Source organism: Lolium rigidum, chromosome 6 (assembly GCF_022539505.1).
Source record: "Lolium rigidum isolate FL_2022 chromosome 6, APGP_CSIRO_Lrig_0.1, whole genome shotgun sequence".
NCBI lineage: Eukaryota > Viridiplantae > Streptophyta > Magnoliopsida > Poales > Poaceae > Lolium > Lolium rigidum.
Window position 1 is genome coordinate 1,758,161 of NC_061513.1, and position 72,089 is coordinate 1,830,249.

At 44.7% G+C, this 72,089-nt stretch overlaps 2 long non-coding RNA genes across 2 annotated transcripts; one reads left to right on the top strand and one right to left on the bottom strand.

Moving 5' to 3' along the window:
• The first annotated feature begins 39,956 nt into the window (after positions 1 to 39,956).
• On the top strand, positions 39,957 to 40,999 carry LOC124668700. Its single transcript, XR_006991800.1, has 2 exons — positions 39,957 to 40,019; positions 40,382 to 40,999. It is a non-coding gene; the product is annotated as an uncharacterized LOC124668700 (long non-coding RNA).
• A 902-nt stretch (positions 41,000 to 41,901) lies between these two features.
• LOC124658819 lies at positions 41,902 to 42,889 on the bottom strand. The gene is made up of 2 exons (XR_006989351.1): positions 42,758 to 42,889; positions 41,902 to 42,339 (listed from the first exon to the last, which is right to left on the bottom strand). It is a non-coding gene; the product is annotated as an uncharacterized LOC124658819 (long non-coding RNA).
• Positions 42,890 to 72,089: the final 29,200 nt, after the last annotated feature.

Below are 72,089 nucleotides of genomic sequence, written 5' to 3' on the forward strand. Positions count from 1 at the left end.
TGAGCTATAAAACAGTGACACAAATAAGAGGTAATAACTTTTGAATTGTTTAAAGGTAGCACTCAAGCAATTTACTTTGGAATGGCGGAGAAATACCATGTAGTAGGTAGGTATGGTGGACACAAATGGCATAGTGGTTGGCTCAAGGATTTTGGATGCATGAGAAGTATTCCCTCTCGATACAAGGTTTAGGCTAGCAAGGTTTATTTGAAACAAACACAAGGATGAACCGGTGCAGCAAAACTCACATAAAAGACATATAAATAAGCACTTCACTATGCCATTCATAACGAGTGAATAAGTATTCTGTGAAATATAGCCTAAGAGACCCACACGGTGCACACACTTGTCACCTTTACACACGTGGGACAAGGAGTCTCCGGAGATCACATAAGTAAAACCCACTTGACTAGCATAATGACATCTAGATTACAAGCATCATCATATGAATCTCAATCATGTAAGGCAGCTCATGAGATTATTGTATTGAAGTACATAGGAGAGAGATGAACCACATAGCTACCGGTACAGCCCCGGAGCCTCGATGGAGAACTACTCCCTCCTCATGAGAGCGGCAGCGGTGATGAAGATGGCGGTGGAGATGGCAGCGGTGTCGATGGAGAAGCCTTCCGGGGGCACTTCCCCGCTCCGGCAGGTGCCGGAACAGAGACTCCTGTCCCCCGGATCTTGGCTTCGCGATGGCGGCGGCTGCGGAAGGTTTCACGTACCGTGGCTTTTCCGTAAGGGTTTTCGACGCAGGGGCTTTATATAGGCGAAGAGGCGGCGTCGGGAAGGTCGAAGGGGCGACGACACCATAGGCCGGCGCGGCCGGGGCCCGGGCGCGCCACCCTATCATCCGGGGCCCACAGGGCCCCCTGCGGCGGCTCTCGGGTGTTCCGGATGCTTCCGGGCAAAATAGGAACACAGGCGTTGATTTCGTCCAATTCCGAGAATATTTCGTTACTAGGATTTCTGAAACCAAAAACAGCGAGAAAACAAGCAATCGGCTCTTCGGCATCTTGTTAATAGTTTAGTTCCGGAAAATGCGTAAATACGACATATAATGTGCATAAAACATGTAGGTATCATCAATAAAGTAGCATGGAACATAAGAAATTATCGATACGTTGGAGACGTATCGGCATCCCTAAGCTTAGTTTCTGCTCGTCCCGAGCAGGTAAAACGATAACAAAGATAATTTCTGAAGTGACATGCCATCATAATCTTGATCATACTATTTGTAAACATATGTAATGAATGCAGCGATCAAAACAATGGTAATGACATGAGTAAACAAGTGAATCATAAAGCAAAGACTTTTCATGAATAGTACTTCAAGACAAGCATCAATAAGTCTTGCATAAGAGTTAACTCATAAAGCAATAATTTAAAGTATAGACATTGAAGCAACACAATGGAAGATTAAGTTTCAGCGGTTGCTTTCAACTTGTAACATGTATATCTCATGGATAATTGTCAACATAGAGTAATATAACAAGTGCAATATGCAAGTATGTAGGAATCAATGCATAGTTCACACAAGTGTTTGCTTCTTAAGGTGGAGAGAGATAGGTAAACCGACTCAACAATAAAAGTAAAAGAAAGGTCCTTCAAAGAGGAAAGCATCGATTGCTATATTTGTGCTAGAGCTTTTATTTTGAAAACATGAAGAGAGCATAAAAATAAAGTTTTGAGAGGTGTTTTTTGTTGTCAACGAATGGTAGCGGGTACTCTAACCCCCTTGCCAGACAAACCTTCAAAGAGCGGCTCCCATTTTATTTTTGGGTGGCACTCCTTCCAACCTTTCTTTCGCAAACCATGGCTAACCGAATCCTCGGGTGCCTGCCAACAATATCATACCATGAAGGAGTGTCTTTTTATTTTAGTTTTATTATGATGACACTCCTCCCCACCTTTGCTTTCTCAAGCCATGGCTAACCGAATCCTTCGGGTGCCGTCCAACAATCACATACCATGGAGGAGTGTCTATTTTTGTTAATTAATTTGGGACTGGGAATCCCATTGCCAGCTCTTTTTGCAAAGTTATTGGATAAGCGGATGAAGCCACTAGTCCATTGGTGAAAGTTGCCCAACAAGATTGAAAGATAAACACCACATACTTCCTCATGAGCTATAAAACAGTGACACAAATAAGAGGTAATAACTTTTGAATTGTTTAAAGGTAGCACTCAAGCAATTTACTTTGGAATGGCGGAGAAATACCATGTAGTAGGTAGGTATGGTGGACACAAATGGCATAGTGGTTGGCTCAAGGATTTTGGATGCATGAGAAGTATTCCCTCTCGATACAAGGTTTAGGCTAGCAAGGTTTATTTGAAACAAACACAAGGATGAACCGGTGCAGCAAAACTCACATAAAAGACATATAAATAAGCACTTCACTATGCCATTCATAACAGTGAATAAGTATTCTGTGAAATATAGCCTAAGAGACCCACACGGTGCACACACTGTCACCTTTACACACGTGGGACAAGGAGTCTCCGGAGATCACATAAGTAAAACCCACTTGACTAGCATAATGACATCTAGATTACAAGCATCATCATATGAATCTCAATCATGTAAGGCAGCTCATGAGATTATTGTATTGAAGTACATAGGAGAGAGATGAACCACATAGCTACCGATGCAGCCCCGAGCCTCGATGGAGAACTACTCCCTCCTCATGAGAGCAGCAGCGGTGATGAAGATGGCGGTGGAGATGGCAGCGGTGTCGATGGAGAAGCCTTCCGGGGGCACTTCCCCGCTCCGGCAGGGTGCCGGAACAGAGACTCCTGTCCCACAGATCTTGGCTTCGCGATGGCGGCGGCTCTGGAAGGTTTCGCGTACCGTGGCTTTTTCCGTAAGGGTTTTCGACGCAGGGGCTTTATATAGGCGAAGAGGCGGCGTCAGAAGGTCGAAGGGGCGACGACACCATAGGCTGGCGCGGCCAGGGCCCAGGCCGCGCCACCCTATCATCTGGGGCCCACAGGGCCCCCCTCTGGCGGCTCTCGGGTGTTCTGGATGCTTCCGGGCAAAATAGGAACCTGGGCGTTGATTTCGTCCATGTCAACACCCGGATTTTTAAGTCCAGATGCCTATTATGCCATTCATCGCAATCCCAGGAATATTGTTTTTGCGAGACATAATAGATTGATATCACAACACATCATTCATTACATCACATAATTGTCTTACATACGAGGGATCACATGATCCAGTCTTAATACATCATAGTGGATCTAGAGATCCTATTACAAAACACATATCGGAAGCGAAGTAGTAGCGGTTATGGTCCATCTGTTCCACAGGCAACTGTTGACGTCAGGAGTGATCCTAGTTGTCGTAGACGTCCTGCTGTCCATCTTCCTCGTACTGTTGTTCTCCTTCATAGTCTGGCCATTTGAATAGCCAGGGACAAAGCCATGAGTACTTTAAAGTACTCGCAAACTAATACTAATGTAAGCACTATCAACTATAGTAAGGGGGTGCTAAGCTCTATGTTTATTTGCATAAAGCCAATTTTATTTCATAAGCATTTTGTAAAAAGCCTCTTCATTTGCTAACTAACTCAAGTGGGAACATTAGTGTCATTCCCACAACTCTGTTGTGATTCAAGTCAAAGTCACCATTTCAAGTTCAAATCACAAGTCACCCTTCACATGTCACATTTTTGAAAATGGTCCGATGACGGAACAGTATGGCCTTTCCAATCGTCCGTAACCGTGGACACGGCTATTCGAATAGTTCTACACTCTGCGAGAGGTCGTACACTTGTGCCACAATATTTGCAATAATCCGTCAGGGTTAACTGGCCCTGATTTATCATACTCCGTATGCGGACTACCAACCATAACCTTTCACTTATATACTCTAGTACAGGCACCTCTCCCCATGAGCTTGGCCTCCCGGTGAAAACCAACCTGTTAACCCGGGAACTGCACAGGGCTTGGGCCGGACAATTCACCTCATTCACGTCATATCACATCATTTCTTTTGTAGAGGCAGCCCTCGGCATAACCCCGATGACGCTTGTTTAGAGGGAACCCATACTAAAGCACATAAATTTCTAGTTAAGCCCTTACCCATGTCGGGTATTGTGGGGGTACTTGCAAAATTGGAATGGTATCGCATCCGAACCCAACCATCAGTTTTTGTAAAATTCACCAAGTCATTCATAAGTCATATTCACCTTCAAAATCTTTCAATAGAATGACTCATCATTCCAAGGTTTTCCAAAGTCATTTCATTTCACAAGTTCCCATCTAGAGTAGTCAAGTTTATTTGTTAGCACTAGCAACTAATCATGAGGGGTGCTATCTAGCTTTCATTGCTCTAGGCTAAATTTGATACTCTTGTAGTATTCTATCTCTAGACCAAAGTTAACTATAAAAGCAAGTTATAATAATCAAAGTAAAAGCTTGTAAGAATAAAACTTGGGATGGGATCATGAAGCATAAAGTAAATTGGTGAGTGGGTCTTGCTCTAGTAGAGCTTTGCACTTTGCAAGAATATTTGCTTGCAAGAGTATAGCTTGTATTGGAGTTAGCTTGCATTAATAATAGCTTGCCTTGGTTGGAGTAGTGATCAAAGTTCTCTTCCTCTTCAAAGTAGTCCTCCTCCTCCTCGATGTACTCCTCGGTACTAGCGTCTAGATACGGGTACAATACACACAATTACCACACAAAGCCTAAGTACTAGGCTAAGCACACACATAGATTACTCCTACTAAGCTATCACTCATCATGCTTATTAGGTGAGTTGATTTAATTCTATCCTTAAGAAAAATAATTTCCTCTCCTTATAAATATTAACTAGAGTTTCTATTTAATTCTTGAGAGAAAACAATTTCCTCTCATTAAATATTATTAAGATTTAATTTCCTTCATTAATGCCATATGACCTAGGTTGACCAAGGTCAGCCTCTTCATAAGGATTAATTGGGAAGAGATTTAAATGAGGTACACCACCTCATGCCTTTTCCTTTAATACTCCTGATTAATGACTTAATATCATCAACTAATTTAATATAAGTTTAAAATTGACCATAGTCTAGATCCCATATTAACTTAGTTGAGACAAGATTTAAATGAGACCACTACATCTCATAAGATTTAATAAGTAGCCTTGAATAATTGAAATACTACTATGAAAATGATTGAATATTTTTAAATAAGAACCTATGGGTTATTACTACATGTGTCATCAATTCTCATTGAATCTCTTGGAGTATAGTATTTAGATTGAGAGGCTACAACTTCATATAGTTTAATACCACATACTAATGATTTAAATGAGGTGTAGCACCTCATACCATTTAATTCTAACATGGTAAAGATCTAATATTATCAACAATTCATATGAGACCTAAATGACCAGAGTCTCTAGCTTATTTTGAATTGTTCATGACCAGATTTAAATGAGAGAAAATATTCCCATAAGATTTATTAATAGTTTTGGACAATACTACTTTAATAAAATAGCCATATTGTCCACTATTTTAACTAGGGCATGATCATGCAAAGTGACCACACCATTTTATTGCATAATCAATTAGTGTAAGTGAAATGTGAATTATAGGAGTTGGAATCAACTCAAAAGCATTTTTGGTTGATTTTTAAGAATTAATCTAAGGTAGAAAAGTCCCTGCATTGTTTATTTTCGTCACATTATTTCTATCAAGAATCTAGGTCATGGGACCAATGAGCATTGGATTAGATATTTTCCTAAGCTTTCCAACATATATAAAATTTATCAAATTTGGTTCAAGTAGATTTGAAACTATTGGAATTTCAAAGTGTAGGTTCAGTATTGCAAATTGATTTACAATTCGATTAAATTTGAATTTGAATAGCATGGGCTCGGCGGGAAATTAAACGGGCCCAAAGATTTGGAAAGCCAGGGGGCAGAGTTGGGCCGGCCCAGCAGTGCGTCCAGCGCGCAGCGGGCCAGCTGACAGCAGGCCCCACTCGTCAGCGACGGTGGCTTACCGAATCGGTACGCGCGGTTGGTGGCCGTTGGATCAGGAGCTGATCGGACGGCTGGGCGTCGTCGTCGTCGACCGCAGGCGAGGAGCCGCGGCTACGGCGGCAGGCTAGGGGGTCGGAGGCGTCAGCTGGGACTCCGGCGAGGGTTGGCGACGGTGCGGGAGCGAGCGTTGTCGAGGATGGGGAAGCTGCTGGCGCAAGCGGCGGCTCCGAATGGTGGCGGCAATCGTCGGCTGCGATCTCGCAGCACCGCCGCGGGCTCCGGCGAGCGATTGGAGCGGTTACCGGCTGACTAATTGGCGAGGAGGAGTGGTCGAGGTGGCTCGAGAGGATAGGAGGGGAGGCAGGCTGTGTGTGGAGGTGGAGGCGCGGGAGCGTCCTCCTTTTATAGGGACGCGAGGTGGCCGTGTGGGGCGCGAGCGAGGTCGACCATGGCGACATGGCTACGGCGAGGGCTAGAGAGCGAGGTCGAGCGGCGTGGCGCTAGCTCGGCGGCGTCCCGGCGGTGCCTTCAGCGGCAGCGGCGGAGTGGGGACGGTGCCGAGTCGATCGGCGCGGCAAGTCGGTGCTCGCGTGGCACGTGCGCGGAGATTCCGGCGACGATGGCGGCGGCTGTGGCGCTCGCGCGAGCACGGGCGCGTGTCCGGCGGGCTCTGCGGTCGTCGCGGCGGTGCTCAACGTGCAGCGTGGGTGGTCCGGGGGGGTGCTGCGGCGAGGCGACGCGTGGCTGAGCGCGTGGCCGTGGCATGTCTGCGGGACGCGTCCACGACGTGCTCGGCATTGCCCTGGTCAGCTCTGGGCGCGTGATGTCCGGTGAGTGTGCGGCATTCTCTCCGACCACTGCGGGTGCATAGGCTAGTGCTAGGGAGGTCGAGGTGGAGCTCGCTTGGCACGTAGGGGCCATGGTTGGAGAGGAAGGAGAGAGAGGGAGAAGAGACATGGTGGAACATGGGCCGGCATGGCCATGTCCATGCTCATGCTAGGGCTTCTCCCTAGGGTTTCTGTGGTGCATGTGAGTGAGAGAGGGGACAAGGGGACCATGTAGAGGTAAGGTTGGTGGGCATTAGGGTTGGGGTAGATCACTATTTCAAATAGTGTGGGTATAGTTCCCTATTTGTAATTCCATCAATTTTGTCCAAATTTGGTTTAATTCAAATCGTTGACCACTTTGAAAAGGGTGTGTTTGGTTTGGTTCTAAGTGACCAGAGGCAAAGAGAGGTGGTGGTGGAATTTAGAAAATCCAAGAATTGCAAAAAGGCTAAGTGTGAGATTGTTCACATTAATAAAAAGTTCCAACTTTGCATGTGTGTAGATTTTGATCCAAGAAGAATTTGGCATATATTTCTTCACATAAGGTGTTCACCTTGATGTCCTCTTGGATGACATGCAAAGAGTGGTAAGAGTTTAGTTTGAAAATTTTGAAATGTAGGGGCTCAAAGTGGGGACCAGATTATAATGGGCAGATTTGACCATTATTCTATGTGACCTCAATTTTTATTTGAATTCGATTTAATTGGTGTTTCTATGATTCACAAAGTTGTAATATGAGTTTAATAACATATTCCAACTAATGGTGAAGATCAATTTGGTCTAGGGTCAAAATCTATAAAAGTGGCATAAGCCTTATGTGAGGGTTTTGTGATTTTCTACTTTGTATTCTTTTCTTTTTCTTTGCTTCACTTTGGCATTGGTGTGGTTCATTTGGGATTAGAATAAGTTGGGTAAAGGTTTAACACCATTTTGGGGCAATGTGGGTTCCTAGGTCAAGATTTGAGATTTTGGCTAAGTGCCACATATTGCCTCTATGCATAGGTTGCTTTTGATTTTTAATTTGATTTGGTTTGACCCAAATGAGGTTGTTGAGTCTTGAAATGGCATATGGAAGTGATCTAATCATCCACAACAAGTCCCAAGGTCAAACTCCCAAAATTCACCAATTTGCATGTTACTCTCATATGCCTCTATGGCATTTTTAGTTTCTTTTTATTTTCTTTGAAAACCAATTGGATTTGGTTTGATAAGTACTAGGTAAGCTACATGAAGGTTTTCCAAACCTCTAAGTAAAGTCCAAAGGCTTAGCGTGAAGTTTTATAAATATAGCCTTAGGCACATATGCCTCTTTCTTATTTAATTTCCTTTTATTTTAATTTAGCTAGGATGGGTGACAAGAGGGATGAAGTTTAGGGTTTAGTAGGGTTCATAAATGGTTCACCACTATTTAGCATAAATAATAAGAGGTAGGGTTTAAGATTTACCTATTAGGACTATATGCCCACATATGTCTTTCATGTTATTTCGTGTTTTCTCAAAATAGGTCTAAAATGATTTGAGAAGATTAGGGTTTGATCTTTACTTGATTTCTTTCTTCTTTACTTTATTGGGTTTGTAGACCTTCCTTGATCACCTTAGGTTTTAGGGTTTAGCATAATAACACTCATCATGGCAAAACACAAGGATTGGGTATAAGCACTATGCATTGCACTCTTATTTTAAGAAAAGTTTTTGTTGGTTCTAATTTTTGGAACAAGGGAAATTTATTTTATCTTTGTTTTTGAAATTTGGGGTGTTACAAACCCTTCCCCTTAAACAAATCTCGTCCCGAGATTTTAAGAAAAGTTAGGTTCCTAAGAGAGATTGAGCATTTTATTAACCGGAGGACATACTTGGCATGGTCCGGGGTGCTTCTCGAGCTTCGAGTGGCAGTCATGTGGTAGAGACGGCCGTTGTTGTTGTTCCGATTCCTTCTTCCGGCAAAGCGGCGCTGTTGCTGAGCAGGTGCTGCGGTATTGGCGGCAATCCTGGCAAGCTTCTTGGGGCACTCATTGGAGAAGTGACCCACAACTCCACATTCATAGCAGTTGACTGTGGACTTGTCTTTGGGGTTGACGGGGACAGCGTTGCTTCCAGTCTTTGGGGCATTATTGGGGTTGTTATTGTTACCATTGGGGTGGTTGTTGGTGTTGTTGGGGTTGCTGTTGTTGTTTTTGCTGTGGTTGTTGTGGTTGCCACCGGGCTTTGGGGGTCCTCCGTTGTTGTTGGAGTAGTTGGGGCGATAATTCTGAGCAGGGGGTTTGTTGTATCTTGGGGTGAATCCTCCGAGTTGAGTTGTTGCGGTACTTCTGGGTATGGTGGGGTCCACTCTGGTTCATCATTCTTCTCTTGCGGTTCTCGTTGGCTTGATGCAGCTTTCCTTCCATCTGTATGGCTGAGTCTACAAGGGCTTCTAAGTCAGCGAACGGAATGTTCACTAACACAGTTTGCATCTCGTCATGCAGTCCGTTCAGAAATCTTTCCTTCCTCTTCTCATTGGTGTCTGTCTCATCCGGGGCGTACCTTGACAGAGTAAGAAACCTGTCGCGGTATTCCACCACGGACATTCTTCCTTGCTTGAGTTCCCGGAACTCGTCTCTCATTTTCTTGATTAGTCCTTGGGGCACATGGTATTTACTAAACTTCAGCTTGAAGTCTTCCCAGTTCATCATTTGTCCAGCATTCATTGCGCGGGCACTCGTCCACCAGGCTCGTGCAGGTCCTGACAGATAGTGGGTGGCAAACGAGTACTTTCTCTGCGGCTTCTACTCCCGCAACTTCTAGGTTGTTCTCCATTGTCTGGAGCCAGTCATCTGCGTCAAGTGGCTCTTCGGTCTTGCTAAACATCGGAGGGTTGGTGTTCTGAAAGTTCTTGAGCTTTGATCCTGGGTGATCATGGTTTCCATGGCCTTGATTGTTGCTGAGCTATGCTGTTGCAAGTGCTGCAAGGTTTGCTTGTCGTTCAGCTCTCGTGGCTTCGCGATCTTCCATCATCATCTGGAGCATCTGCATCATTGCGTCTTGGTTGCGGTTTGGTGGGGCCATCTGAAGATTGAGATAGATGATAAGATAAGAGGGAAATTTCTAGGGGTTTGTTTTGGTTAAATTTTTTAAAAGGTTCATAAAAATTTTGAGTAGTGTTGCGGGGGTAAAAACCAACAACACTTTTTCATTCATACCAAGCATCACACATTACAAATCTAACACACCGTTGGTTTGAAGAACCATTCATCGCTCTACGATACAAGGGGGATCCCGATACAACTCACACCTACTTAAGTGCCTGGAGTGATACTACTCTTCCGGGTGGATTCTTCGTCTTCACGGGTGATGATGCTTGGCGAGAGGCGAGGGCGTTATCCAAATCCCTGCGGGTTTTGTACTGCTCGAAGTCCCGAGGTGCTTCATAGGGGTTCATCCTTGGTTGTGGTGAGGGCATGGTCATCGGTCTTCCCATGGAGTCGTGTCTTGGGTAGTAGATGAAGCGAGTGTTCTTGATCTTGTCCTCATTTTGTCCACACAGACGGGAAATTGCTTCTTGCATAGCTTTGTCTAGTCCTTCCTTCCAGGTGTTTCCCGTTACAGAAAACCATATGGTTTCCCATAACGGGGCTTCAAGCTTTCTTCCTAGGTCAGCGGAAACTTCCCACCGGGGTGATCCTCCCAACTGATTATTGAAGGATGTTCCGAAGAACTCGGGGTACGGGTGTCCTAGATATTCCACTAGTTGCTTCAATTCCTTTTCGAACCTCGGTTCTCCTCCGTGACCAAGCTGATAGCATTCCCATTGGTATTCCATCCGTGAGCAATTAGGATAAGTAAGTTAGAGAAGTGATCAAGTGTGCAAAATTTTATGTAATATTTACCAGGAAAAGTGGAGTATGGATTTCTTATCTTGGAAACAGATCTCAAGGATAAGAGTGAGAATAAGTTTTCATAACTATTCACTTCATTTGGTTTTGAAACTAAATTTTTCAGGACGTCCATTCTAACTAGGGTCTCCTAAGGTCAACAATGGCTCGATACCAACTTGTCAACACCCGGATTTTTAAGTCCGGATGCCTATTATGCCATTCATCGCAATCCCGGGAATATTGTTTTTGCGAGACATAATAGATTGATATCACAACACATCATTCATTACATCACATAATTGTCTTACATACGAAGGATCACATGATCCAATCTTAATACATCATAGTGGATCTAGAGATCCTATTACAAAACACATAGCGGAAGCGAAGTAGTAGCGGTTGCGGTCCATCTATTCCACGAGCAACTGTTGACGTCGGGAGTGATCCTAGTTGTCGTAGACGTCCTGCTGTCCATCTTCCTCGTACTGCTGTTCTCCTTCATAGTCTGGCCATTTGAATAGCCAGGGACAAAGCCATGAGTACTTTTAAAGTACTCGCAAACTAATACTAATGTAAGCACTATCAACTATAGTAAGGGGGATGCTAAGCTCTAGTTTTATTTGCATAAAGCCAATTTTATTTCATATGCATTTCGTAAAAAGCCTCTTCATTTACTAACTAACTCAAGTGGGAACATTAGTGTCATTCCCACAACTCTGTTGTGATTCAAGTCAAAGTCACCATTTCAAGTTCAAAATCACAAGTCACCCTTCACATGTCACATTTTTGAAAATGGTCTGATGACGGAACAGTATGGCCTTTCCAATCGTCCGTAACCGTGGACACGGCTATTCGAATAGTTCTACACTCTGCAGAGGTCGTACACTTGTGCCACAATATTTGCAATAATCCGTCGGGGTTAAGCGGCCCTGATTTATCATACTCCGTATGCGGACTACCAACCATAACCTTTCACTTATATACTCTAGTACAGGCACCTCTCCCCATGAGCTTGGCCTCCCGGTGAAAACCAACCTGTTAACCCGGGAACCGCACGGGGCTTGGGCCGGACAATTCACCTCATTCACGTCATATCACATCATTTCTTTTGTAGAGGCAGCCCTCGGCATAACCCCGATGACGCTTGTTTAGAGGGAACCCATACTAAAGCACATAAATTTCTAGTTAAGCCCTTACCCATGTCGGGTATTGTGGGGGTACTTGCAAAATTGGAATGGTATCGCATCCGAACCCAACCATCAGTTTTTGTAAAGTTCACCATGTCATTCATAAGTCACATTCACCTTCAAAATCTTTCAATAGAATGACTCATCATTCCAAGGTTTTCCAAAGTCATTTCATTTCACAAGTTCCCATCTAGAGTAGTCAAGTTTATTTGTTAGCACTAGCAACTAATCATGAGGGGTGCTATCTAGCTTTCATTGCTCTAGGCTAAATTTGATACTCTTGTAGTATTCTATCTCTAGACCAAAGTTAACTATAAAAGCAAGTTATAATAATCAAAGTAAAAGCTTGTAAGAATAAAACTTGGGATGGGATCATGAAGCATAAAGTGAATTGGTGAGTGGGTCTTGCTCTAGTAGAGCTTTGCACTTTGCAAGAATATTTGCTTGCAAGAGTATAGCTTGTATTGGAGTTAGCTTGCATTAATAATAGCTTGCCTTGGTTGGAGTAGTGATCAAAGTTCTCTTCCTCTTCAAAGTAGTCCTCCTCCTCCTCGATGTACTCCTCGGTACTAGCGTCTAGATACGGGTACAATACACACAATTACCACACAAAGCCTAAGTACTAGACTAAGCACACACATAACTTACTCCTACTAAGCTATCACTCAACATGCTTATTTGGTGAGTTGATTTAATTCTATTCTTAAGCAAAATAATTTCCTCTCATTATAGATATTAACTAGAGTTTCTATTTAATTCTTGAGAGAAAATAATTTCCTCTCATTGAATAATATTAAGATTTAATTTCCTTCATGAATAAGATGTGACCTAGGTTGACTAAAGTCAACCTCTTCACAAGTATTAATTGGGAAGAGATTTAAATGAGGTACACCACCTCATGCCTTTTCCTTTATTACTCATGATTAATGATTTAATATCATCAACTAATTTAATATGAGTTTAAAATTGACCATAGTCTATACCCCATATTAACTTAGTTGAGACAAGATTTAAATGAGACCACTACATCTCATAAGATTTAATAAGTAGCCTTGAATAATTTAAATACTACTATGAAAATGATGGAATATTTTTAAATAAGAACCTAAGGATTATTACTACATGTGTCATCAATTCTTATTAAATCTCTTGAAGTATACATTTAGATGAGAGGCTACAACTCATATATTTTAATACCATCTACTAATGATTTAAATGAGGTGTAGCACCTCATACCATTTAATTCTAACATGGTAAAAATCTAATATTATCAACAATTCATATGAGACCTAAATGACCAGAGTCTCTAGCTTATTTTGAATTGTTCATGACAAGATTTACATGAAGCATAATATTTCATATGATTTACCTAATATTTTTGGACAATACTACTTGGATGAAATAGCCATATTGTCCACTATTTTAACTAGGGCATGATCATGCAAAGTGACCACACCATTTTATTGCATAATCAATTAGTGTAAGTGAAATGTGAATTATAGGAGTTGGAATCAACTCAAAAGCATTTTTGGTTGATTTTTAAGAATTAATCTAAGGTAGAAAAGTCCCTGCATTGTTTATTTTGTCACATTATTTCTATCCATAATCTAGGTTTGAGACCAATGAGGTGGTTTAGATAATTTCCTCAGCTTTCCAAATATATAAAATTTATTAAATTTGGACAAGTGGATTTGATTCTATTTAAATTGGAAAATGTATGCAGTAAGCAAATTGATCAATTCGAAAAATTTAAATTTAAAAGCATGGGCTCGCGCGGGAAAGCAAATGGGCCAGTGAGAGGGGAAAAGAGTTGGGCCGGCCCAGCTATGCCCACGGTGCACGCGGGCCAGCTGACAGGTGAGGGGCCACCCGTCAGCGCGTTATAACGCCGAAGCGGTAAGTTTCGCTGTGGGTCGTAGGATCTGATCCTCATCGGACGGTCGACGCTCGTCGTCTACCGCGGCGAGAGCCAGGGTTACGGAGGCGCGGCTAGGGGGTCGGAGGGTCACCTGGGCTCCGGCGAGGGGTTGGCGAGGTGCAGGAGGAGGTTGTCGAGGATGGGGAAGCTGCTGGTACAAACGGCGGCTCCAGAGGTGGCGGCAATCGTCGGCTTCTTCTGCAGCACCGCCGCGGGCTCCGGCGAGCGATTGGAGCGGTTACCGGCTAGATTGGCGAGGGGAGGAGTGGTCGAGGTGGCTCGAGAGGAAGGAGGGGAGCAGGCTTGGTGTGGAGGTGGAGGCGCGGAGACGTCCTCCATTTATAGGGACGCGAGGTGGCCGTGTGGGGCGCGAGCAAGGGTCGACCATGGCGACATGGCTACGCAGGGCTAGAGAGTCGAGGTCGAGCGGCGTGGCGCTAGTTCGGCGGTTCCCGGCGGTCCTGCCGGCGGCAGACGGCGGAGTGGGGACGGTGCCGAAATCGGTCGCGGGCGACGTCGGTGTCTCTGCGTGGCCGTGGCGGAGACTCCGGCGACGATGGCGGCGGCTGCGGCGCTCGCGCGGGCACTGGAGCGTGTCCGGCGGACCTGCGGTGTCGCGGCGGTGCTCAACGTGGCTAGGTGGTCCGGGGGGGGCTGCGGCGAGGCGCACGAGGGACTGGGGTGGCGCGTGGCCGTGCATGTCTACGGGAGCGCCCACGACGTCCTCGGCATTGCCCTGGTCAGCCCTGGGCGCGTGATGTCCGGTGAGTGTAGGGCATTCTCTCCGACCACTGGGGTGCATAGGCTAGTGCTAGGGAGGTCGAGGTGGAGCTTGTCTGGCACGTAGGGGCCATGGTTGGAGAGGAAGGAGGAGAGAGGGAGAAGAGACAAGGTGGAACATGGCCGGCATGGCCATGTCCATGCTCAAGCTAGGGCTTCTCCTTAGGGTTGCTGTGGTGCATTGAGTGAGAGAGGGGACAAGGGGACCATGATAGAGGTAGGTTGGTGGGCATTAGGGTTGGGGTAGATCACTATTTCAAATAGTGTGGGTATAGTTCCCTATTTGTAATTCATCAATTTTGTCCAAATTTGGTTTAATTCAAATCGTTGACCACTTTGAAAAGGGTGTGTTTGGTTTGGTTCTAAGTGACCAGAGGCAAAGAGAGGTGGTGGTGGAATTTAGAAAATCCAAGAATTGCAAAAAGGCTAAGTGTGAGATTGTTCACATTAATAAAAAGTTCCAACTTTGCATGTGTGTAGATTTTGATCCAAGAAGAATTTGGCATATATTTCTTCACATAAGGTGTTCACCTTGATGTCCTCTTGGATGACATGCAAAGAGTGGTAAGAGTTTAGTTTGAAAATTTTGAAATGTAGGGGCTCAAAGTGGGGACCAGATTATAATGGGCAGATTTGACCATTATTCTATGTGACCTCAATTTTTATTTGAATTCGATTTAATTGGTGTTTCTATGATTCACAAAGTTGTAATATGAGTTTAATAACATATTCCAACTAATGGTGAAGATCAATTTGGTCTAGGGTCAAAATTTATAAAAATGGCATAGAGCCATATGGGAGGGTTTTGTGATTTTCTACTTTGTATTCTTTTCTTTTTCTTTGCTTCACTTTGGCATTGGTGTGGTTCATTTGGGATTAGAATAAGTTGGGTAAAGGGTTAACACCATTTTGGGGCAATGTGGGTTCCTAGGTCAAGATATGATATTTTGGCCAAGTGCCACATATACCTCTATGCATATGTTTGATTTCATTTTTTCTTCTCACTTGAATTTATTGAGGAGTACTTGGTTGAGTGTGTTGAGGTATTTTAATGCATTCATTCAAGGTATACAAAGCAAAGCTCATAATTTTCCAAAAAGTATCCAAAGGATTGCATATGCCTTTTTCTTACTTAAGGTCTTTCCTTTTTATTTTATTTTTCACTAGGATGGGTGACAAGAGGGATGAGGTTTAGGGTTTAGTGGGGTTCACCATGGTTCACCACTATTTATAAAAATAAGAGGTAGGGTTTAGGGTCATTTTTATTTGCTTTCTTTCTTCTTTAATTTTGTTTGGGTTAGTGATCTTCACTTGATCACTTTAGGGTTTTAGGGTTTATCACATAAGCATAATAACACTCATCATGGCAAAACACAAGGATTGGGTATGAGCACTATGCATTGCACTCTATTTAAGAAAAGTTTTTGTTGGTTCTCATTTTTGGAAAAAGGAAATTTATTTTATCTTTGTTTTTGAAATTTGGGGTGTTACAGTCCAATTCCGAGAATATTTCGTTACTAGGATTTCTGAAACCAAAAACAGCAGAAAACATCAACTGGCTCTTCGGCATCTTGTTAATAGGTTAGTTCCAGAAAATGCGTAAATACGACATATAATGTGCATAAAACATGTAGGTATCATCAATAAAGTAGCATGGAACATAAGAAATTATCGATACGTTGGAGACGTATCAGCATCCCTAAGCTTAGTTACTGCTTCGTCCGCGAGCGTAAAACGATAACAAAGATAATTTCTGAAGTGACATGCCATCATAATCTTGATCATACTATTTGTAAACATATGTAATGAATGCAGCGATCAAAACAATGGTAATGACATGAGTAAACAAGTGAATCATAAAGCAAAGACTTTTCATGAATAGTACTTCAAGACAAGCATCAATAAGTCTTGCATAAGAGTTAACTCATAAAGCAATAATTTAAAGTATAGACATTGAAGCAACACAATGGAAGATTAAGTTTCAGCGGTTGCTTTCAACTTGTAACATGTATATCTCATGGATAATTGTCAACATAGAGTAATATAACAAGTGCAATATGCAAGTATGTAGGAATCAATGCATAGTTCACACAAGTGTTTGCTTCTTAAGGTGGAGAGAGATAGGTAAACCGACTCAACAATAAAAGTAAAAGAAAGGTCCTTCAAAGAGGAAAGCATCGATTGCTATATTTGTGCTAGAGCTTTTATTTTGAAAACATGAAGAGAGCATAAAAATAAAGTTTTGAGAGGTGTTTTTTGTTGTCAACGAATGGTAGCGGGTACTCTAACCCCCTTGCCAGACAAACCTTCAAAGAGCGGCTCCCATTTTATTTTGGGTGGCACTCCTTCCAACCTTTCTTTCGCAAACCATGGCTAACCGAATCCTCGGGTGCCTCGCCAACAATCTCATACCATGAAGGAGTGTCTTTTTATTTTAGTTTTATTATGATGACACTCCTCCCCACCTTTGCTTTCTCAAGCCATGGCTAACCGAATCCTTCGGGTGCCGTCCAACAATCACATACCATGGAGGAGTGTCTATTTTTGTTAATTAATTTGGGACTCGGGAATCCCATTGCCAGCTCTTTTTGCAAAGTTATTGGATAAGCGGATGAAGCCACTAGTCCATTGGTGAAAGTTGCCCAACAAGATTGAAAGATAAACACCACATACTTCCTCATGAGCTATAAAACAGTGACACAAATAAGAGGTAATAACTTTTGAATTGTTTAAAGGTAGCACTCAAGCAATTTACTTTGGAATGGCGGAGAAATACCATGTAGTAGGTAGGTATGGTGGACACAAATGGCATAGTGGTTGGCTCAAGGATTTTGGATGCATGAGAAGTATTCCCTCTCGATACAAGGTTTAGGCTAGCAAGGTTTATTTGAAACAAACACAAGGATGAACCGGTGCAGCAAAACTCACATAAAAGACATATAAATAAGCACTTCACTATGCCATTCATAACAGTGAATAAGTATTCTGTGAAATATAGCCTAAGAGACCCACACGGTGCACACACTGTCACCTTTACACACGTGGGACAAGGAGTCTCCGGAGATCACATAAGTAAAACCCACTTGACTAGCATAATGACATCTAGATTACAAGCATCATCATATGAATCTCAATCATGTAAGGCAGCTCATGAGATTATTGTATTGAAGTACATAGGAGAGAGATGAACCACATAGCTACCGGTACAGCCCCGAGCCTCGATGGAGAACTACTCCCTCCTCATGAGAGCAAGCAGCGGTGATGAAGATGGCGGTGGAGATGGCAGCGGTGTCGATGGAGAAGCCTTCCGGGGCACTTCCCCGCTCCGGCAGGGTGCCGGAACAGAGACTCCTGTCCCACAGATCTTGGCTTCGCGATGGCGGTGGCTCTGGAAGGTTTCGCGTACCGTGGCTTTTTCCGTAAGGGTTTTCGACGCATGGGCTTTATATAGGCGAAGAGGCGGCGTCAGAAGGTCGAAGGGGCGACGACACCATAGGCTGGCGCGGCCAGGGCCCAGGCCGCGCCACCCTATCATCCGGGGCCCACAGGGCCCCTCCGGCGGCTCTCGGGTGTTCTGGATGCTTCCGGGCAAAATAGGAACCCGGGCGTTGATTTCGTCCAATTCCGAGAATATTTCGTTACTAGGATTTCTGAAACCAAAAACAACAGAAACAAGAATCGGCTCTTCGGCATCTTGTTAATAGGTTAGTTCCAGAAAATGCGTAAATACGACATATAATGTGCATAAAACATGTAGGTATCATCAATAAAGTAGCATGGAACATAAGAAATTATCGATACGTTGGAGACGTTGGAGGAGGTGGAGACCACGCCGGCAGCGCCCCGCCGGAGTTTTCCCCCTCCAATCTGTAGCTCCAAGTCCCTGTTTACGTGTTTCTATGTTTTTGCGGCGCTCCCTTCCGAAAGGCATCTGGGGAGTATTTTTATAGACGTTTTTAGGTCAAGACGGAGGCACGGAGATGAAAACGGACGGCATCGGAGGCTCGAGGGCCAGGATGGGGCACCCCACGCGACCAAGGAATCTGGCCGCGTGGGCCTACCCCTTTTGGTCCTCGGACTTCCTTTCTTGCGCTTCCTTGGCTCCTACTCCTTCCTTCCAAAAACTGATCCTCGTAAAATCTTAGGTGATTTGGACGTTGTTTGAGTCCCTAAAACATCAAAATATAAAAAAGAGGTTTTCTGACAGTGCAGGGTTAATTCCAGAAAAATAGGGAAAATGTGAAATATCCCCAAAATAAATATAAAACAATGATATAACCCTTATATGATGCAAATATGTTTGAAATATAAGTAATACAATGCAAAGTTCATGTATGCCTTTTACATGCATCAACATCCCCAAGCTTACTCTATACTCGTCCTCGAGTATGAAGGTGATAAAACTAACATGGAATTTGTATTTTAATACAATAAATGAATATCAAAGATGATTACTATTGCTACATAAAGTCAAATTATTCAATCTCAAAGGAGTAGCAATATACAAGATAGTTTATGAAGTGATATCAAATATTCAATGTAAGGATGTTCAATGATAATTCACAAAGTGTGACATAGAAGAAAGTAATATGGACCAAATGAATGCATAATGAAAAGTAAAAGACATCCTATAATGGTCATAGAGTATTCTTATAGAAATCTGAAAATAAAAGGTGGACACTTTGGAAAGATAGATAAATAAGTAGAGGTAAAACATGAATAAGTCTCATCCAGCTTCCAAATGCTTCAACCTAAGTTAATGTTTGCAATGTGGTATTCATTGGTGTGGAGCTCTCATTACCCCTATCATAGCATCTTGAATGGTTAAGTTGAAAGTGAAAGCAAATATGAGTAATGTGCTTGACAAAAAGTACAGGTTGAATGCCTCATGCCTCGTGAAAATAAATACCTCTCCAACTAGCTACTCAACTTGAGCCACAAAGCAAGTTTAAGTTAAAGTCATTGCAAGTAATAATAACGTCATCAAGAGCGTCAACTAGGGTACCTCTTATCCCAGGACATGGAACAATCCCATTCCAAAATGACAAGACAAACAAACACAATGAACAATCTCAACACTCTTTTTATTTACCAAGGGTATACTTGTTATTGTAAAGTGCATCACTGAGGGTCCACTATTGCGTGTAAGTAAATTCAACCTTGCATCTCGCATGGCTTGGGTTAGCCGCCCATGCGTCTCTCTAGCCATTTATACTCACTCCTCAAACTTACCAAGTTTCCACAATTATTTCACTCAATGTCAGGCATCCATAGACAAAAGTACATGATATCAACTAAATAAATTAAGAGCAATTTTGAAAGCTTGCCATGTGACAACACATATGAGCTAACTCCCAACCAACATTCTTGTAAGGTACACAACTTCGTAATCTTAATCACAATGGTTCAAGTTTATTAAGTGCAAATAAAAGTAAAGTGTGCATCAAGTTCGGGAGAGCTTTTTAACCAACTATTCCCATAACAAGCAATAACATAAGCATTTTAATTCATAATCATAGATAATACAATATAACATGATAAACATAGTTGGAATAGCATAAAGCTAATAGGTAGATATGGTGGAATCACTGGAAAAAAACTTTGGTTGAAGGTGTTGGAAAACAAGTTTTTACTTGTTGGAATTTTTGGGCTAGTAAGAGAGAGAAAGTTGACCATCTAAATGCATGCATAAATGTCCATAGAACTAATCAATCCATGCTAAAAAAAAGTAAAGTAACATTCAGCATCAAAACATGAATAAGAAATAGCTCTTGATAAAACACTTGCAAATTGATATTCATTAAAAAGCACATGAATCATGCAACTATATGTATCTTTTTGAATCAACTCAAACATCCTCTTCTCAGTATTTTTAATAGCATTCAACTTAATTCAACCCAAACTTCAAGTAGCTCTCCGATAACATAAATGAAAAGTGGTGGTCTCAAAAAATAAAAACCAAACCGAAACAAAAAGAACAAAAAGACGTTCTAAGTTTATGCGATAAAGTGCATTGATCGAAAGACAAAAGTTAGACGTGTGCAAACCGAGGGTGTGTTGGTCCAGTGGGGTTGTCTAAACATCCCCAAGCTTATGGTCTTCACCATCATTGGATAGCTTTTTGCGCATCTTCTCTTTTCTGTGAAAAAACTTCAAAACACCGTATCTCCCATTTCCTGTGGGGTGACATTAGTAGGCACAAAACAATTGAATTGCTTGCTGTATGAAATCCTTAAACAAAAGCAAGACACATGTCCAGAAAGTGTGTAATGTTGTATTCCTTCTCATAAACTCAGCTAGATAAAAAAGATTCAACTTAAAAGTTCAAAGAATGCATAAAACAAAATGGAACAGAATCTGTCCAGAAAAACAGCAGCAGCAAAACAATTTTTTTACCCCGCTTATATATGTCCTAAAAACACGAAAAAAATCACACATACAGAGGATGAAAATTTGCAACTACAGTTCCGATTTCAGCTCATTCGTAGTTACATAATTGGAACTAAAAAATCATACCGTGCACAGATTCATGCTGGAATAAAATCTCCGAATGCAAATAGCAACTTTTTCAAACCAAAACGGGTAAAACTTGGCACTTTATTAAAAAATTCTAGAACTAAAACTAAAAACTAAGTCTCTTGTCACAGCAAGAGGACACAAATAAAATCAAAAATAAAAAACAACCGGGTTGCCCCCGTAAAACGCTTTCTTTGTAGCCATGTAGCTAGGCTTACTTGATATTTATGATGGACGAAGCTCATGCGGGAGCTTGAAATTTGGTGTGTCCCTCTTCCTTGGGAAGTGTTCCATGCATTTCTTGTGTGGAAATCGAAACTTCACATTCTCTTCTTTTTAATCAAAGATAGCACATGTGGTACGAAGAAAAGGTCTTCCAAGAATAATTGGACTAGAGGTTTTATTCCCCATATCCAAGATTAGAAAATCAACAGGTACAAAAGTCATATGTAACTCTATCATAATATCAATTAATTTTCCAAAAGCATGTTTAATAGAGTCATCAGGAAGTGCAAGTTCAATAGAGCATTTTTCAAGATTCTTGAATTCAAGTAAATCATATAATTTTTTAGACAATACAGAGACACTAGATCCTAGATCTAATATAGCATGGTGTGTCTCTTTTCCAATTGTTACTAGTACTTTGGGAATCCATATATCCCCAAGCTGAGGTATTATCATAGCTTCTTGGTTGTACCTAGAAATCTTTTCTTTTACAACATGATTAGCAATATAAGAACCGAACATGCTTGGTTGGTGTTGATGGAAGGATTACTTGCAAACTTTTGTAAGATAGATACTAAATCATGCAAGCTACAATTCTCTAAGTCAATTCTGAAAGGTAGACGTTTTACTTGGTCTAACATGCAAGCCACACCCCTGATGGAACAATTAGATTGTTTTTTCACAACATGTGAATGGACTCTAAAATTTCCCAATACAATGGTATTCCCTCTGTCAAAATCTACCTCAGATCACATCCCTTGTGTGGTGTCTATCTCTACATCTATTCCAAAAGCAAAGATTTTTAGGTTTGAGAATATCTGGTTGGAGCAGCCAGGGTTTATGGATGTAGTGAAGAAGGCTTGGGAATTACCAACTCACAAAAATAATGTGGCTTCTGTTTTGGCTGCAAAATTTAAAAATCTCAGATATGCTCTGAAGAAATGGGGAAAAATTTGTCTCATTTGAAATTGATAATTGAGCACTGCAACAAGGTCATATTATTCTTTGATAATCTGGAGGATTCTAGGGATTTAAGTAGGGAGGAATTTAATTTCAGAAATATTGTGAAGGTGCATCTTAAAAAGTTACTGGGCATACAGTCAACATATTGGAAGAATAGATGTACAATTAGATGGATTAAACTTGGAGGAGAAAATACCAAATTCTTTCATGCCAAGGCTACTGAAAGATACAGATATAATGTGATCTCAGTTATTAAGGATGAACAAGGGAACTCTATGGTGGATCATAATCGGAAGGCTAATGCTCTTTGGACATGTTATAAAAATAGAATGGGAGTAACAAATGCTTCGCCACACAAGCTGACATATCACATCTTATCTCTCCTGTTGAAGGTTTGGAATCTTTGTCAAAAGAGTTTACTGTTGAAGAAATTGAGGGTGTGGTTAAACATATGAAAACTGATAAAGCTCCTGGTCCAGATGGATTCAATGGGTTGTTTGTCAAAAAGTGTTGGCACATTATAAAGGATGACTTCCTTAACTTGTGCAAGGATTTTCATAAGGGTCAAGCTTCTCTGGAAAGTATTAATAGCTCCTTTATAACCCTGATTCCAAAGAGTTTGTCTCCAGAAACAGTGAATGATTTTAGACCAATCTCACTGACAAATACTTGTCTGAAATTTCTGACAAAGTTGGCTGCTAACAGACTTCAGATTCAAATTACAAGGTGCATTCATGAAAATCAGTATGGGTTCATAAGGGGTAGAACTATTCAAGACTGTTTAGCATGGACTTTTGAATACCTACATCAATGTCACAAATCTAAGAGGAAAGTTATTGTGTTAAAGCTAGATTTTGAAAAGGCCTTTGATACAATTGAACACAAAGCCATTATCAAGATAATGGAACTTAAAGGGTTTGATCCAATATTTATTAATTGGGTGATTGAGATTCTTTCTTCTGGTTCATCTGCAATTCTGTTGAATGGGGTTCCTGGTAAAACTTTTGTATGCAAAAGAGGGGTCAGACAGGGAGATCCTTTATCTCCTCTTTTATATGTTCTTGGTGGGGATCTTCTACAAAGTTATGTCAATCATGCATACAGAGAAGGGCGATTAAAGGCACCAATTCCAAATAGAGGAAGTAATGACTATCCTATAGTGCAATATGCAGATGACACTATTATTATGTTACTCACGAGATTGAGCAATTACGGATATTGAAAGAGGTTCTTGGGGAGTATACAGCATTCACTGGTCTCAAAGTTAATTATCACAAGTCTTCACTCATACCAATAAATGTTTCCCAGTTAGAAGCTGAGGCACTATCAGCACAGATACAATGTAATATTGCCTCCATGCCATTTCCATACCTTGGTATTCCAATGGGCACAACTAAACCAACAATCAGGGATCTCTCTCCACTCACTGATAGAATTGAAAGAAGGCTTACTTGCTTCGACATCATTCTTGTCTTATGGAGATAGATTAATTTTGGTTAACTCTGTTCTGTCATCCATGCCTATTCATTTTCTTAGTACATTGGATATACCAGATGGAGTGATTGATGTGATTGATAGAGCCAGAAGGAATTGCTTGTGGAAGAAAAGAAAGGATGATGAGAAAGTGCACTCTCTGGCCTCCTGGGATATGGTATGCAAACCAAAGAATAAAGGAGGCTTAGGTATCATTAATCTGAAGATTCAGAACAAGTGCCTCATGATGAAGCAGCTCCATAAATTTTACAATAATGTGGATCTTCCTTGGGTCAAACTAATAAGGAACTCATACTATTATAAAGAGGCACCACATGCTGTCACTGTTTGTGGTTCATTTTGGTGGAGGAACATTATGAAAATGTTTGAATTATACAGACAATTGACAAATTGCAAGATTGGGTCTGGAGAGACTATTCTTTTCTGGTCAGATAATTGGAATGATGGGGTACTACAAGATATTTTTCCCAGACTATTTTCTTTTGCAAGGGACACATACATTTCAGTCAAAGAGGCATTGCAAATTATTGACCCTGCACAGGCTTTTCATCTGCCTATTTCTGCTGAGGCTGCTATTGAATTAAGATCACTTCAACATATGCTAGCAGGTGTAGTTACCTCAGATCAGGATGATCAATGGCTTATTACAAGCAATAAATCAGGAGCCTTTGTTCCAAGTCAAGTATACAGATTGAGTTTTCAACATATCAATTCACACTTTCCATCGCAATGGATCTGGAAAAGCAAGTGTACCTCTAAGCACAAATTTTTTGCTTGGCTTATATTACATGATCGAATCAACACCAAGGATATGTTAAGGAGAAGACATTGGCAAGTTACCTCTGATCATAGTTGTGTCTTATGTGTTGCTGATGCTCTGGAAGATTGGTCACATTTATTCTTTGAATGCACTTTTAGTGTCAGAGTTTGGATATACTTACAAATCAATTGGACATCAGGTTCTGGACCAGAAATGTTGAAAAATACGAAGAAACGTTTTAAGGGGCCCTGTTTTGTGGAAATTATTATTTTGGCCTGCTGGAATATATGGAAACAGAGGAATAATAAGATTTTCAAGGATATACAACCAACCTTTAGAAGTTGGAAGGAGGGTTTCTTTTCTGATATTACTCTACTTAAGCATAGAGTAAAAGAGAGTACTGTTCCCATCTTGTCATCATGGATTGACAATTTGTTGTAAATAGTTAGAATCTAGTTGTGTTCTTTTTGTAAATATTGTACATACTTTATGCTTTGAGTAATAAAAGGCTGTGGGGGGCTCCCCTGCAGTAGTTAGTTTCAAAAAAAAAAAGTAGTGGTTCCTTGACTTCAGTAAGAATTTTAACTTCCTCAACTTGTTTCTCATTCATTATCTTCCTTAGCAGTTATTTTTTGCTCATGAATGTGTTCCCAAGATTTATTTATTACTTCTTGACAATATTCTATTGTTTCCTCATGTTTTTGGGGTACAAAATGGTGTTATTTAATGAGGAAACCTCCTTAGGGAGCTGATCTACTCTTTCAAACAAAGCATCTTTATCGTTGCCTATTCGACGGTACTCCGGAGGAGGGACCCTCACGGAGGGGGGAAGAAGTAGGGACCATAGGGCGGAGAGCACTCGAGACGGTGGTACGCGATTTACCTAGCTTCGGAACACCTGTTCGAAGACAGGGCCTACTGGTGCTTGTCTAAAATTATTTATGTGCTTTTACGTTGTTACAATGAGTTGTGGTTGTGCCTCTAGGGCTCTCAGGATCCGGCTTATAAAGGCGCTCGGATCCCTTCACCGTCCGCCGCTGCATCGAAGGACTGCTGGTCAGTTTCCCCTATTCCCATCTCAATCTTTCGCTTCTTCTTGGTCCCAACATAGATTGGTTTTGCTCGCTTGCTGCTGCGGGAGTGGCCGGGCTGCCAGAACCAGCGCCGGTTGCCGGAATTCGAGGAATCATGGTAGCGAGGAAGCGCTTGCACTCTGCAATCCTTTATTGATTTCGATTAATTATTTGTACTGACTATCTAGTATGTACATGCCTATGCCTGCTGTTCTTCTTTGAAGATAGCAAAGTTGTCCTGTTCTTCTTTAGTACGTACATGAATTTGTATTGCTAGTGTGCCAAATCCTTCTTCAACCACACTCATGTGTAAGGTCACATGCATGATTCTGAGGATCTCTGTCAATTGACACGAAGTATAGATTGTAGATTGTAGAACACCTTGATTGAATTGGATTAATCATTGTCTACTGGATTGACTATCATATACTCCGCTGTTACTTTATCTTCTTGCATGTCAGATATTGAATGTTGTTCCTGTGATTCCTCCAAATGATGATCCAAAGCTTTTTTGGCAAACAACTATGTCACAGTACTCCTATACTCCTATATAGTTAAAATTTTCATTCTTGAACAAAAATCAGTAATTTAATAATGTTAACTATATATATACAATCGTATCTCCGTATCCTTGTTGGAAAATTGCCGTATCGGCGTATCGCGGTATCCATATCCATATCCGGGCAACATAGAGTAGCAGAACAGAGTCACTTAAACAGAGCAAACTACTGCCGACTAGTGAAAAGAGCAAAGAACTGGATGCAAGAAAAAGATGATAGAGGTCACAATTAATACATATCAATTGGAACATTGTCTCGATCACAAATAGCTCAGTTCTTTATCGGAAAAAAACAAAGAGCTCACTTATCACCCAGCAAGTAGCAACTAGTAGTAGTAACAAGTGCTCGATGATCTTTTATTTTATTGAGCTAGCTACTCAGCGCCCGGCTAGCTAACAAGCACACAACCCGGCCAGCTCAGTTGTTCCTAGCTAGTAATCGTCTGCAACTGTTTTATCATCCGAGCATACATCGGCAGGACGAAGGAGGAGGCACACACATTGTTGATGGCACTATCTCCGGTTTCCATCAGTGGACCCCCTTTGTTTTGAAGTTCATTTTCTTTCACTTCTTTGATTTGGCTCCAGCCCTTTCCACGTTGCCTGCTCCACACGAGCAGCGCGCACGACGTGTCATGCTAGACGACGACGAGCTCAAGCCCGACCTTGGGAAACATTCCGCCGGTCTCCCACGCCTCCTTGACGGCTTTACGGACGGGGAAGAAGCGGGTGGCTTCGCTTCGCAGAGCATGAGGACGAAGGTCGTCAGGGCTTTCTTTGTCTCGGCTTCGGGCGTAGCGCTTGAGTTGCTAGTGAGGATTGCCAGGGCCTCCTGCGCCGCTTTCTTCCCGATGACGACGCTACCGAGGTTCTTGTGGCCGCCCTCGATCAGCGCCGGGTAATCTCCCGTGAAGGCGAGGGAGCTTGACCCCTGGACGAAACGCTCATCCCCCTTGAACCCCCAAGAGCCTCCCTCGGTTTTTTTAAATAGTTAATAAGCGCTTTATTAGTTATGAAAGCAATTACACCTGACCTCTGCATAGCTAAGATGCACACATCAATAGTCTCAAAAGTCTGAAGTGATAGATAAAAATAGCTAAGAGCCTCCCTCGGTCTTGAACCCTACGAGATAAATCTTGTCCTTTCGCAGGGTTAGCGTCGACGATTTGCCGTCGCCTCAGATGACGACGTTGAAGCACTTGTCATTATATTTCTGGATGCCTAGAACCCAGCGCCCCTTGATTGACGGCGTTGTGGTAGTCAGGCTGAGTAGACGCTCGATTTTGGCGATGAAGAAGCTGTACTTCTCGCCGGAGTTCCCTAGCCCAGCCAAGTCCAGCACGGGCACCTCCAGCGGCTTGGGGGCGGTGGCCGTGGCGGCTTCTTGGTGGGCGGAAATAATACGGAAATAAGAAAGAACAAAGGGTCGGCAGACTTACACGAAGGCAGGGCCGGTCCATAGATTTCGGGGGTCCTAGGACAAAATGACACAAAGGGTCCCTTGTTCATAGTGGCTAAATTTTTCTAGGGCAGGGGGCGATGGCCCCCCTTCTCTGAAAAATTCCTTAAATATATTCATTCATGCTAAATTTATATATCTTACTTAAAGTTTAAGCATGATTGTTGTTCTAGGTCATGTAACTATCTCAGTCAAGCTTCACCACTTGGTCACACACAACAAATTTTTTTAAAATATTATTAATCAGCAAGATAAATATTAGGGTAATGCAATAACAAACTAAATAATATTTACATTTGAAAGATCCATGGTCTTCAGAATATTGGTGAAGACGTGTTTGAAACTATCTATTTGTACTTGTGTACATGTGTATTGTTTGCGAGAAATAAAAATAAATGTTTTTTATGAGAGTTGGTGTTGTTCTGCATATTTGAGAAGGAGTCGGTGTATATATAGGCACGTTAAGCTATAACTTTAACCTTCTATATTTTTTAGAATTATTACAAACTCTACTGCCTAAAGAGTATGAATATAAGTATAATAAGTGTGCAAAGATATCTTAAACTAGGACCCTAGACATATGATGATAGCATTGAGAATGGGGCATCTTTTGGTTTACTTTAAAATGAAGCGGGTAAGAAAAAGACTTATAGTCCCCGAAAAGGATTAAAGATGATTAAAGATCACTTCTATCAGTCTTGGTATAGATTAGAAGATTTGATTGATCGAGAGTATTTTAAGGATCCACATCTGGGCTTGAGAATAGCTGGAGTGGATTTTCAAGAACCTTACCTCAGATGTCAGGAGACTACGATTATAGGACCCGGGGCGAGCGGTGCCCTACACGAAGACCGCGAGCAGGAGAATCAAGAGACACACCGGCTTGAGCTGCATCATGGAAACTTTTAACTACCTAAACCCTTCCGCAGCTGGATACGAGTGAACTGCGTTGATTTGCTGGTGCACTAGATCATTAAAGCGCGCTTCGCTGCGCCCGTCCATCCTTCATTAGCGAGTGAGTAATTAAGAACAATTTAACTATGCAAACATCTGGGAAAATTTGCACGATTCAAATTACAATGTCTTTGTATAGATGGTGATGCATAATTGCCAACAGTTAGGATTGATCCCGCTAATCCCACAAATGTTAGGGTGATCACATTTTTCCAGTATCATGCTCATGAGAAGTGATGGGCTGGTGTGAAATAGGCATACAAAATATTTAAAATAATGTTTCTTGTAGAGGCTAGCCTTGTCTGATCCTGCGCATAATTGAACTCTCGAGGGTGAGTTCTTCTGTGAATACTATTCCGAAATTCCTCTAGAAAATGGTCTAGCTAAAAGTCATGATGTAGCAGGCATGGCACAATCAGTGTTCCAGGGCTTCCATCACAATTTTACCTCATGAAAAAAGAACCTCAAGAGATATTTTTTGTGCCTCTTTTTTTATCTCCATCTAGTACGTAGCTATCGGATCCCCCCTTCACCAACATCATCCTGAGCCTGAAATAGTCAATAACCAAACAAATTTTCAACGTGATAAACTAAGTGACAAGCACAAAAGAGCATCCGAGTGTCAACATGATATACAATCTAAGAATCGAACTGAAAAATCTATATGTCTAGCAAATTCAAGGTTTGTCCCAGCAATAATGAGAAAGAAACATGTAGCCTCTTACATAAATTACATGGTCAAGAAAAGAACTTGTACTCCACATGAGTAAAGCCACACCCTCACTTAAACTCCAAAATTGCATTCATTATTTAAATTGAGGAAGTGAAAATAAGTTATGTGTCAACTGTGGGAAGATAAGGTATTATCTGCAGTTTAGAGTGGTTCCTTAATAGTTTCTCAATGGTATGATTATTTCAAATGGATCCAAAGTGGTAAGGGAAACAACGACGGGAATAAGATATCCTTAAACTTTGATCCGCATACCGTGCTTCTGTAGCATGATAGAATAAAGTGCAGAGTCAGTATATATGTGGCACTCTGTGCTTATGATCTGTATGTGTTCAGAACAAAGAAAAGGAAGTTTTCGTTATTTAAATTCAGAAAGATATAAAACAACTTGAAAGAAAGGGTGGTCTCTGCAGTTTAAAGAGGTACCTTTATTGTTTCTTGATGATGTGATGATGTATGTCATGGATTTAAAGTGATGGAGCAAATAATGACAGGAATAAGTAATCCTACAACTTTGAATCACATACCACGTTTCTGTAGCTTGAGAAAGAAATATGCAGAGTCAGTATGCGTGTCACTGTGTGCTTGAGATGTGTAACCAGAAAGAAAAGAAAAATAATTGCCTTCTTACTGTAGGATCTAAGTGAGAAAAACGAAATCATGTTGGAGCAAAATTCCGAGCCCAAATGATCAATGATAATAGAAGGAGAGTTAGGGTCAGGATTGGCATCACTGGTACGCCATCAAGGATGGTACCCAAATCGTACCTGCCTCCTATTTCTCTTGCACCATCGAGACGCGGCCATGTCCCCTTGCATCGGCGAGACGGAGCCTCCTCGTGAGGCTGGTCATAGTGCATAGTATCATATACTAGTATCATGCATATGATACTTGTCTATGATACTATCTCTATAGTGGGTGGTATTATAGAGTAGTATCATAAATTTCTAAATTTATTGTTTTGTAGAATCTCAATGTAAATGAATGTACATGATCTATTTGGCATTTATTTTTCTCGTAAGATGCGCTATGATACAGTATCCACCTATGTTACTCTAATCATATCTCTCCTCCTTAATTACATGCCACATCATCTTTTTTGTGGGTCTAGTATGCATGATACTATCTATGATACTAGCACTATGGCCAGCCTGAAGTCCTCACCATTAACTCTGCAGTTATCAGGGAAGTTGTGGAAAGAAGTCGATTGAGCTTCAGCATCGTCATTACGGCGCTGTCGCGGGGATGAAGTCGAACAGGGCGGGTGTTAAATAGATCAGGCAGTGAGGCCTGGTTAGAAGTGTGTCTCTGCAAGGATACTTGGGCCGCGCGGTCCAAACTTGGCCCGCTTCACGGGGAAACATGTAGCTGAATCTGCGGAGTAGCGGCCCACTAACGTTTGGCTGGCCCGTTGGACGCGAATCAACTACACGAACTTACACAAACAACGTCTCGGCTAATCGGGAAGATCTGGACCATCAAGGACCATGATCAGACGGTGAGGAGCGTCAAATCGCTACAGAAGGGCCCTAGTGGTTACGTTTTACTGTTACTTAATTGCTGCGCTCGTCCCTATATGGGGGTATTTATATTCTCAGCGTCAGGTAGTGCATAAGTTAAGCAATGAATTCTAAACATATTTTCCACATATCAATCCAAGACAATGCGCTTGTATTTATCTGTGTAACCGTGCTAGTGCTACCTAGTGGAAATGAAACAAAGTAACACTTATGTGACTGTCCCCAATATATCAAGATGGTACCAAAGTATTTCTAGCCATGCATGCATTCCTCTGTAGGCTGTAGCTCCAACTACCTCCTTCGATACTACACTCAAGGCGAACCTTGTTTGGTGACAATGTTTCGATTATTTTTTGTTGTTTCTTACCAACGTGACAAAAAAAACTTCGAAGTTATGCCCTTAGTGGTTTATCTCTAAATGTTTCGGAAAGTGTCTTTGACACATGGGCACCAATGCTCTCCTCACTTTTAGATTTTTGAAAATTTTAAAATCTCACGTTTCTAAGTCTCAAAAAATTATGCCGTTAAATATATAGATAGATATATATACGGGTGGGGTGTATGCAAAAAATCCTGTTAAAAAATACTTTGTATTTTGAACAATATAAAAAAGATAAATTTCTGATAGTTAATGGTAGTAGAATAGTATTACAATAGTGTATCCTTTTGTCAGAAATTTGTTTTTTTGTATTTCCAAAAATTTAAAGTATTTTTTACCGGGACTTTTTTGCATACACTTCTCATGAACATATCTATCTACATATTTAACGTCATAATTTTTTAGAACATAAAAGTGTGAGATTTTAAAATTTTCAAAAAACTAAAGGTGAAGGGAGCACTGGCACCCATGTCCACTAAATTACTGCTCTAAATGTTTGTGTGTTTCTCATCCTAGTGGAAACAAACAAACCAACACATATATCCAATTTTGAGAAACCTCTTGCACCACACCCTATCCCTCAATGTATCAAGAATATGCCTTTTCTAGCGATGCAACAACATCATGCATGATCCTAGGGGCATGGCAAGCTAGCTGGTTGAAGTCAAGTACCAACAATAACTCGTTTGATTCTTCCTTGAAGCTGAGCCGTGATTGGTGGACACCTTATTTGAGCCGAACACAATCTTAATTACTACAATTTTTGTTTGGTGTGATCCGGTTTAATATTGGCTTCAAATGCGCTTTTTATGGGACATGCTACTTCTTTTCCGGTATGTAATTAATCTTGAAAACTTGTCTTCCAAACAGGGATATTTAGTGTTATTACATACGTAAGAAATAAATTATCGATATTTTTGACATATTAATCAAAGACAATGCTCTTAGTGTTTTTTTGGTGTTTTTCTTAGAAACGTAATTGCCAACAACTTCCAACGCTAGGCCCTTGGGGATTTATTTCTGAAAGGATTGTATATTTCTCAATAATGGGGTACATACATGGATGGTTGTGTATTAATCTGTGTAACCATGCCAGCTAGTGGAAAGAAAACACATTAAAACTTAGGTGAGTTCAGGGACGGAGACAAGGGGGACGAGGGGGGGGGGGGGCTGCGGCCCCCTATGCTCATGTTTTTTCTTTGAAGACAAGCCATGTCAGCTCCTTATTTGTGTGATTTTAGCTAGTTCTGCCCCCCTCATACTAAGATTGTCCTCCTTATACTTCATTCCTGGGTCCGTCCTTGGGTGAGTTGATATGCTGGGAAACCTCTTGCATCACACGCTGTCTCCTTTGATTCTTTCTGGAAGCAAAACGGTCTTAATTACCACATTTTGTTTGGTGTGATCTTATCCGATTCTGGCTTCCAACACACTTTTTTCTAGCATATGCTAGTTTTTTCTAGGTCATATAATTACCCCGGTTTTGTCCTCACAGCTATCTTCCAAACAGAGCTTCATCGTTTTTAAACATGTTAAGAAATAAATTCCAAACATTTCTCACATATTAATAATCAAAGATGGTGTTCTTGTATTTGCGAGTGTAACTGTGTTAGCTAGTGGGAAAAATATCTTCCACTTAAATAAATTACAATGTTGGGACAAAAGTACTAGCTAATGGAAAGAAATCAAACTTCTAATTAGATCAATTTTATTTTGGAGTCAACATTTTGCATTATAGGCTATGTTGTATGCTCTATGTATCAAGACTGTGCGCTATTTCTAGCCATGTATGCAAGTTGCAAGCTAGCATGCACGAACCTAGGCGTAGTGCCAGATCATAGCTGTTTTTTTTTCTTTTTGCACAAGAGATCATAGCTGGTTGAAACCAAGTACCAACTATACCTCATATTATTCTTGTTTGAAGGTGAATAATGTTTGGGGGATAGCTGGTTTTCAGGCAAACATGGTCTGATGTTCCACAATTCACTAGTACATAACATGCCTACAGTTCCGGCCTGTGAGAGCCTTTTGTCTCGGCTGGGTAACCGGGACAACGAAAGCGGGACAAAAGACCCAACCTTTTGTTCCGGCCCGTTTATCAGCCGGGACATATAGTCTATCCTGTTGCTACGATACAGGGTTTGGTCTGGAGGACATTTAGTCTCGGCTCGTCAGCCCAACCAGGACAAAAGGTTTCATTTTTCATTTTTCATTTTTTATTTTTTATTTTTTATTTTTTATTTTTTATTTTTTTATTTTACTTTATTCTTTATTCTTTTTTGTTTCGTTACTCTCTCATTTGGACCATTGTTAACACTAATTACACTTAATTTTTAGTCAAATTCTAGATTTGGTCACTTACCGGTCGGTCATCATCCTCACACTACTCCATTCTCAGCACGCTTAACTCCTCGGTTCTTGTTGTCTCCTGAAAATATGATTATACAATTTATAAATACTACCATAAGATAATAATATATAATTCCAATGTGAAAAATTTGAATATTCATATAATATGGCTAAACAATTAATATTTCTAAATCTGTAAACTGCAACTGGACAAATAATATATGCATTACTATTAGAAAAATGTAAGGAATTTAAATATGAAATAATTTTGTTTTTATTAATTTTTATTATTATTATTATCAAATAATATATGCATTATTCATATAATATGGCCAAATAATAAATACTCCCTCCGATCCGGAAAAAGCGTCGGAGGCAGCAATTATGCAAAAAAAATCTTGGTCCTCGCCCTCAAAACTCTCGTCCGTCCTCACCCAGTCGTCTCGTCCTTGGTGTCTGGCCGCGAGGCAGCAAGGCCGCAGGCGAGTTCACGAACCAAGTCCCCTTGCTCGCCAGTCGCCACCACCCAGCCCATCCCCATCACACCAGGGTGGTCCGGCAAGCGGACCTAGCTGCGTTCGGCGACAGACGACCGGTACGACTGACATAGGCATCCCCAATGGGCCTGCCAAAGATGGTACCCGGGGTTTAATCAAAGCCCAAGACTCGAAGAATAAGAAGACTTGGAAGCCCATTTAGTGTTAAGGAAAGATAGTTTGTATTAGGAAAGATAGAGATTTGTAATCTTACGGGTTGGGTACGAAACCCTCCCGAACTCTGTAACTTGTGTACTACGAAACCCTCGGCTCCGCCTCCTATATAAGGGGAGTCGAGGGACAAAGAAATGATCGAATCTATTGTCAACATAACCCTAGTTTTCATAATAGTCGAGTACTTTTCGCCTGAACCTTCGAGATCTACTTGCCCTCTACTTCTAGCAAAACCCTAGTCTACAATCTGTAGGCATTGACAAGTTAATCCTTTGTCAACGACCTCCAAGATCGATCTCCACCGGCACCAAATCGAGCGCCCCATCGACCGGATCGAGCTCCACCACCACCAAATCGAGCGCCCTAGCGACCGGATCGAGCGCCTCTCGATCGAAGCGACCAGATCAAACCTTCATCGCCAGGCGTCCCACCACCCCGTCCCCAGATCCCGCGATGACGGCCAGTCAATGGATAGAAGAGGAATGGGGTCGTGCTTCTTTTTGTGAATTTTTGAGGGCTTTATTGCAAAACGTAATTTGTACTAGTCTCCTGACACTTTTTTCGGACCGGAGGGAGTATCTTTAAATCTGTAAACCGTAACTGGAGAAATAATATATGCATTACTATTAGAAAAATATGAGGAATTTGAATATGAAATAATTTCATTTTTATTCATTTATTATTCTTATTATCAAATAATATATGCATTATTCATATAATATGGCTAAATAATATATATCTTTAAATCTGTAAACTGCAACTGGAAAAATAATATATGCATTGCTATTAGAAAAATGTGAGGAATATGAATATGTAATAATTTTGTTTTTATTCATTTATTATCATTATTATCAAATAATATATTATTCATATAATATGGCAAAAAAATTAATATCTTTAAATCTGTAAACCCAACTCGACAAATAATATACGCATTACTATTAGAAAAATGTGAGGAATTTGAAGATGAAATATTTTTGTTTTTATACATTTATTATTATTAAATAATATATGCATTATTCATTTAATATGGCTAAATAATTAATATCTTTAAATCTGTAAACCGTAACTGGACAAATAATATATGCATTACTATTAGAAAAATGTGAGGAATTTGAATATGAAATAATTTTTTATAAATATTTTATTATTATTATTATCAAATAATATATGCATTATTCATATAATATGACCAAATAATTAATATCTTTAAATCAGTAAACTGCAACTGGACAAATAATATATGCATTGCTATTAGAAAAATGTGAGGAATTTGAATATGAAATAAAAATTGTATTCATTTATTATTATTATTATTAACAAATAATATATGAATCATTCATATAATATGGCCAAAATAATTAATATATTTAAATCTGTAAACCGATGCATTACTATTAGAAAAATGTGAGGAATTTGAAAATGAAATAATTTTATTTTTATCCATTTATTATTATTATTAAATAATATATGCATTATTCATATAATATGGCTAAATAATTAATATCTTTAAATCTGTAAACCGTAACTGGGCAAATAATGTATGCATTACTATTAGAAAAATGTGAGGAATTTGAATATGGAATAATTTTTTATTAATGTTTTGTTATTATTATCAAATAATATATGCATTATTCATATAATATGACAAAATAGTTAATATCTTTAAATCTGTAAACCGTAAGTAGACAAATAATATATGCATTACTGTTAGAAAGATGTGAGGAATTTGAGTTTGAAATAATTTTGTTTTTATTCAATTTTTATTATAATTATCAAATAATATATGCATTATTCATATAATATGGCCAAATAATTAGCATGTGTCACCTCGGTGAGATACAATTTAAATTCATTGAAAACATTTTGGATTAATTTTGCCTTCCCGGAGCCACCGGGGCAAGGTGATCCTCTCTCACCTTATGTTCTTATTCGTGGAGGATGGTCTGTCTACCTTATTAGAAAGAGAAGTGAGAAGGAAACAATATTTTCCTATTAAAATATGTTGCCAAGCCCGTGGAATCTCGCATATATTATTTGCAGATGATAGTTTGCTCTTCTTCAAAGCAGAGACGACTGACTATAAGCAGCAAACGTGACAACCATGCTAGCTAGTGGAAAGCAAGCTAGCAAACTTATTATTTTTTTTTAGATTCAAGGCTCCACGAGCCCGACTTTAAATTAATAAAGCCCACAACGGCCAGAGTTTACAAAATGCTGAAAGACAGCTTACAGGTGACGAAGAACAAGCACTAAAAAGAAAAATACATTGAAGCAAAGCTTGATCTACGACGCCATTGTCCCGCGCTGCGATCCGACTGAAGAGGAAGAGATTCTGGGAGCACGCCACCAGGACTCGTACCATCGTCGAACACCATAGGAAAGCACAATGCCAGACGCTCCACCTCCGAAGAAAACCCCTGTTTTCTCGCCCCGGATCGGGGGGCGCCGCACCTGTCAAGAGGGGGATCTGCTCACCTGAGCACGCCTGGGCAAAGCTAAGAGATTGGGAAGACGCTGGCCACCGCCACACCGCGTCGCTACCGGAGACCGTCACCTCCGCCACAGCAACCATCACCACGCCGCGACCCAAACTGCCAGAAGAAGAACACACCGAAGCTGCGGGAAAGAAAGTGCCAGTGCCCATGGTTGGCACCCTAGCTCAACCACCGGATCACTGCGGCTACCGGAGAAGGGACCCTTCCCCTCTCACTCACCAAGGCAGAGAGCGCCGGGAAAGCGAACGCCGCGCCGGCACCAGCCCCGCAACACGGAAGACGCCCGCTCCCGGCAGCCAAAACCACCATCGAAGACACGACCACTCGTCCTAGCCATCCCAAGGCGGCGCCTTCGGGAAGGGGACGACGCCGGAGCGCCGCCGCCGCCCAAGCCGAGGCTTTTGGGTTTTCACCCGAGATCGGCAAGACGAGGGAGGGGAAAGAGTACCTCGGAATCGCCTTCAAGAAGGAGATCGGCGCCAATGGCGTCGACGACTTCGTGGCCGCCCGTCGGCCAAGGGTTTCCCCGGTCCGGCGCTCCACCTCCAACCGCAGCGAACCCACCGGAGCAAGTCCGGGGTTGGGCAGGGTCGATCTTGACGCAGAAAGGCCACGGCTCCGGATCCGGCGCGGTAGACCACCGGGCGATCTCCCCACCGCGTCCCTTCCACCGGCGCCTCGCCACCCGCGTAGCCAAGGCGCACAGCAACCAGCATCAGCAGACGGAGCCCGCCGGCAGGCCCACGCCGCCCTCCCCCAACATGAGGCCGCCGCCTCAGATCCCAGAGCCCCACCGACGCCACCTCCGTAGAACACCTCCCGAGCCGTCGTCAGGCCAGGGACCTGCCGACGGAGCAGATGGCGCCCCGGAACGGCGACGTCGACCACGACAAACCCGGCGCGAGATCCTCCAGCTAGCGAACGCGCGGGGAGGCGGGCGCCCAGATCCCCGCCGCCCCCTTCACCGGCGTCGCGGGCTTAGCCCGGCGGCGCCTTGGGGGGCGACGAGGAGATCCTGGAGGGGGGGAGGGGCGGCGGCGGCGGCGGGCTAGGGTTTCGCCCTCTCAGTCGCCTGGAGGGGCGACCCGAGAGAGCAAAACCGTCCAATCCAATTTCAATCTGACGATCAGAAAAATAATGTCGATCAACACTACTCCAACTTGCCCGCCCAACTCGCAAACTTATTATTAGATAAGTCGTAACTGTGAGCAAACCTTTTGATAACACGTTATTCCATATATGTCAAGATGGTAGTAGAAGTATTATTAGCCATGCATGCATGATCCTAAGGGTGACCAGCCACCTCCAAGTACCCCCTCCGTCTCAGATTAACAGGCGCGCATGTAGTTTAAAAAATTGTTTTGACTATTATTTTAGTCAATAAAATATAAAATATATGTCACAAAAATTATATCATTGGAAAGCTTTTTTGCATACCAATCTAACGATATAGATTTTGTAGACATAAAAGTTATATTTTATTAACCAAATCAATGGTCAAAGTTTATCTTAAACTGCGTGCGTGTTCGTTAAACCGAAACGGAGGTAGCACCTCAATTGATTCTTTCCTGAAGGCAAACATAGCCTTAATTAGGCTTAGGCTTGTTTTACAGTACCTTTTACCACTCCTAAAAAGAGAGAGGTATGATTTGAGGCAACGGTCAGGATTAAATGAGATAGATTAGGCCCAGCAGCTCAGCTGTACGTAATTAATTAATGAAGAAAATCAAATTTGTAGTATTCAGCCCGGCCCAGCCTTTGCCGGATCAAGTTTCCCAAGCGGGCGACGCCGCCGCCGGTAAATCCCCCTAGCGACGCCGATGCAACATCCACCAGCGACGCCGCCGCCTCCAGGTCAAAGAAGGTCACTTCCCAGACGGCCGGGCACGCCGCCACCAGCGACGCCGCCTCGTTCGTCGCACACGGCCAACATTCACCCACACTCCCGAGCACTCCGCCGGCAACTCGACTGCCACGTGACTCTCGTGGATCCCTTCTTCCCGGCTTCCTCCTCCATGGGGCCGCACCCCTGCAGCACGGATCCGACGTGCTCCGTCCCGACGGTCTCCTGCGACAAGCTCGCGGGAAACGAGACCACTGTCGAGCGGCTGGTGAGAAACCTCCCGTCTTCTCTCTCTACCTACATCAACGAAAATATTTGATTAATTTTGCTGAGTTGGGAGTCATTAGGATTAAATTAAATACAGATAAATTAAGAGATTCAGTCCGTGTGTGCTCGTTCAGATCAGTAGAAAATTTGTAGCTGACAAGTAGACGAGTTAGATGTAGAATTTTAGGCTAGGTTTCTCTAACCACGGATATCGTGATGTGCAAAATATGTTAGCTCCCACGCACAAACAGAAAATACCATATGTGCTCTGTGTTTTAAGTCTAATCTCCAGGGGTGTACTTTGTCCAGTCCTATGAAATCTTTATGGTTGTTCTAGTCCTTCGTTGCTAGTTGTACATTTGATCAATATGTGCAACTCGACCCATTAAAAAGGTCCCTTTATATTGGATACTAGTGCTCAATTTAGCTATCAATAGGTCAGCCGGTTTGATTTCCGAATTTAGTGCTTTCTTGTGTGATTTGATTCAAATTGGAACAGTTCACTCTAGCTAAATGTGAGTACTTTTTAGAGCTGGCATTATTGGCTTGTCTGTTTTTCATTTGCGACTAGACTGATAATTAGTATAATATTGAAGAAATACTGCATCCTTTGATGTGCAGCTCTTATGGCATTTCTTTCTCCTTTCCCTCCTTCGTAGATATTGTTTCATTCCTGCCTAGATTCCTTGGTTAATTGTGATTCACCTTCAGGTCCTTATCTAATAACAATTCCTTGGTTATTTTTGTATCACTAGTTGACATGATATATTTGATGATATCCTTATGTTAGATTTCTAGTGAGTTTTATGACACAATAATACGTACTTTTCTGAAATTTGATATGTCGTGGGTTTAACAATTACTCATTTTGCATTCAGCTTTCACAGAAAATAAGTACTTATTTTGTTTCTTCATACTATCTGTTCCAGAACTCAAGTTCAATTTGCAGCTCATGGTACTATTTAAATGTTTATACTGTACATCATTAGAATTACCTTGCCATTTGCGTAAACTTGTATGTTTGCAGACCCCCCGACTTCCTCGCCGGTGCTATGTGGTGTGGCCCGGCTCTGGAGGTGCTGCTGCTCCTGGCTAGCCGTGGCCTCTCACGTCTCATGCACGGCTAGCTCTCATCTTTGACTACCTCCTCGGCGTGGCGGCTGTGACATTCAGCCTCTCCGGTGAGCTACTAGTTTACCCCTTCGTTCTCCTCTGGTTTCCATGTCGTTTGTGATTGGCTGTACTTATACAATATACGCTGGCCATCAAGCCGATGATACCTGGTTGAATTATAGCGATGATTGCTGCAGATTATAATTATGTTTTGAGTAGTGAATAGTTGTTGTTGCATAAGTTTATTTCCTTGCTTGCTAGTTAATTCTCCATACTCACAATTTGCTCTGGTATACATTATGCATGTTGTTTTCTAGTAGAGTGCATTTGATGCTAATAATCTCATTCCATGCGTAGTATCTGCAGATATAATCAGCTCTTGTGTACGTTATATATGTGCTTGACGATAAGTGTTATTTTTCTATATTAGAGGAACGACCAGCTGGTTGCATGAGTGGGATGCCATGGGAGGCCTGGATAGACGACCCTTATACCATATTTGAAGAGAACCCATCAAAGAGACGAGCACCCGTGTCAGTTAGAGTGGATGACATGTTTGATCAGATAAAAGAGAAGCTACCTGGAGTACTCAGGTTCCTTCTGTGCCTTTTTCCTCAGAAAGAAAAATGCAAAGTTGGGTATGTGTTGCAAAATCTACTGCAGTGTTGTCCACCTTACACTGAATCTTCAATGTTACCATAAGTGTGGATGTAGTAAATGCATGTGATAAACCAACCAAAATGTTCACCATTTATCTTATTTTATGAAGGGGCTCGACTCTAGGATCTTCTCTTGGTGGAAGAGCTGGTGCCCCAAGGGGCCATAGCGGACCTCCCGGGGACGGAGGGCGTGGATTCAGCGGACGGGGAAGATACTAGGATGCAGTTTTAGTTTGTTGTTTATTTGACATCATGTTCTACATGATCTATGCTCAGAAACTAGAGTGTTCTTGTAAACTTTATTTTAAGTTTGCTTAGTGCACTCAACTGCGTATGTGTGGGAAGTTGAATTCTCTGTTGAACAATCCTTTGTGTCTTTTTACAAGTCATGCATTCGTAGTTTATCCCTTCTTCAAAGTTGAATTAGCCTTTTCTTTTAGATGTGTTGCCTAGCTTGAAATAGCTGGTCACCTTGTTGGTTGATGACTTAATCTACCGATAAACCACATTTTGGCAGTTACAACGAGCTAAATGGTAGTTCTTCATGTGCAAATATAACCCGACAAACCACATTTCTACTATAACCCGACAATACAACTAACAGGTACTAGTTCTTCATGTGCAAATATACTATTCTAGATCTGATTTGTTTATCTTACATCACATCATTACACATTCAGTTTAGTTCCTGGTACAAGTGGTAAGCTCCAAAACTTCAACTCGATGCTGCTTGTTCTTGAGGTATGTTTTTGATAAAAAAAAAACCTTTTGCCATACATGGTGATCTGCATTGCATCAGCATGTGGCCTAATAGCTTCGATGAAGGCGGCAGGCACCCTCCATAATTAACATCCACCGTTAAGAATTTACGAAGGGAGTTCTCATGGCTGGGCATACAACACTTTTTACCTCCCTCATCGTGCTGCTCCGCAGCTAAACTTAACTGGCATGTTTTTTAGGAATAATAATGACTTGAAAGATAGGGCTACCTAGCCAGGTTCTCTGCGCTAGTAGCATTTCGTTGTAAATTTCTGCCGGCTTAGGTTGTTAGCACTTGCTAATGTTGTTTCAAGAAATAAAATATCGGTAATCAGGACACCGGATGCATCATCCATGAGTGGCGTTAATGTAACATTTCAGCACAAGAAGATTCCCAGCACGATATGAAGAATAATACAACACGATATGCGGGAGGAGCGAAAGAAAAGGTTATCCAACACCATACTCAATTCACTTCCATCAGCACCAAGAAATGGGCTCATTTCATAGCAGAAAACACAAGGGTGGTGCATCATGGTATCAAGTTCCAGAACACAGAAATGGACAATTGAGCGAGCACATTACTGATGCACTGTCTGAATGGTGTGCTCGTCTTGCTGGCATTAAGCACTAAAAACTTTTCAGAAACAAAATTGTGAAAGAAGACATGTATCTTTGTCATTTCCACAAGCATCAGCTAACAGTGCGTTACAAGGTAAGGTCATAGCCAGGACAACTAATTCAGACCTTATAGCCGGTCAAGGTGAATCCTCTGCCGGCAATCTCGCCTACGCAGAACCATACATAAAGCTCAACACCAAACAATGTCTTGATTCCAAGGTCTTCCACCTTGAGGTCCTTCCAGTTCTTCCATACCGGCTTCACACAATCAAGCTCCTTCCAGGATGATAGTTGATTGAATCTTTTCGTGAACTTCTAATAGGGTACTGAGAATTCAGATTGGCTTAACCTATCAGTATTTGTAAGAAACAACCAAAATCAGAACCTGCTAGATTGCATTAAGAAATGTAGGACTAGGCAACTAGCAGCAGCAAGTATATTGGTATGTACAATTCTAGCTACCTTAGCGATTTAGCATCACAAATACGATTATTTACAGGGCTTGGTACAAAATAAAAACATTAAGTGACCATGACATTCAAACAAGTACAAGAAACACCTCCCAAAACTAGTTAAAAATAAACTGTCAAGAACTATTAAGTCGCCAACTTAACAGTTATAGAACAACCGTAAATTTCTACATACATCAGAACTCTTCTGAAATCACAATATATTCGTATTGAGGCATGCTCTTTTTCTACAACCGAAGTTTACCAATTATAAACTAATTAAGGCATTCACTAAGCAACCATTGCGCTCATTGTTACCTGGGGTTATAGTAGATATTGAAGATGCCTTTTGTAGCCACAACATGCACAACATTAGCTAATGAATCTAGATTGAAAACATTGGTTATAAAGCGCAGGGAAAATGATCCAATTTTGAGCTGAACCGCTCGGTGAACTACCCAGCCTTAGTTTCCCATCATCACCTCTGAAAATTTGACTGACGAATGTCACTTCTCATGCTAACATAATCACAAAACGAAAGGAGCCTAGATAAAATGGATGGATTCTTAGTTGCTTACCAGGTCGTGGGTGGCGGACTCGACCTAGCCGAGTAGCCGGGGGAACCTTCCTCGTCGGTGTGCAGCGGTGCGCCACAGCCCTAGCACCAGGCGACACCGCAGGGCGACGACGAGCACCTTGAAGGACCGATGCCGGATAAGGCGACGCGCCGACGTCGCTTTGGACCACCGAAACACGCGCCGACGACGCCTCCCATCGACTCCTTCCATTTCTTCTCCCAACTTTGTCGGCCTCCTCCCATCTCATGTGCCACCGCCCAGCCGGTGCGGGCGGCCCTTCGCGATGACCTCCAGGCCCCGCTCCCAGAACTGCGTAACGACCTCGGCGGCCTTGGGGACCGAGGAGGACAGCGTCGAGGATCTTGGATCGGTGGTGAGGCCAAGGGCGCGCGGTTGGGACAGGTTAGGGTTGGGAAGGGGGCAGCAAAGGGGGTAGGTGGAGATCTTGCCGTAAATGCCGGCGGTAGGAGCCGCGCCGCCGCGGCCGCTATGGCGCCGGAGTCGTTGTGCAAGTCGAGAATCGCGGCGGCGGCACCCAACCCGGCGACCTCACAGAAGAACGATGGTTCAGCCGTTCAGGTCAGTCCCCTTCCCCATTACCGAATGAGTGCACATGATGGGCCAGGGCCCGTGTACTGGGCTGGGGCCTGTCTACGGCCTTTTTCTATTTTAGTGCGAAAATTGACAGAGGTATGTATCATACCTCTGACGTTTTGAACGCCGGTATGAAATCTTTTAGGCCTTTAGATGGGTGAAAACGGAGGGCTATTATTTATTTAAGGGTACCACAAAACAACTCCTTAATTATCAGCGCCTTGTATGATTCAAGACGATGCACTTCTATTTATCTCTGTAACCGTGCTACCTAGTGGAAATAATACAAACTAAGAGCAACTCTAACAGTAACCGAAAATCAGTGGGAACCGTATTTTCCGGCGAGTTTACGGGTTCGGGACGAAAGTGGCCCAGAATGGGGCCCGAACTCTCGTCCTGGCCGGTAAACTTAGTTCGGGGGCCCGAGAAACTCGACGGCCGCCCCGTATTAAAACGGCTCGCGGAGGAGAGTTCGGTTTCTAAACCCTACTCCCCTCCGCTGCTGCCACCCGCTCCACCGCCTCGCTTCACCTTCTCCGACGAGGAATCGGCCTCGGTCCAGCGCCGTTTTGCCCGAGCTACGCGCTTGTTATCACCAGAATTTGACCAAGTCAGAGGTGGGCCGCGATCAAGATGGACTTGACGATATATGCGTGGGAGAGATATGTGAATCGGCCTTGTGTATCAAGTTTGGGCTAGTTAGCCCGTGTATCTTTATAGTAGGTTATGTAGAAGTTAGAGTTTATCTCGTGCACGGTTTGGTGCACGCCCACGATTAGAAGTCCGCTGGACTATAAATATGTATCTAGGGTTTATGGAATAAACAACAACCAACGTTCAACACAAACCAATCTCGGCGCATCGCCAACCCCTTCGTCTCGAGGGTTTCTCCGGTAAGCACCATGCTGCCTAGATCGCATCTTGCGATCTAGGCAGACGAGCCTCGCCTACGTTGTTCATGCGTTGCTCGTGCTCGAAGCCTTTTTGATGGCGAGCAACGTAGTTATCATAGATGTGTTAGGGTTAGCATCGTTCTTAGTATCATATGCTGTCGTAGTGCAACCCTTGCGCATCTAGCCGTCCTTGTACCTCATCATGGGTGCAGGGGCGGCACCCCGCTTGATCATTATTTAGTAGATCTGATCCGTTACGGTTGCTCCTTGATTCATCAAGGGTTAGTTTAACATCTGCAATAGTTAGGCCTTACAAAGGGTTGGAGGATCCAGCGGCGTGTAGGGTGTAGTTTGCTGGCCCTAGACAGGACGTTCCGAGGATCAACCTCGTGTTGGTTTTTAGGCCTTGTCTAGGTTTGGTTTACGATCACCGTGCGCGAGCGCGAGGCCCAATCGTGAGTAGGATGATCCGATTATGCGGTGAAAACCCTAAATCGTCGTGGATCTCATATGCTTTATCTTGATCAAGCAGGACCACCATATATTCGGCCACCTTGGACGAATCATGGGTGGATCGGCTCCATGAGCCGATTCACGAGGATAACCCGAGAGCCGATCGAGGCTCGTATTTAACGTGTACGTGTGTGCCCCTGCAGGAAACTAAGCGAGGCATCATCCACACCTTCCCGACCAGGTATAGGTCGGGTGGCACGCCCTTGCAATTTGCATCGGCGCGCGACCGGGGAGGCTTTGCGGGCCGTCGCTCTGAGGGACTGGGGCCAGCCGCAGCCCTAGTTGTTCCCGGCTCTACGGTGTTGACCAGTCGCTGCCCGTCGGTGGGTTTCTGACGTCAACACATTCTGGCACGCCCGGTGGGACCATCTTCAACGTCAGCCACCTCGCCGTCTACATCGGAGATGGCGGAAGAAACTCCGGTCACTTACGAGGATCTCAATGGCGAGCTCAAGAAGAAGTATGACGAGGTCAAGGTCCTCCTCGAAGCCGACCTCATCGGCTCTTTCCACGAGACCCGCTCCCATGGCATCGGATGGAAGGGGTTCTCACCCGAAGGCGCGCTTGATGGAGTTGACCTATCCACCCCGTCGAAGAACGCACCGGGTCGCCGCGTCGAGAGATCAACTTCATGGTGGCTCATTCGCTGCACCGCCATTCTGAGAGCCTGGTGAATACGTTAGAGCGCGTCGCTCTGCGCGTGATCCAGGAGATCATGAGCCGTCAGTACTCTCCGTCAGGACCAGCTCTAGGGACTCACCAAGGAGAATTGCCAGTCCAGTCCCGTCCACCGCTGCCGTTCGCGTTGGCGGCGCCCGAAGCGCTCGAACTCATCGGCCTACGTCGTCTACAAGATTGGTGGTGACCCCGGTGACTACCAATTCCTACATGACGCGCCCAAGGAGATCCCGCACGGATACGCATGCGCATACGTGCCGGACTACGCAGCACCGGGCACGCTCGAACCGAAGTTGCAACAGCGGGGACTTCGGAACAACAGGAGGAACGTCGAAGGCAGACCCCGAGAAGCAGACGTGGCTAGCTAAATACGCCACCCCGACAAAACTCCGGAGCCCAGCTCCCGCGGTTGGCTCGGAGCTGGAAAAGCAAACATGGTCGGCTAAGTACGCCACCCCGGTGAATCTTCGAGTGCAACTCCTGCGAGCCAGCACAGCGGATCAGATCGGTACCATACCGAGAGACCGGTTCGGCATGGTGCCGAAAAGAAGGGCAATCGGCTATTCCAAGCCGTACCCCGACGAGTACGAGATGATCCCGCTGCCACCTAAATATCGGCTCTCGACTTCTCCAAATTCGGTGGATCGAGATGGCTCCGGCTCCATCGAGCACGTCGGCCGATATTTGGCGCAACTAGGACCGGCTTCGGTGTCGGATCAGCTACGCGTGAGGCTCTTCTCACAATCCCTCACGGGATCGGCTTTCGGATGGTACACCTCTTTGCCGACAAACTCCATCCGGTCTTGGAAGCAATTGGAAGAACAGTTCCATATGCAATACCATTCGAAGCTTCCGAGTCTAGCATTGCCGATCTAGCACAACTACGTCGAAGCGCGGAGAAACGGTGACGAGAATACATCCAGACGCTTCAGGAATCTTAGGAACCGATGTTATTCGGTTCGTATAACTGAAAAGGAAGCAGTCGAGTTGGCAGTAGCAGGCCTTGCAACACAGCTCAAGGACATGGCCTCCCAAGCAGATTATCCCTCACTGGCGCATATGGTTCAGAAATTGTCGGCATATGAACAGCGCCACCCGGACCTATACCTAGACAAGTTCAAGCGTGCAGTAGTCCTGGTCGATGCGAGAGGAAGACGAAGTTCTCCGCGGGAGACCAAGAAGTAGCGATGGCTGAGTGGACTCGGGGAGGAACCCCGTGTCCCGCAAATGGGTAAAGCCACCGGGGCCGCCCGGGGATTTGATTTTGACGTGACCAAGACCGAGCAAATCTTCGACCTCCCGCTCAAGGAGAAACAGGTTGACGATTCCTGAAGGTCTCAAGTTCCCCACGGCGCAAGAGCTGAACGGAAAGCCATACTGCAAATGGCACAACTCGCTCTCCCATGCCACCAACGACTGCAGGGTGTGGCGTCAGCACATCCAAGCGGCGATAGAGAAGGGGCGTCTAATTTTCAACCAGTACGCCATGAAGGTCGACACCCAACCCTTCCCCGCCGTTAACATGGTAGAAGTCACCTACCCTGAGGGTTGCCAGCCAGGTCCCTCGTTCAGCATCAACATGGTAGGACCTGGGAACCACTCTGGCAAAGATGGAGATGAGGGCAGCTGCTCTCATAGCAAAGACACAGAGGGGGCCGCTCCATGCGATCGGCTCCGTCAAGATGGCAAGCGCTACGTCACAGAGGGAGAAGTGAAGAACATAAGATATCAACGACCCCTCTCTGATCACCTCCTCAACAAGTATGTGAGTCGGTATGACCAACGCCGGCGACACGGCGACGATGATGAAAGAGATCGTCCGGCCGAGAACGACGAAGGCATCGTCGGCATAATCACGATGAGGAGCGGCAGGAGCGCCGCGCTAGGGAGCAAGACGACACGGGCAGGCATTGGGACTGCCCCTTCTTCGGTACATCGCTGGGATTCGGGAATGAGCCGATTGCCTACGATCGGCAATTGCCTGAATGCAATCGTAAGAAGAAGGAGGCAGCCAACGTGTCCGTGTTTGAGCGCTTAGGGCCTCTCCCACCACAAAGCGGACGTCGCCGAGACCCCTCGGTTGGAAGATCTCGAGGATTCGGAAGACGAGGGGGAAGACGAAGAAGACATGTACCACCGTCCAAGGTGGTGCCTCGATGGTCTCAGCCATTCACAAAAGCGCAGGGTTCGGCCGATTGCGCGGTCCGGAGGAAGCCGAAAGGTTGTACTTGTATACGCTAAGGAAGGCACGGCCCGATCCGGTCGCGAAAGTCCAGACGAACCCTCGGATGGGGAGGGACCGCCGCAAAAAAGAGTGGCGCCCCAAGCAAAGGAAAGCCGATGATGAAACATCGGCCGGCACAAACATGGTGCTCGTTCGTCCGGCGAAGTGTAGAGCTCCACGATTACACGATGCACCCGAGGTGGACAACAAGCAAGCGCACCAACGTGATAAAGTCGGAGATTGGGCTGGTTTTATCCACCGGCCCGGACGAGTAGCAAGACTACGTCAATAAGCAAACATGGCGAGGCTGATCCTTGCGATCGGCCCCCACAAGGGATATTACAAAACCTTCACCGAACAAGCAACGTGGAGGCCGATTCCAGCAATCGGCCAAGATTATCCTCACCATCTATTTTGCTCGGGATCAACGTTTGACCCAACAGAGGACTACTTGAAGAGCCGATACCATCAATTCTCTTGACAGAATCGGCTCGGGAGGGCACCTAGGTGGATAAAACACGAGGATATGAGATAATACTATCAAGTATGGGGGCCGATACACAAATCGGCCTAAAAATTTAAATTTTTTGAGCACAGCCGATGCAGCAGACATCGACTTAAGGATATAAAAGCCGATGCATGGACATCGACTCAAGAGGAATAACTGTCAGGGGATCAATGGAACTGGAGCTGCTGATCCTTCCAAAACCTTTCCAAGAGCACGGCGCTACGAGGGGGAATCTGATGATGGTCGGTTCGGATGGTCCACTTTTATCCTCGCCCTGATTAAGGCTCGGGGGGCAACAGACCTGTACCTACCGGAAGGAGAATCATCAGTTGAAGGATGGAAGGGTAAATGTCGAAGGACCGGTGCGTTGCTATCGGCTCGTTATGCATTGGCAAAGGGGGACAAATCGGCAAAATCATGACGGAGGAAAATCGGCTAAAGGCAAAATCAAACTGGGAAAGTTCTTCATTGATGGACGAAATTTCTTACACAAAGAGCTGGTTGCTCTCAAAAGGAAGTCCTAGGGGATACATTGCCCCGCCTACTACTATTGGCCCTATGCTACAATCCTATCTAGGGGCCGTCGCTGCCCTCGTCGTTGTCGCCGTCGCCGCCGCCGTTGGCGCCGCTCCCCGCCCGCTCGTCGTCGCTGCTCCAGCCGACCGCCAACGAGACCCTCGTTGTCCTCATCTTCATCATCGGCGTCGTCATCGCCACTCGTCGACGTCGCCGAGGTTCCCGATGCCGCAGGCGGTGGCGTTTGGCCGGCGGCTCGTCGAGGAGCTGTCGTCCTCTTCTTCCTCCTCCTCCACCGCCTCCGCAGAGGAGGTGGCCCCATCCCAGGGAAAGCGATCGTCCTCGCTTTCTTCCACCGCTTCCCTTTTGACGAGGAAGCGGAGATCGCTCTCCCCATCAGTCAGGGACTTGTCGTCCTCCGACCGGATGGAGAAATCATGGCCGGGCTCATCCCCGGCCTCGATGGCGCGGCGAGTGTTGGCCGCGTGGACCTCCGCTGGGTTCCACTCCGACGTCGGCTCGCGGGAAGAGGAGGACTCGATGGGAAAGCCCGATGAGGCGGAGGAAGAAGAAGACATGGTGGCTCAGGAGGGTTTTTTGGGATGCCAATGCGAAAGGGGACGAAGAGGAGAACTGTTCGATGCGGTTAAATGAAAGGGCATGGAGTAAATACTCGAACAGTTTCCGAGGGGGTGGTGCCAAAACTGTCAGATCGTGCAGAGAAGTTGAGAAGGCAAGTTATCATGATGAAGGACTCGCGACGGTTCCGCTTCTGCCACGACATGACCCGACGAGAGAAAAGCATAATGATTTTGGAAATGTCATTTCCAAAACCAGGGGGCATGTGTTATCACCGGAATTTGACCAAGTCAGAGGTGGGCCGCGATCAAGATGGACTTGACGATATATGCGTGGGAGAGATATGTGAATCGGCCTTGTGTATCAAGTTTGGGCTAGTTAGCCCGTGTATCTTTATAGTAGGTTATGTAGAAGTTAGAGTTTATCTCGTGCACGGTTTGGTGCACGCCCACGATTAGAAGTCCGCTGGACTATAAATATGTATCTAGGGTTTATGGAATAAACAACAACCAACGTTCAACACAAACCAATCTCGGCGCATCGCCAACCCCTTCGTCTCGAGGGTTTCTCCGGTAGCACCATGCCGCCTAGATCGCATCTTGCGATCTAGGCAGCACGAGCCTCGCCTACGTTGTTCATGCGTTGCTCGTGCCGAAGCCTTTTGATGGCGAGCAACGTAGTTATCATAGATGTGTTAGGGTTAGCATTGTTCTTAGTATCATATGTCTGTCGTAGTGCAACCCTTGCGCATCTAGCCGTCCTTGTACCTCATCATGGGTGCGGGGCGGCACCCCGCTTGATCATTATTTAGTAGATCCGATCCGTTACGGTTGCTCCTTGATTCATCAAGGGTTAGTTTAACATCTGCAATAGTTAGGCCTTACAAAGGGTTGGAGGATCCAGCGGCGTGTAGGGTGTAGTTTGCTGGCCCTAGACAGGACGTTCCGAGGATCAACCTCGTGTTGGTTTTTAGACCTTGTCTAGGTTTGGTTTACGATCACCGTGCGCGAGCGCGAGGCCCAATCGTGAGTAGGATGATCCGATTATGCGGTGAAAACCCTAAATCGTCGTGGATCTCATATGCTTTATCTTGATCAAGCAGGACCACCATATATTCGGCCACCTTGGACGAATCATGGGTGGATCGGCTCCATGAGCCGATTCACAGGATAACCTGAGAGCCGATCGAGGCTCGTATTTAACGTGTACGTGTGTGCCCCGCAGAAACTAAGCGAGGCATCATCCACACCTTCCCGACCGGTATAGGTCGGTGGCACGCCCTTGCAATTTGCATCGGCGCGCGACCAGGAGGCTTTGCGGGCCGTCGCTCTGAGGGACTGGGGCCAGCCGCAGCCCTAGTTGTTCCCGGCTCTACGGTGTTGACCAGTCGCTGCCCGTCGGTGGGTTTCTGACGTCAACAGCGCTCCAATGGTTAGCCGAATGCTAGCAGCCCATAGGATCTGGTGGAGAAGGATGCATCCGACCGGCCATTGTTGGGCAGAGAGGAGAGGTACGACTATGATAGGCAGATGATGGCTATAGGCGTAGGGTCGTGGAAAGAAATATGGGGCAGGTGGGGAGGGTTCAGTTTCAATCTTGCGTGGGGATGATTTAAGTGAATCCATAGTCTAATACTTGATTGTTGCAAGAGGATCCACCAGATTAGCGGCCAGATGTTTCTAATTTTTTTAGGATTTTCTAGCGATTACTCTAATTTCTGATTAATCTTAATATACTTTTAATACTATATAATAGGTAATTAAGATGCGAAATCTTGATAGCCTGTGACGACTGAGCACGCCGGGGCACCGAGGAGCACACTAAAGAAGCTTGTGTGTACCACTGAGAAAACTTAGCTAGCTGTCTATGTGCCGCTTAATGTTACTTTGTCAACTTGGATGCACATGCAGCTAGCCAGTATACAGAGAGCGAGTGGGGCTCGCGGCGGCGGCCGTGGCGCTTCTGCTGCTCCCTCTACTGCTGCCTCCTCTGCCACAGCCTCCATCGCTACTTCTGCTTGTTCCGGTGGCACTGCTGGCCACGCTGCAGTTCCTCGCGTTCGTCGTCCCCAACCGCGACGCTGCCGCCAGCCGAGCGCCGTCCGACCATGTCTGCGATGGCTGGATCCAGACACCCAGTAATGTACGGCAAAGGGACCGTGGTGGTAACATTGTATGGCAAATGTTGTAGTTCTCTTCATTTCTTTGTTGAAGAATAATTCACATCTTTCACAAAAAAAAAGAAGAATAATTCACATAATACATAGGAAAGGGTATGACACAAACACAATCACACTAAAATATTGATAGAGTATATGGATGGTACAAGTTTATTTGAAGACATAAAAAGGGTAAATTAAACACACAAAGCTTGTAAAAGAAAAGCAATGCTGAAAGCAAAAATGGCCAGCGCGGTCCTATCTTGGACCGATCAATAACTGGCTAATTAATACCGACACCCTCCATCTCCCTGACTTTGGCCTCCAGCATGTCGACCCTCTGGCCGCAGGTCTTGAGGTGATCCTCGGCGTTGGTGAGCTCGGAGATCAGGTTTTCTGCGAAGGCCTTCTTGTCCCGCAGCTGCTTCTCTAGCTCAACGATCCGTGTGTTTGCTCTCTGCAGCGCCTCGTCGTTTTCCTTGGCGGCGGGGCAGTTCGCTGCGGACACCGCTATTTCCTCTTTTTCCTTGGCAAGGGCCTCACTTTTGACAAGTAGGTCATTCTTCTCGGCTTCTAGAATCTTGATCTTCTCCTCCAGCCTAGAGATAGTGCCAACATCTTCTGACCTGCACCGACTACCGAGAACGCTAGCGTGCACAATGGCCTGCATACATAGAGTGTGTACTTACATATAAACTGAAAGAAATGCGGAACAATTGTTAACTATAGCAGTAGTACGATAATTAAGTCTTGATTACCAGGTAGAGGTACTTGTTGGTGGCATCCCTCACTTCCTCGATTGAAGTACCTTGGAAAACAGAGGCTATCCCGAGGTCCTCCATGCTCCCGAGCATCGTCATCTCTAGGGCTTTCTCCATCTTGGGCCAACTCGGATGCCTTGAGGCATCTGGCTGGCTAGTGGTGACGTTGTTCTTCAGCTCGACAATGATAATTGGGTTGGTAGCAGGGATACTCACGTAGAGCACCACAAGTAAGGCTGCGAGAAGGAGTGCGACACATGGAAGTGCGTTACTCCTAGCCCAAGAGATTAGTTTCTCCCACATGATTTTCAGCTGTTCTTTGAGCTCTAGCTGTGGCACCGATTTTTGCCCTGGGTGTATCTCTGGCTCGTCCTCTGAGCTCGACCCGCCCCCCGACAAATCATCTTTGCCACAAGCTGTTACGACAATGGCCTTCATCACACTGGTCTGAAAATCACCAGATTCAGAGGGTGAGTCCTTTGTGGTTGCGCGCTGTTGCAAGTGAGACGTGAGCCATGACAACATGAACGGCTTGCCTTCCCTCTGTATTCCGGATACACCTTTGTCAAGGTTTGAGATGATTTTCTTCGGGGCCTGGAGCCCGTTTTCAGAATTCCTTATCCCGTCCCACTTACTCTGCAGCTTGCTGATGTCCAGTTTTGGCTTTGTCGCCATGGCTGATACAGCCTTCACCAGATCCATCCGAGCAAGCTCCGCGGCCACATTAGGGTGCACAACCTTGCTTGACGGAGTACTCGCCTTAGGCCGCTTGACAACCACTTCTCTCTTACCAAACTGGATCGGGTCATTCTTGTTGATCTTCACATTCCGATACAAACCGCTGATGGTTATAAGCTTATCCTTGCCCTCTGGAATTGACAGGAACACAATGAAGTTCTTCTTCTCGCCGGCATAGAGATCGTTGATTTCTATTGTGCCCACCTGCTTGTCGGAGCTGATGCTCTGCCGGTAACTACCCGACTGAATGGACGATATACTTACACCCTCATGGGTCTGTAGCTGGATCTTGACGTCTATGGCGGTGACAGAGGTGAGGCCACCGATGGACTGTGCAAAGGCTTCCTTGATATTATCAAGGTTCGTGTTCACGTAAGAATAGACGCCTGAGGTGCAGTCACTGATGTATCGCATGGTCTCGGGTTGATGGGAGCCACTTAAACCAAAGGTATTTGCGGGGTAGTCGGGGATAATATCCTTCACATCGTAGGTACCATCAGAGAGGTAGATGATGCGCCCTATACGGTTACTAATATCATCCGGTGTACGGTCCTGAAGTATCTGCACGTAAACTTGGTTAAGTATATTATCCATGACATTTGTAACTAAAAGAGATCATTCTAAGCACTAATTAGTTGTGAAAGAAAATCACAGGTATACTCGACGGATATGAACATTAACGCACACAGATGACCTTGTTCAAACTTCAAAATAATATGGTGATTTAAAGTATGTGTTAACTTATGGATTTGCTAGGTCTCAGTTGATTGAAAATTTCGCAGCCACCTATAACAAGCACTTATCGTGCGGTTGCAGGTTGCACCAATGCGGCACCCGCCCCTTGAGAGTCCGAGCCTCGCAGGTTGTTGTGTACGGCGTCAAGCTACGGTCAACTATGTGTGCCGGTCCAAACGCTTGAATCCTTAACACTTCACATGACAAATAACACATCTCATAATGCATCCATGGCTCTCCTTCACAGCCATATTCGGCCGGCCCCGACCTCACGGGGCTGCGCCGTCGTCATGCTCGATATATGCCCATACTTGATCTATGGCGGGACTGGGCTGTCCTCGAGTTTGATCTATGCCCATGTTTGATCTACGGCGCGGGACTGCACTGTCCTCGAGTTTGATCTATGCTGCCAAGATGGTCGCAACAGATTTACTAAGCAAAATATAGAACACATGATCAGGTACCTGATCCAAGGCAAGATATGCGTGTATGAGTAGGGGAACATACGGTCAAGTATCATGATTGATTCTCATGCCGTGTTTGGACCAAGTACATGGAAACACACCCGAAAAAAAAAATGAACCATAGCTCCGTGTATTTGCAGAATAACACGTCGGACTGTTATCTGGCAAGATACGGCCTCACGTTCTGATTGATTTTCTTGGCTTGAACCAAACATGTGGAATTCAGTAATCTAAAGCAAACATGCGAAAATGACTCTCTACATATTACATATATGTGGGCATCACGGGCATATCCTGGACGCCCAAACCAGCTTTGAGATTCGTGCACGCAGTCTCGCACATTGCACAAAACACCCTACTTAAGATTTATTTGTAATCAGGGGGTCCTTCCTTTCCTACAGAACAAGGCTTGTGTTTCTTATGTATCAGTCCTGCACCGCATGTCCGCATCTATAGAAACATTAAGTGATTGGATTATGGTGGGAAATTAAGGATTAACATCTCAATCAATGCAATTATGTTTGCAAATTAAGGATAATTTTACGTTCCTCCCATTCTTGATTAGCTACATTTTTCTAGACTATATAGTTACAGTTTCAGGAAAACAAACAGGAGGGATTAGTCCACAATAGCAAGCTGACATGTCCACCATGGACAATCCATAAAAGGAATTAGTCCACAAAATCAAAACAAAAAATGAAGCAGGATTAGATCAGATCGAGGAAAAAGGAAGAGCAAAACAGCCTCATATCTCGGCCTAGTGGAATTAAAGAGGAAAGAATCAACACAGAATCAATTTCATCGATGGAACGTGGAAGCAAATCAGATGAGGTGATCTGCATACTCCATTTCTCATGTGAACTATAGTGAAAGAATAGCCAATGTTTTGCAACACGAAGCTTACGAGCAGCAGAAAACAAAGAAGGAACGCCTAACCGTTTAGAGCGAGTAGATGCACTAGTTATGGCAGGCCCGTACGGCAAGCAAGTGCAGAATGTGCGGAGTATGGCCAAAATTTGGGAAAACATCTAGCCCCGAGGGCCAACACAAAGTGACCGTTGTGTTCGTCTCGACGCATTAACGGTTTAAATTTGGACTCGAAATACGTCGGTTTGGACAACAAACGAGTCCGCGCGCGCTTCATATACGCCTTGTATAAAACGTGGTGCGTCCGGTCTGCCAATGGCACGGTAGCCACTCCCACTCCATGTTGAGCGAGATCCTGCAGAAAATGATGGCCAAGACACATTTGGCACTGGCCAAGAGGGACAAGAAGCAGCACAAACCACTGTCGCCACCTTCATCGGCCTCGCCAAGCAGGCCATAGAGGCCTAGCTAGAAATGGAGGTTGCGGCCATGTTTGCCGAAATGCGTCAGGCTGCTAAAGATGTCCTTATGATTTTCGGACTTATTTCATAAATACTCATTTATTCAACAAAACTGCTAATCTTGGGATCTCATCTTTTATCTTGAAACAGAGGTACTCTTAAATATTGAAGAAAAATGTTATGGGCTCACCCTAGATGAAAATTTCAATGAAATATGAAAATTTCAGCCATTTACGCAAATAATTGCCTTTAGGTCAAATTATTTCAGATAACAATAGTATACATAGGTTCAAATATTTTTCACTTAATTAAGGTATATTTGGATAGATTTCAATTGAATTCATATAAAATTTCGAAAGTCTACCCTTCAAAACAAATTCATCGAAATTCGGTGATTTAGGCTATAACTTAAATATTTCTAAAATGCGGGCCGAATTTTAGATTTTGCACAGGGCCTGTAAATTCTTAGGTACGGACCTGAACTCTGGTTAGTTTGCGCAACTTGCCTTTGTTGTACCATGATTTAATTTTGTGTCTCTTCTCGAAGCATTTTTTCTCACCGTTGTTAACGCACGTGCATATTTCCTACGGAGTAGTAATAATCTAAATCGAGTGAGACATAGGCAAACCCCTTAACTTAACTTACTATAGCATTTGCATGACATGTTTATTATTTATTTTTCTTTTCTTGCAAATCATCATATTTCATTACACGTGTGTATATATACATATCCATTACATGCATGTTTTGTTCCCAATGTACAAATATCTTGATACAATGTCTTTTGGTACATTTTACCTAGGCTCCAACTTAAATACTCATAGAAGTTTTAAGAAAAAATCTTCAATATTTTTAGTTTAAGATGTAAATTGCTCTAGGTAAACATTGTGCCCGCAGTAAAAAAAAATCCAGTCGTCCCTGTTATATGATCAGGAGTTTGTACTTTGTACTCATACGATTGTGCAAACTGTAAATGGAAAAGTTGAAACAATTGTATGACCTAAGAGCATCTCTAGCAGATTTGAATGGTCGAAAGCATATTACATACGGCAAAAAATCATTTGATTCAAATATGCGAGCATGCAAGCCAATATCAGATTAGAAGGTCTCAACTAATTGTGCGGCAACCAGTATCGACAGACAAATAATACTACTACTTCCATTTAGCTATACTCCCTTCCGTTTATATTGTCAGTTGGTTGTTAAGTACGATCAAAGTCCAAGGGTGGCGAACGAAATATATGTCTGTTTCAAGCGGAATACTGCAAACCTCGTAAACTTCAGTGTTACTAGAGCATAAGACAAGGGTTCGATACCTTTGCTGCCTCGTTCGCAGATTCCACATCGTCTCCACCCGTTGCCTGCAGCTGGTTAACAACTTCTTTCAGTTTTATCCGGTTCTCTTCCGACATTTCGCTCAGGGGCCAGCGCAGGTGGTCGTTTGCTGTTTCTCTGAACGGCACGATGGACAGCCTGTCGGCGTCGCCGAGGTTGTCGATGACGAACCCCATGGCCTCTTTCACCGTATCCAGCCTACCCTGCCAACCCATGCTCCCACTGGTGTCTAGCACAGCGACGAGGTCCACGCTGTGACAATGTTTGCGCTCCAGCTGGGGCGCCGTCACTTGTACCAGTACAGGGAAACCGAGGCGGCTCTCGGCCCATGGAATCGACTCGTTGCGGGCCATCGTTTCCACCTTCAGCTTGTACGAGGACTGGAAGCGGGAGCAGTATGTCAGTAACCCAGGAGATGCATACATATGTCGAACTAAAAAAAGAGCATATACAATCTCTTTATGCGGAAATTTTGCAATGCAGAGATCTACTATACAGCTTCAAAAAAAAAAAGACTCCATTCTTGAAAAAATACTTTCTCAATTCAAAAATAAGTCTATCACTTTTGTCTAAATATGGATGTATCCAATTGAGTCACTTATGATCGAATGGATGTGGTACTACAGATGAATAACAAGTCAATATCATTTTGAGACATTAACCGATATTCTGATATACCAAGACATAGCAAGCTGAATGTCCGATTGCAATTTGCAAATAGAGACGTACCTTCATAGGAGCCATGCTTCCTCTGCAGTTCGATCGCTGGGATCTTACTTAGGATACTAGCTAGTTTGAAGAGTATCTCTGTTTAAGCTTGTGACTGCAATGCTCACACGGTAGTCTATATATAGGAACTCGGCATCTACAAATACAGCCGAACCGGTGACATGTGTTCTCACATGGGGTTGTTGGTTCAGTTCTAATGACACATAATAATCTACGAATACATGGGAGTTTCAGGTATTCAGGTAGATCTGTATTACAGATGCGGAAGTCTTGGTCATTGTATAGGAGGAAGCTTGCTAACTTAAATATATGCGTGATTTCTGACTCATTGTCTTGGATACATCATTGGATTGGTTTGGAATAATAATCCCGATCGACGTTGCCACGGCGTCGCGTGCATGTGCTGAGTAGGTTCGTTGTATCCGACCGAGCAGTAGTAGAGTTCATCACCAAGTCGTATTAGCCGTGCGAGTCGCTTACCGGATATCATTATGCCCATGTATTACCTTTCTAAATGCATCTCTAGTGGTCCGACCTAAATAGTTATCGGCCGTCCGAAATAATCCACGCGGACGGGCCGATAGGTTGCGCACGCTTCAGCGACACGACGCAAATGGATGGACTCACGCGGGCTGACACATTCGTTTCCCAAATTTAGGTACACTCTCGAAATCAAGATCAAGAATAGATGTTTATTGAGAAATGGCTTTTTAAACTTCTTAATGAAGACGGGGTGTGGTAAGAATTGCTACAAGCCAAATACTTAAGACAGAAGATCTTATCTGAGGTGCAGGTTAAGCCTACCAATTCTCCCTTCAGGAAGGGATTGATGGGGGTTAAGGAAGATTTTCTTTCTAGAGGTTCTTTTAAAGTGGGTAATGGGACGGGTACACGTTTCTAGGAAGATACATGGTTAGGAAAAGTGTTTCTAGCTCAGCAATATCTAACTTTGTATAATATTGTGCATCACAAAAATGTAACAGTAGCTCATGTGCTAGCTCAAACCCCTCCAAATATTAGTTTCCGACTGGTGTTGAATGGTAACAGATGGACTTTTTTTTTGACAGGACACACGGACTTCTTGGTTACAATTGTGTCGCAAACTGATGATGGTAAACTTGAATGAAGAAAATGATCGCTTTGTCTGGGATCTCACACCTAATGGCTTGTTACGGTCAAGTCTATGTATGAGGATCATATGACACTGGTAGAAAAAAGGCCTTCCGTCCAGCCCCATTAGTCGCGGAAATGCAAAAACCGCGACCAAAGGCGGATTTAGTCGCGGCTCGGTTGCCCAACCGCGACCAAAGGCCTGGGCCCGGCGCGCTCGGTGGCCAGGCTGGTGGACGTGAGGGGCTTTAGTCGCGGTTGGCCGGGCCAACCGCGACTAAATGTCCTCGGGCCTGGCCCAAAGGCCTTCGGTCGCGGTTGGCCGGGCCAACCGCGACTAAAGCCCCTCCCCTACATATACCAGCCAGCCCACGGCACTTAGCCATTTGGTGCCCACTTCTCTTCACAAACTTCACAAGGGGGTGTAGGTTTGCTTTTGGCTCTTCTTATGCACACAAGGTGTTTGATGAAATGTCCCAAGAGCATGAAACAAACATGATATGAAGTGTCGGAGCCACACTTGATCGAGCTTCCTCATTTATTTTTTCCTCCTCGATCGCGGTTAGCAACAACACACTTGAACCTTTCATATATATGTGTCATTGATAAAATATGCATATGTGTGTAGTTCATTGTTTAATTTCTATTTAATTAGTTTAACAAATGCATGCGATGGTTAATTATATATTTTGTATTATAATAATGCGGATGAATCGGCAATGGATGTACGCTAGCCGACTCTCCGGCGAATTCACTACGGGTTTGCAAGATTTCCTCGTAGTGGCTAATGCGAACAAGCGGGGGTTTTGTTATCTGTCCATGTGTTAACTGTAAGAATCGAAGGGTTACTCTTCCTCAAGGGAAGTTCACGTGCACCTGATTCGGCATGGTTTCATGCCAAGCTATAATTGTTGGACCAAGCATGGAGAAAGAGGGGTTATAATGGAAGAAGATGAAGAAGGGGATGACATCGATGAGAGCTATCTTGATCATTTCGGTGATACTTTCATGGATGATGCTTGAAGGTGGGGAAGGTGAAGGGGAAGGTGATCAAGAAGAGGCACGTGATGAGCCCGCTGATGATCTTGGTCGGACCATTGCTGATGCACGGAGTCGCTGTGAAACTGAAAAGGAGAGGGAGAATTTGGATCGCATGTTAGAGGATCACAAAAAGTCGCTGTACCCAGGATGCGATAATGGTCTGAAAAAGCTGGGCTGCACACTCGGATTTGCTGAGATGGAAGGCACGGGAAGGTGTAGCTGACTCGGGATTTGAAAACTTGCTGAAAATGTTGAAGAATATGTTTCCAAAGAATAACGAGTTGCCCTCCGAGTACGTATGAAGCAAAGAAGGTTGTCTGCCCTCTAGGTTTAGAGGTTACGAAGATACATGCATGCATCAACGACTACATCCTCTACCGCGGTGAATACGAGAATTTGAATGAATGCCCGGTATGCATCGCATTGCGTTATAAGATCGAGGCGATGACCCCGGTGACGATGTCGAGGGCCGGAAACCCGGGAAGAAGGTTCCCGCCAAGGTGATGTGGTATGCTCCTATAATACCACGGTTGAAACGTCTATTCGGGAACAAAGAGCATGCCAAGTTGTTGAGATGGCACAAAGAGGACCGTAAGTCGGACGGGGAGTTGAGACACCCCGCAGATGGAACGCAATGGAGAAAGATCGACGAGAGAGTTTAAAGATTTTGCAGTCGACGCAAGGAACATAAGATTTGGTCTAAGTACGGATGGCATGAATCCTTTCGGCGAGCGAGCTCCAGCCATAGCACCTGGCCCGTGACTCTATGCATCTACAACCTTCCTCCTTGGTTGTGCATGAAGCGGAAGTTCATTATGATGCCGGTGCTCATCCAAGGTCCGAAGCAACCCGGCAACGACATCGATGTGTACCTAAGGCCATTAGTTGATGAACTTTTACGGTTGTGGGGCAGACACTGGTGTCCGTGTGTGGGATGAGCACAAAGAAGAGGAATTTGACCTACGAGCGTTGCTTTTCGTAACCATCAACGATTGGCCTGCTCTTAGTAACCTTTCGGGACAGTCAAATAAGGGATACAATGCATGCACGCACTGCTTACATGAGGCTGAAAGTGTACATTTGCCAAATTGTAAGAAGAACGTGTACATGGGGCATCGTCGATTCCTTCCCAAAAATCATAACGTAAGAAAGCGCGGCAAGCATTACAACGGCAAGGCGGATCACCGGCCGAAGCTCTGCGGAACTGCACCGGTGCTGAGGTATTTGATATGGTCAAGGATTTGAAAGTCATCTTTGGAAAGGGTCCTGGCGGACAATCGGTTCCGAAGGGAGCTGACGGGCACGTAGCCATGTGGAAGAAGAAATCTATATTCAGGAGCTAGAATATTGGAAAGTCCTAGAAGTCCGCTCTGCAATCGACGTGATGCACGTTACGAAGAATATTTGCGTGAACCTGCTAAGCTTCTTGGGCGTGTATGGGAAGACAAATGATACAAAGGAAGCACGGCGGGACCAGCAACGCTTGAAAGACCACGATGACCAGCATCCGGAATGGTTTCAAGGTCGTGCCGGCTACGCTCCGACCAAAGAAGAGAAGGTCATCTTTTTTGAATGCCTGAGCAGTATTAAGGTCCCGTCTGGATTCTCGTCCAATATAAAGAGAATAATAAACATGGCGGAGAAAAAGTTCCAAAACCTGAAGTCTCACGACTGCCACGTGATTATGACGCAATTGCTTCCGATTGCTTTGAGGGGGCTCCTGCCGGAAAATGTTCGAGTAGCCATTGTGAAGCTATGTGCATTCCTCAATGCAATCTCTCGAGAAGGTAATCAATCCGGAAGTTCTACCACGGTTACGGAACGATGTGGTCCAATGTCTTGTCGGTTTCGAGTTGGTGTTCCCGCCATCCTTCTTCGATATTATGACGCACCTCCTGGTTCACCTAGTCGAAGAGATTTCCATTCTCGGTCCTGTATTTCTACACAATATGTTCCCCTTCGAGAGGTTCATGGGAGTATTAAAGAAATATGTTCGTAACCGTGCTAGGCCAGAAGGAAGCATCGCCAAGGGCTATGGAAATGAGGAGGTAATTGAGTTTTGTGTTGACTTTGTTCCGACCTTAAGCCGATTGGTCTTCCTCGATCGCGGCACGAGGGGAGACTAAGTGGAAAAGGCACGATCGGAAGGAAATCAACGATATGTATGGACGGCCATTCTCCGACTGAAGCACACCACACGGTTCGACCAATTCCAGCTTGGTGGCTCCGTACTTTGAGAAACACAAGAATATTTTACGCTCGGACAACCCGGGAAGCCTGAATCCTGGATTAGGAAGGCCCACATGGAGACTTTCGGCGGTTGGTTGAGAAAACATTTAATGAGTGACAATGAGGTTGTAGATCAGCTGTACATGTTGGCCAAGACACCATCTTCGACTATAACGACTTTCCAAGGGTACGAGATAAATGGGAATACATTTTACACGATCGCCCAAGATAAAAAGAGCACCAACCAAAACAGTGGTGTCCGCTTTGATGCGAGCAACCGAGAATGGGCAAAAGGTCACATATTATGGTTACATAGAGGAGATATGGGAACTTGACTATGGACCCTCCTTCAAGGTCCCTTTGTTCCGGTGCAAATGGTTCAAGCTAACGAGGAGGTGGGGTAAAGGTGGACCGAGCAATACGGAATGACAATGGTGGATTTCAACAATCTTGGTTACCTTGACGAACCATTCGTCCTAGCGAAAGATGTCGCTCGGGTTTTCTATGTCAAGGACATGAGTAGCAAACCGAGGAAACGGAAAGATAAGAAAACGATCGGTACATCATGCGATGATCCAAAGCGCCACATTGTTCTTTCGGGGAAAAGAAACATCGTGGGAGTGGAGGACAAGACGGACATGTCGAGAAGATTATAATATGTTTGGTGAAATTCCGCCCTTCAAAGTGAACACCGATCCAAGCATTAAGTTAAATGATGAGGATGCTCCATGGATACGGCCCAATCGTAAGCAAGCAGGGACACAAGGGAAGAAATGATGTGTAATAATTTATTGTACCAAACTTTGTTGAATGGATCATGTGAATTATATTGCCCGTGATGTGTTTGGTGTCCATTTTCGAATGATTCGATTGATTCGAGAGATAGCACTGATGATACATGAAATTTGGAGTGATTTAGTCATACTCCTGCCTAGGCGTATAATATGCATACTCGTAGTCTTCATAGTCGCCGCCGTTGTACTGGTAGTCGTCGCCTTCTAAGTTACCGCCGTCGTCGTCGCTGCTTGTCGTCGGCTGTCGTCGGGCGGCGCTCGTGGCTCGAAGCGAGGGTAGCGCGAGGGCGGGGGATATCGCCGGCCGTGATGTAGTCCATGACGCTCTGCGCAGTCCGGCCGTACCACCATAGCCGACGGCCGGCCTCGTGGAAGTTCCCGGGAGGCAGACCGTCCTCCTCATACCCAGCGAGCGCCCTCTCACGCCGATTGATGAAGAAGGCGTCCCAAGTATGCTGGTTATCGGGATGCCGGCGGGGATTCATCCGCTGCTCCGGCGTGAGGTCGAGGTAGTAGTGGTTCGTGATGGCCGCCGGCGCGCGGTACCACGAGGGAGGGGAGGGACCGGCACGCCGCCGGCGCTTAGGCTCCGGCCGGCGGGGACGCGGTAGCCGGTGGGCAAGGGTAGTTCGAGGCGCAAAGCTCCTCCACCTGGCTGGTAGGTTAGAGTGGGTGCGGTGGAAGCCATGAGAGAGTGATGAGGGATTGGAGAGATGTGATAATGCTGGCCAAGCCGGGCAACATATATGTAGTGAGAAATGGCGGGAAAAATGGGAGCGGGAAGACAGGAGGCGGGAAGAAAGTGGCGGGAAGAAAGAGGCGGGAAGAAAGAGTTGGCGGGAAGAAAGAGGCGAGAAGAAAGAGGCGGGAAAGACAGAGGCTGGAAGAGGGGGCCGGCGGAAAGACAGAGGCTGGAAGAGGGGGCCGGCGCCGGAAAGACAGAGGCGGCCGGGAAGAACTGGTGGGAAGATTTTATTTTTCTGAATTTTTTGCTATATTACTTGTATTTTTAAGATTTTTAAATGAATTAGTTTTATTTTTCTGAATTTTTTGATATATTATTTGTATTTTTAAGATTTTTAAATGAATTAGTTTTATTTTTCTGAATTTTTTAATATATTATTTGTATTTTTAAGATTTTTAATAAATTAGTTTTATTTTTCTGAATTTTTTGATATATTATTTGTATTTTTAAGATTTTTAAATGAATTAGTTTTATTTTTCTGAATTTATTGATATATTATATGTATTTTTCAGATTTTAAATGAAAACTAATTTGAAAAATAGCCTTTGGTCGCGGTTGGGATAACCTACCGCGACTAAAGGGTATTTTCCGCGGGAACGAAAAACCGCCGAAAATACCCTTTGGTCGCGGTTGGGGTCACCAACCGCGACTAAAGGTACCCCTTTAGTCGCGGTTGGTGACCCCAACCGCGACCAAAGGTCCTACCCTATTTAAACTCGCGCACACCGCGAGGCGGTTCACACTTCTTCGATCCGCGCTTCGTCTTCGCGTCTCTGCCGCCTCGCCATCGTCGCCGTCGCCCTCGTCGCGCCGCCCCTCCTCGCGCCGCCCGTCGTCGCCGCCGCCCACCGACGCCCGTCGTACGTCGTCGCCGCCCCATCTCTACCGCTTGCGCGCGCGTGCACGCGCACTGCCCGCCCGCCCACACCGGCGCCGCCGCGCGCCACGCACGCGCTCGCCGGCCGGCCGTGCCAACCGCGTCGCCGTCGCCCTCGTCGCGGCTGCTCGCGCCGCGCGCTGCTCGCTGCCCGCCGCCCACACCGCCTGAGAGAGAGGGCCGGGGAGGCGGCCGGCCGCCGCGTGGCCGAGCGCGCGCGCCCGGCCCCCGGCCGTATTTTTTTTTCTTGTTAATAATTTTAATACAAAACAAATAACTAAAATTTGATTTAAGAGTTTGTCTAAAAAAAAGAATTAAATTTTGTTTGTTTTTTTAATTTGAACTATATATACTTAACAAAAAAAACTTAAAACTTAAAACATAAAACTTGATAATTTTGACTTAATAAAAAAATTCTGAATTTTGACTTAATAAAAAAAACATATAGTTAACAAACAAAACATATTAATAAAATTCTGAATTTTGACTTAATTTTTTGTTTTGTCCACTTATAATTAATGAATTAATTAGTAACTATATATGTAGTTAACAAAAAAACATAAAACTTGATAATTTTGACTTAATAAAATTTTAAGTGGACATAAAACTTCATAATTTTAAGTAGCCACCGCCACCGCCACCGACCCCGCGTGTATACGGAGGGGGCGGCGAGGGCCTCGCCTCCCCCTCCGTATACGCGCGGGTTTTTTTCCTTTTTTACGAGAGAGAGGATCGGCACACCGCCACCGCCACCGCCCTTTCGCCACCGCCTCGCCGCCCCCTCCGTATACTGTGAGGGAGGCCTCTATGTGTTGTCCTCGGCACCGCCACCGCCCTTTTGCCACCGCCACCGCCCTCTCTCCTTTTGCCACCGCCCTTTCGACACCGCACTTACATAATTAGTTTTTACTACATGTTTTCAGGACTGACATATGGCGGACGATAGAGCTGACCCGATTATGGACAACTATGATCAAGAAATTGAAGAACAGCTATTTGGCATCATAAAAGGCGATATTTCTTATGTGCCGACCGAACAAGATGAAGAGGATATTTCTTCTTATCTGAATCTTGACGGTCAAGATGAAGGCCGTCGAGCAAGATGATGGGGAAGAAACGTCGATCAACGACGATCTTCAATTGCAAGTAGCAACTAGCTCCGGCGTCGAGGTATATATATATATACATTTTCCTCCGGTGATACAAACTTACTGATTTGAATAAATATGTGTGTACTAACACGCGCGCCTCTCTTTCTTATTTCAGCCCTCGGCCGGATCGTCGAAAAAATCGAGTACGTCGTCGTCAAAGCGTGGCGCAACCAAGACGCTGAAACCAGGAGAAACATATACCATCGAGGTTGTCGACAGTGCAACCGGCAGGCCGCTGGAGCCCCCGAAGTACGCCACCAAGTTTATCAGCCAATGCGGAGCCGTTGTTAGAGACAACATCTCGATCACCCTCCGGGAGTGGAATGAGCCAAAGAAGGCACGTCTTGGTTTCACTTTTGTTGACAAGAGAACTAAAAAGGATTGCTTTCAAAAGCTTATGGAGCATTTCATCCTACCTCCGGAATACCACAAATTCGATGAGGCGGGTAACAAGATTCGGGAAAACAAGGAGAGGAGGAGGCTACTCAAACACTTCGCTCTTGGTAAGATGGCCGATACATTCCGGAAATTCAAGCAGAATCTAGCCCGTGACTATGTCAACCGGAACAAGACTCCGAATTCAAAGGACGGTATGAGAGACTTGAACATGATTGGCCAGAATTTGTGAAGCGGAAGAAATCGGAGCATTTCATTGAAATATCGAAAAAAATAAGGAAAATGCGGCTAAGAAGGAGTACAATCATGTTATGGGGCCGGGAGGGTATCGCTTTTGGGAGCCTAAGTGGGAGAAGATGGAGAACAAGGCGAGGAGGCGAGGAATCCGTCCGAGTACGGAGGGATGGGACCGAAGGGCCAAAAGGCGAGTGGTACGGGCATGGGGGAACGCTAGACCGGAGACGAGGGCGTGTGTTTACGGGAACAAAATGTTTAAACCCACACAAGCCCTTATTGACGCAATGAGGGATGCTCAAGAGGGGAAGATCAAGTTCAACGGAGAGAACGACGCGGCGACAAGAGCCCTCGGGAATCCTGAACACGGAGGACGTGTACGAGGCATGCCGGGAACATTACGTGGAAAGAAGGGTTCTCCCAGGACGATGACCCGTACGGTTACAGAAGCCGTAAGAGAAAGTCGGATCGGGATGCCGATGTTGTGGCGCGGTTGGCATCGGAAGTCGATGAGATGAAGAAAACCCTGTCTATACCAGGAGAGATCGGCAGCTGGGACGCATGAAGATCATCCAGCGGATCTCGGAAGCCGAGCGGCGGAGAAGCGGCGTGGCTTCCACGGAGGTCCAGCCGGCTGCCGATGCACCGGAGATCCAAATTACCGCACCGGAGCCTCCTCGCTACCCCGTGGACGATGTAAAGGAGATAAAAGAATGTCATCTGCATTATCCTACCGGGAACATGTCCACGAAGGTAGCCATCGGCGATGCTTTGTCATGTGAGCACGGAGCACTCCACCACAACAAACCCATTGCGGATGGCTATGCTCGTGTCACGGTGGAGGAAATAGTCCCGGGGTTTGAGGACACTGGAGATTGACATTGCTACACCCGAAGGGGAGACAAGACTTGGAGGTGTCAAGCGCCGGTTTATTCTCTCGGAAAAGAAGTTTATCAAGTTTCCGGACGAGGCGCCAAGGCGAACAAGTCCACCCCCTCCGGTGGTGGTGGCGGCGGCGGCGGTGGTGGTGGTTCACCTACACCCCCTTCACGTCGGCCGACGCCGCCCCCAATTCACCTCCGGCGGGTAAGCGGACGCCGCCCCCGGTCCACCTCCGGCGAAGAAGCGGTCGCCCCGGCAAAGAAGTAGAAGCGGATCCTGGGTTATTAACCGGATCCTTATGTACCTAGGACCACAAAGATACCGGAGCCATCACTGAAGCCTCTCACCCCGAGACCTTGGGAACTTAGTGTCGAGGAAAATGCAAAGGCCGTGGCTGCTCGGCATGAGAAATGGCGGGCGGACTGCAAGAAGAAAAGAGAGCCCGAGCCCAAGCCGGTATATTCGACAAGCAAAAGAAGTGGGCTAAGTCATTTTTGACCGAACCGTCCCAAGCCGCGAAGAATCCGCCTGACTACTATTCACATGAACTTCGTAGGCAAGCACTCATCTTCAAGGAGAAGCAAGAGTTGGCGGAGAAGCGAGGAGAAGAAAGCCTTGGAGGAGGCCGAGAAAAAATTACAAAGTAAAAAAGAGGGGAAACAAGTTGCCCAGCTCGGGGAACGAGTAAACAATCCATCGCCCCTCTCATAGTGAAAGCCGCCGGTCCGGATGACCCCGAAATCATAGCAGCTGCGGCAAGACGGGGATTGAGCGTAGCGAGTGCCACGGAACAAGCGGCCAACTTAGGTCCGACTCTTCGTGCGGTGTTAGGCCTTGATGAGGCGCCAACAATGAAGGACGCAGTAATTACATATGTGTCGAATGGGCCTCTCGTCGAGCCTGCGCGAGGAAAAGGATCTACCTCCACAAATGACAGGTCCGCTAAATTGGTACAAGGCTTACATAAAATTAAAAAACGCCAAAGACTATATTTATGCGGAAGTTAGACCCGAGCATCACTTCAAACATTACTATGTACAAATTCATCGGAGTGAATTGTTCCAGCTTTTCAATCTGCGCGAGCTCGACAAATCTATCATCAGTTGCTACGTTCTGTAAGTGATTTATTTCTACCCCATCTCGTTCATTGCCTGCACTATATATATATATATATATTGTCCTAACTATCTTGTTGTGTATGCAGAATGAAGAAGCGGGAATGCATAATAAGGAACATCCATGATGTTGGGTTCATTGACCCACAAATCGTTAATTCATATGTGTTACAACATTTTCCCGCCGACATGGAGGCCGACCTGTGGATGTTTTTTTCAAGGCGGGAACTCAAAAGTGATATTCTATTTCCTTACCATTTTGGGTGAGTGTTTCGTCTTGAGCACATTCTCTTTTGTTTACTCCATGCAAGGTATGTGGCTAATCGATGAGTTAATTATGCATGACTGTGCATGTATCGTGTCCGCAGGTTCCACTCGGATTCCGCTAGTAATTCAATTTCACGACTCCACAGTTCTCATCCACGACTCTCGAATATGAATGCAAAGCTTTGGGCCGACTTGAGAAAAATGATGCGAAGTAATTATATATTTTCATTCACTTGCGGTCTATATCGATCGGCCTATTTTGTTCATTTCCTAATATCAAGTAACTAATAACTCTCTTGTTCATTTAATTTTCTTTGCCTCGTAGGGTTTGGACACGGTTCGTAAACACAAAGGTCGGTGAATTCAAAAAAGAGCTACGGTGGAAAAGGGTAGTGTCTGCGACCCAAGATATTCAGCCAAAGGGGACCAATCTATGTGGATACTATGTTTGTGAGATGATCCGGAGATACACCTCCGAGCGGATTTCGTGTCCGAACAACATTAGCAGGAATAACCTTCGGAAGACGCTTAGTCTAGAAGCTCGCTTCCGACCACTTCAAGAGGAACTAGGCTGGATGGATCGCGAAGCAAGTCATCGATCCTAGAGGAGAACACTATGTAGAGGACGTAGAACTTCATATGCGGTAAATCATATGTATGAAAACTAGTTCAAAATTGTATATGGCGGTCATCGATATTGAATATATATTGTCAATTCCTCTTGAATTCTTTTTGGTTCTAATTTCAAATTTGTTTGAAATTGTACGTTCATATGCATGTATATGTAGTATATAGTAGAATATGTGAAACTCCTTCAAAATTAAAATAAAACAGAAAAGAAAATAAAACAATACAAACTAAAAAGAAACCAGGTTTAGGGGGGGGGGCTAAAACCCTAAACCTGCGGCGGTCTTTAGTCGCGGTTGGCGAGGAGAACCGCGACTAAAGGTCCTCCGCCCCGAAGGACTGCTGGCGGCCACGTGGAGGCGCCTTTAGTCGCGGTTCGTAAGGAACCGCGACCAAAGGGGGGTGGGCTTTAGTCGCGCTTGCTTGGTCGCGGTTGCGCAACCGCGACCAATGGCAGTTACGAACCGCGACCGAAGCCCTTTTTTCCACCAGTGTGAGTGATCATACCCCTTTTTTTGAAAAAGTATCTATCGAAGGTTAAAATTCCCCCCAAGATTAAGATATTCATGTGGTTTTAAGTAATAAGGTTCTGTTAACTAAAGATAATTTAGCCAAACGACAATGGAATGGGTGCACAAAATGTGTCTTTTGTGGAGAAGGGGAAACTATTCAACACCTATTCTTTGAATGTCCTTTAGCTAAGCTTCTTTGGCGCAGAGTTAATTTCACATATGATCTTCCACCTCCAACCAATACTACTAATATATTTGGTAATTGGTTGAATGGAGTAGATATACAATCTAAGGCTTTTATCTGGATTGGGGTTTCTACTTTATGTTGGTCTATATGGAGGATCAGAAATTATATTATCTTTAACAAAAAAACAATATTTTCATTTCTTGCAGTTTATCCATATGATGTCACATTGTGTTCAGCTTTGGGCCCTCCTGTCGCCGGAGGGACAGCGGGATGCCATGGTTTCTAGATGCACACGGCTCCAGATGGTCGTCCAGGATATTTGGCGCCAGACTGGCTGGCGTCATACTAGGAGACTACTTTGATGTGTACTCAGAGTAGTTTGTGATTTTTTCGCTGGTTGATTTCTGTATCAACTATTGGTGATGCTTGAGTTGTAAAACAATACTGAACTTGAATCTTTTTAATAAATGGTCGTGTGCATCATCATGATGCAGAAGCCGGGGTGATATCCCCATTTCGAGAAAAAAAGGTACACTCTCGAGGAAACGTGTCATGAATGATATCGCGATGGACATGTCCCAAGGAACAAAACGTTGCTCCAACCCAGCAGGCGTCTTCTCTGCCTTGGGTGCTAACCCTTTCAGCAGAGGACCTTATTGGCAGTACTCTTGCCGCTGGGCTCCTCATCCGCCCATGCGTCCAGTTCAGAGTGTGGACCCGGGTTCCCACTACATCGACAGTAGCCCCTGGGAGTGCCTTTGTATCTTTGCGGTCTTCTGTATCTCCCGGGAGAATCGCTCCCAAGCTGGTCCCGGTAGAACCGCGCTGGTTTCCGGGCTACGCCCTTACAACAGACGCATGGGCTGGGGGGGGGGGGATGAGTCTTCTAAGTCATAATTCAATTCGAGGGCACGTGTCGGGCGTTGGTTGTGCACGCGGAAACCGAGACAGTAAATGCAGGAAGACGAGTTTCAACATCATCCTGGAGACCCATCATATTCCGTGCCCATTGGTGTGATGGGAGCCATTCCATCACCACATCGTGGGAAACTGCAACACTTAGTGGGCGAGGAGGAGAACCTCCTAGTGTTCCCCATGCCTCGCCTGCAAGAACCACCACCGCAGAACCATTGCCAGTTCCCTCTGCTCCAGTCTTCTGCATTCGGCCAGATATGCCCCAATCTCTCGCCGCTGCTACCAAATCTCCGGTGGCACCGCCAAAGTCCTCCACGAGCTGCAGCACGGGAAAGGGAGGATCGTCTTATCGGCTCGCGATAAGGATTGGGCCAGTTTATTACCTCCTGGTAAGGACAAGGCTTCATTCAATCGCCTTGCTAAAGCCGTTACTTCCTCGTCCAACGAGAACGGCTCAACCAAACTCATGCCGTTGGACACCCCCGAGCATACGGAGTGGTACGTGCGGCTCTACTCCTACTTTCTCATGGCGGGCATGGTGCCGCCATTTTCTATGTTCATGGTGGTGGTCCTGGTGGACTAAGGCCTGATGTTCACACACCTCCACCCGAACAACATCCTAACACTGTCGGTGTTCCAGCATCTCTGTGAGGCCTTCGTGGGGGTTTCTTTCCAACGTGGCCTTGTTTCTCCACTACTTCTTCCCTCATTTGGTGAATCCTGTAGATGCGGTCAACGGGTTCACCTTCATCCTCTGAGATGCCGAAGAGTACATCACTGCGGAGGAAGAGCACATGGTGGCCAAATGGTGTTACAAGTGGTGCTTTGTGCTCTTCTTCGATCCCAACGAGTCACTGGACGAGCCAATGGTCCATGAGATTAGGTGAACTGCCCCGCCACAGGTTACCGAGCCGCCGAGCTCACGCATGCCTTCTGACATGTCAATAAGTTGAAGATGTTGGGACTAACGAGGCGCGAGGTGATGACCCGTTTCCTGAAGCATTGCATCGCTTCCCAACAACGCCAATATTCCCATGTCTGACAACTCAATGGTGTGCACGACCGCACCTGTCTCTTCATGGGGAGGCACTCAGTACCTGCCACAGTTGATCTTTACTAGAAGGGTGATATTTTGTGCGGTGGATCAAGCGGTGCGGAGTTGGCTTCGTCGGACATTCTCACCCTACTCGAAGACCGCAGATTCCATCATCACCCGCATGCCGATGTGCAACGAGT